Below are 72,089 nucleotides of genomic sequence, written 5' to 3' on the forward strand. Positions count from 1 at the left end.
CCGAGGACGTAGTGGTTACGTCCTCGGCACAGCAGCACTGTGCCGCGGGACGTAACCACTACGTCCGCGGCACAGAAGGGGTTAACAAGCAATGGATGTATACACAAGAATTCTACTATTATTTATGGCCAAACATTCCACTAGATGTCCCACTCACTAATTCCCTTGGCCAGAGCTATGGAACTTAAAAGCAAGCAACACTCTTGGCCTACAGATTGACTTTTAATCTCCTCTGATAGCCTCAATGCCCATTTTGATGGCATTATATCCCTTAATGTCCCCAGACAAATCCCACTTAAAATTGTATATTGATCTCCCTCTTGATGTCCAGGATCCTACTGTTTCAGTCAAAGGTGCACCATGCTCTTCTTCACTTAAGGAAGATTGAGAATAACAATTTGATTTATATCCAATGGGCACAACCCCACTCATATCCATTTGAATGAAACTTTCTTCTGTATTTAATGCCTCCTGTCCAACTGCCGGGTGGCTGTCAAACAAAGCGTAGAAATAGCCAACACTATTAACTTTCCAAAACTGAGCACTATAATACCATCAAAGACATGGCTAGATGAATCTTTACAAACTACTGTGGACCTCCTCCATTATTCACTAAGACGGGGAAGAAGGAATAGGTGAGGAGGTTGCTCTTATGGTCAGAGACTACCTCTGAAGCAAGCACATTCTCAATGAATGCTGCTCCACTTTCCAATGCCTGGTAATGGAACTAGAAGTTGTCAAATTTTGAATCACAAGAAATAAACCCTTAACCGCTGAAGCTTTTTCACCTCAGTGCTGAGCCCTTTTTGGACTACTTGGGTAGGCCAGGGTGCAGTTCTCAGAGTTGCACTACTTAGTGCGCCGCAAAGTGCCTAAACAACTCTGCCACGCTATGCAGAGTTCTGCGTGCGGCCGAGTGCATAAGGTCGTGCCGTTCGCGCTCATTTTTAGCACCAGGTGTTTGTTCTGCCATAAAATCAGCGTGAACTGCTCCCTGCACAGCTCAAGAGGGTGCTGCTTCTTTTCTGCCACTCGAGTAGATTTTCTACTCGAGCGGAAACTTTCTCAGAGTGAACGGAAGGTTTCTCAATACTAGCGGTCTCAACCATCTACGACCGCCTGCATTTAGAAATCTAACTGGGAGGTGGTCTTGAGTAAGATTTTCCTTGCTCACGCTCGTCTACTCAACATTCTTGAGTGCGAGCAGGGAAAAAAACTCTGCTCTGCTCCGCTACGCAGAGTTTTTCGTTACTCTGCACTCTAAGCTTAGTGCAGAGGGGAAAACCTCCACAAACTCCGCCAGCATAGTGGAATTCACTACCCACCTTTAGTGGTAGAAACCAATGAGAAACCCATGGGTTTTCCAGGAAAGCTACAGATTTCTGAAGTAGACACAATTTTTTAATACAGCAAGGGACGTGTGTAGATCCCTGAAGGTTTTCCCAAAGGAACCAAGGGCCAGATGTATCATCATGCCCAATTGCGATTCGGTAGTAGCGATTTTTAAGAAATCGCCATTACCGACTCGCAAAGGGCCATGTATCACATTTGCGAATCTGTAATAGCGATTTCTTAAAAATCGCAAATGCTATTACCGAATCGCAAATTGCGATACCGGCCCCATTCGCAGCTATGGGCCTGTTGGTCTATAGCTGTGAATGTTTTGCATTTCCAAAATTGCGATTTCTGAACCAGAAATCGCAATTTTGGAAATGCAAAAAATTCACGGTGCTGGGGGCCTAAGGCCCCCTCTCCTGCACCCCAAAATCATTTTTTTCAACATGTAAGGTACACACATGCCAAAAGGGCATGTGTGCTTTACATGTTCAATTAAAAAATGCAGTTGAACTGCATTTTTAAATTTTGCACCAGGTTACCACCTGGTTGCATATCATGGTATTTTGCATGTGCAAAATGCCATTTTTGGAAAAATTGCAATTTGCGATTTTTTCCAGCATAGCCTTGCGACCTGGAATTTGCAAATCACAAATTGCGACTCGCAATTTCCAGGTCGCAACGCAAGAAATCGCAATTTTAGCGATTTCTTATTTGTGGTCTGCGAATGCATTTCATGCATCGCAGACCACTGTTTTGCACTCGCAAACGGCCGAATTTACAGATTCGCACCGTTTGCGAGTGCAAAACTTTATCATACATCTGGCCCAAACTGCTGAAATAAAGAAATATTAAAAATCTGTAGGAAAAAGGTAATCTGTGACAACATTTTCATCTGTAACTTTTTGTCACAATGGCTGATTTTCAAAAGCAATATACCATTATGTCTGCAGGTTCTTCTATTTGCGGGGGTATATAGGGTTTGTGGGTTGTCCAAAAATCAGAGGCACCCAGAGACAATAACTGAGCTGCTCCTCACAGCGGTTTCTTGATTGTGTATAGACAATTCAAATGGTGAAATATGTACAGTGAAAAATGGAACCAAGGAAAATCGTGGGTAGCTATACTAGCTAGTGATTCAGAGACAATTTTTCAAAGTGTCTTCTTTCTTACACACTAACTTACATTTGGAAGGCATAATTGCAGTGAAATATAATTGGTAACATCACATCTTCTATTATTTTGTTTTCCCACATGTCTTCTTATAAAACTGGTACCTCACTTACTTACTTGAGGAGTGGATTTGGAGAGCAGAAATCGTTGCAACACCTTGGTCTGCAAGGTTTACCAGAGGCTCCCCAGGGGCCTAATCTACCTGAATTCCTTACAGAACGTCTTGCCATTATTTCTTCTTTTTTTCTAAATCTGCAATGGGCATATCACCTAGGGTGACTTTATCCCCCTTTCCGCCAAACATTGAGCAATTAATATGCTGTTTTTTTTTTTTTTTAGAATTTTCTGACCTTCTTTGTGTTTTCAAAACAGCTAAAGACAAACGACGATTTGGCTGGTCTGTTCATAGATATCTTCATCTCTCAAGATCGCTCCAGTGCAACCAATGCAGGCGTACATAATTTATTGCCTTACACCCTTTCTCCCATGCCTAAGATTCTTTTCTTATATGTTCTCCCTGGATGACTTTTTGTCAGTTTAACTTCTGTTGGAAATGGTCCTTTCTTCAGAGTCTTTCCCAGATGTTTTGCCTTACTTTTCCTCTTTTTGCTGAATTCATTCTTGTTGGCTTTAGGACTCTGGGTACCAAATACTGCTAATGTTCATGTGCTTTCTCCTTAAAACACTGCAGAATTCCAATACACCCAATTGCCATATTTAATCTACTTATAAGTCCCCAATAAAGTACACTTAAACTACATGTGCACAGGGCATGTAACTTAGGGGGTTATTCTAACTTTGGAGGAGTGTTAATCCGTCCCAAAAGTGACGGTAAAGTGACGGATATACCACCAGCCGTATTACGAGTTCCATAGGATATAATGGACTCGTAATACGGCTGGTGGTAAATCCGTCACTTTTCAGTCACTTTTGGGACGGATTAACACCTCCTCCAAAGTTAGAATAACCCCCTTAAATGCTAATAGTGGGCCTACGGCAATTATTGTGTCACCCACTTAAGTCACCCTTTACAAATGCCTGCAGAGGCTGTGTCTGTGGTTTTGAACTGCCATGTCGATTTGGCAAAGCAAACCTTCTGTTAGGCCCTGAGCATTCCTTTTTATTACACATAAGTCACCCCTAAGGAAGGCCATAGACAGCTCCAAGGGCAGGTGCAGTGTAATTTAAAAGTTGGACATATACTTTTACATTTTACAAGTCCTGGTAGTGAAAAACTCTTAAATTCATTTTTCTCTACTGCAAGGCATATCTCTCCCATAGGTAAACATTGCGATTATCTAATTACAGACGGTGACAGGAATTGATCTAACCAACGTCAATAGAAATCCCCAGGCAAGGGCTCCCATTGCCATTAGTTTAATCAGTTCCTATTACTGGCACTGGGCCCAGCCACACAAGTGGTGCTACATTTCTATTGGCAGAAGTGGCTCAATGCTTGGTAGTTCGGATTTTGTGGATTCCTGCAGATTCTAGAAGTTTCCATCACAGAAATGTGAGCAAAATATGTGTTTTTAGACAACGTTTGATGTTTACAGGGGATTCTGGGTAAAACAGCCTGGTGAGAGCCAACCAAGTCACCCAATTCTGGATATTCCTTGGTGTCTAGTTTTAAAAAATGTACAGGTTTTCTAGGCTTCCCTTTGAGCCAGCTGAGCTAGAGCCCAAAAACCACACCTACCCAATTTGCAAGAAAAGGTCAGTTTTGTGTAGAAAAATTTGATGTACCCATATTGTGTTTGGGGCCGTTTCCTGTTACGAGAAATAGGCCTACCCACACAAGTGAGGTACCATTTTTATCAAAAGGCTTATGAGGATGCTGGGTGGAAGAAAGTTTGTGGCTACCTGCAGATTTCAGAACTTTAATTTACTGAAATGTGAGGAAAATGTGTTTCTTTAGTCAAAACTTGATGTTTGCAAAGTATTCTGGGTAAAACAACCGGGTGAAAACCAGACATCACCCCATCCTGGATTTCCATAGGTGTCTAGTTTTAAAAAATGTCGAGGTTTGCTAGATTTTACTAGGTGCTGGCTGAGCTAGGGCTGTTAAACCACAGCTATCCACTTTTCAAAAACAGGTCTGTTATCGGTAAAAAAACGTTTATGCATCCATGTTGAATTTTGGGCCATTTCCTGTTGTCGGCACTGGGGCTACCTGCACAAGGGAGGTACCATTTTTATCAGAAGACGTAGGAGAATGCTGGGTGAAAGGAAGTTTGTGGCTCCCTGCAGATTCCAGAACTGTCCATCACAGAAATATGAGGAAAATGTGTTTTTAGTAAAGGTTTGAGGTTTGCAAAGGATTCTGGGTACGTCAACCTGGTGAGAGCCATGCAAGTCATCTCATCCTGGATTCCTCGAGGTGTCTAGTTTTAAAAAATGTACAGATTTGCTAGGTTTCTTTTAGTTTCTGCTGAGCTTGTGTACAAAAAGCATAGCTATCCAATTTGCAAAAAACTGGTCAGTTTTCCATGTAACAATTTGATGCAGCCATGATGCGTTTTGGCTTGTTTCCTGTCACAGGCATTGGGCCTCACCACCTAAGTGAGGTACAATTTGTATCAGTAGATTTAGGGGAACACAGAGTAGTAGACAAATATTACTACTAATTGTATTTCTCTGCATTTGCACCTTCCAAATATAAGACAATGTAAAAGAAAGAAGTCATTTTGAGAAATGCCTTCTAATACAAATGCAAGTATGGGTACCCACAAATTCAGAGATGTGCAAATACCCCCTGCTACTAAACTCCAAATGATGTGCCACTATGGAAATACGTAGGTTTCCTTGATACCTATTTGTCACTATCGTATATTTTACCATATAAATTGCTCTATACCCTATACACAATGAAAAAACATTGCCAGGTGCAACTCAGTAATTGGCTCTGGGTACCTTGAGCTTTTGGAAAACCCATAAATCCTACATCCCCACAAGCAACAGTTTAGCAGGTGCAATGGTGTACACCTTTTGTAAATCAGCCATTGTGATGAGCAGTTACAAATGAAAACGTTGTGACAGAAGGATGTTTCCCTACTGTTTTCAATATTTTTTTATTTTAACACTTACGTCGTCATTTTGAATTTCCACACTGTTAGGAATGGGGTGTTTGCTTGACAGTCAGGTTACCCCCTGTTCAAGCAAGGACCCTCACTTTAGTCAGGGTAAAAGAGAATCACCCTCAGCTAACCCCTGCTTACCCACTTGGTAGCTTGGCAGAGCAGTAGGCTTAAATTCAGAGTGCTAGGTGTAAAGTATTTGTACCAACACACACAGTAACCTGATGAAAACACTACAAAATGACACAACACAGGTTTAGGAATATAGGAAATATGTATCTAAACAAAACAAGACCAAATTGACAAAAATCCACAATACACAAGTCATGTTATCAATACAAAGGCAAAAAGAGTCTTTAAGTAGTTTTAAACACACACTAATGCTGTCAGCGTGAATAAGTACCTTGGGCGTGTCAAATATAACCCCGCACGGGCGAGTGCACATCAAAAGGGGCTTGCGATGCATTGATTCCACTCACAAGGGAGACCGCGCGTCGTTTCTCCTTTCGCCGAGTCAGGCGCATCGTTTCTTCTCTCTGCAGGAGAGCGATGCGTCGATCTGGTCAGCGGTCTCGGGTCCGGGCAGGGCTTGCGTTGTTTTTCCACGCACAACAGTACTTGTCGGAAATCCAGCCGCACGAGGATCCGAAAACCCCTCAGCGCGGGTTGTGATCTCCCAGCCTCCGTCAGTGATGCTGCGTGTCGTTTCTCCTGATCCGTGCATCAATTCTTCGGTTGCGTTGCCTGTGAGCGTAGTTTCTCAGCTGCGGAGCCGGCAGCGCGTTGTTTCTTCATCCGCAGATCGGAGTTGCGTCAATCTTTTCCCCGCACAGCACTCTGTGCGTGGATTTCCTTGTCTTTAGGCTGCCAGCTCTTCTTTCAGGGTTCCAGGGACTGGATGGGCACCACAGGGCAGAGTAGGAGTCTCTTGAGAGACTCTAGGTGCTGGCAGAGAGAAGTCTTTGCTGTCTCTGGACTTCATACAACAGGAGGCAAGATCTAAATCAAGCCCTTGGAGATCTCTTCTCTAGATGGAAGGCACACAAAGTCCAGCCTTTGCCCTCTTACTCTGGCAGAAGCAGCAACTGCAGTATACTCCACAAAGCACAGTCACAGGCCGGGCAGCTCTTCTTCCTCAGCTCTTCAGCTCTTCTCCGGGCAGAGGTTCCTCTTGTTTCCAGAAGGGTTTCTAAAGTCTGTGGTTTTGGGTGCCCTTCTTATAACCAATTTTTCCTTTGAAGTAGGCCTACTTCAAAGTAAAGTCTCTTTTGAATGTGAAATCCTGCCTTGCCAAGACACTCACCAGGGGGTTGGATACTGCATTGTGTGAGGGCAGACACAGCCCTTTCAGGTGTGGTGACCACTCCTCCTCTCCCTCCTAGCACAGCTGGCTCATCAGGATATGCAGGCTACACCCCAGCTCCATTTGTGTGACTGTCTAGTGTGAGGTGTAACCAGTCGAACTGTCAAACTGACCCAGACAGGGAATCCACAAACAGGCAGAGTCACAGAAATGGTATAGGCAAGAAAATGCCCACTTTCTAAAAGTGGCATTTTCAAACACACAATCTTAAAATCAACTTTACTAAAAGATGTATTTTTTAATTGTGAGCTCAGAGACCCCAAGCTCTACATGTCCATCCACTCCCAAAGGGAATCTACACTTTAATCAGATTTAAAGGTAGCCCCCATGTTAACCCATGAGAGGGACAGGCCTTGCAACAGTGAAAAACAAATTTAGCAATATTTCACTGTCAGGACATGTAAAACACATTACTATGGGCCTGATTACAACTTTGGAGGAGGTGTTAATCTGTCCCAAATGTGACGGATATACCACCAGCCGTATTACGAGTTCCATAGGATATAATGGACTCATAATATGGCTAGTGGTAAATCCGTCACTTTACCGTCACTTTTGGGACGTATTAACACCTCCTCCAAAGTTGTAATCAGGCCCTATATGTCCTACCATAACCATACACTGCACCATGCCATTGGGGCTACCTAGGGCCTACCTTAGGGGTGTCTGACATTGAGGAAAAGGGAAGGTTTATGCCTAGCAAGTAGGTACACTTGCCAGGTCAAATGTACAGTTAAAACTGCACACCCAGACACTGCAGCGGCAGGTCTGAGACATGATTACAAAGTTACTTACGTGGATGGCACAACCAGTGCTGCAGGCGCACTAGCAGAATTTGATTTACAGGCCCTGGGCACCTCTATTGCACTGTACTAGGGACTTACTAATAAATCAAATATGACAATCATGGATAAGCCAATTACATACACATTTTGTAAAGGAGCACTTGCACATTAGCACTGGTTAGCAGTGGTAAAGTGCACAGAGTAACAAAAACAGTAAAGTCAGAGTCCAGCACACATCAACAACCTGGAGAACAGAGGCAAAAAGTTAAGGTCTAACACCCACCCGCCATACTTATCCCACCACCTGACCGGTAGTGCAGCCAGGACACTGCCGGCCCTATTCCAACTTCACCGCAGGGCCCGTGGGCGGAAACAGTGTTTACACCCTCTGGCCCTGCGGTAAAGAGGACCTTAACATTGACGCCGGCTCGGAATCAAGACGGTGCCAATGTGGTGGTGCAGTAGGTGAAGCAGCACCCATCGCACATTTAACTGCCCGTAATTCGGGCAGTAAAATACGCGATGGGGCTGTGCATGGGGGCCCCTGCACTTCCCATGCCCCTATTCTGCCAGCTTTCCGATGACGGGGTAGACCGCCATGGAAAGGCACTGCTGCCTTGGTGGATTACAACCGCCTGGGCTCCCAAGCTGCAGGCTGGCTTCAGCCTGGCGCTCTTGGAGGTTGGACCGTGGCGGCTCGCCAAGGTCAGAATAGGGTGGTATGACCTCCTCTACCGTGGTGGTCCGTCCGCACCCCGAGTCTAGTGGTCCCAAGACCGCCAGACTCAGAAAGACCACCTTAGTTTCCTTAGGAGGGCCTTGAAGGATTTATACCAATATTCCCCTGCTGAATTCAGATTTCTAATCTGCAGAAATGTCTAGTTTTCTGGGGCTCACCATCAGTTTTACACCTGTTTCTACCACAAACTGGAAGGCAGATAAAACCATAAAAAATAGGATAATGTGCTCTTTCCCAATAAATTGCTAAAACTTGTTTTTCTGAATCAGGTCTACCAATTCCTGAAAGCTAGGAAGGTGGTGATTTTAGCACCACAAACTGTTCATTTATGCCATTTGCAGGGGAAAAAATGGACACATTAATGTGCAGCGCTTTTTTCATATTTCTCCCCCAAAAAATAAATTAGCTATATTTTGGCTAATTTCTCAGTCCCTTCCGGGGGAACCTACAAACCCTTGGTATCATCAGTATACCCAGAACTTTATAAAAAAAAGGAGACAAATTGTGCATCAATCGCTTATGTGAACAAAAGGTTATGGTAGCCTAAACGTGAACTACCCCAAAAAACTAAAAAAAATGCTTAGCACTGGAGGCGAAAAGGCCTAGCACAGCAGCGAAAGGGCTGAGGCTTAGGACTTAAAGGGCTTTATTGAGTTTAGAAGTGTGTTTTTTGTGAATAGGAATGTCTTACTTTTTTGGAGAGTGAGTTTGTATTAACATGTCCCTCTTCAAGCACCTCCTTTTTTCCCTAAATCCATTCTATTAAGTGGTGCATGTCCCCCATTTTCTCCCAACTCCCTCTGTTTCCTGCCAAATAAACTACTTACTAATAAAACATGTTCCTACCTGCTTGGAGATAGCCTTTGTAGTACAAGAGTAGAATTTAAGCCTTTGTGTAATTTATATTATGCCAGCATAATTTACGTAATAGGGAGAATTTTGCTTTACTTTCACTAAACTATAACTTCACTTTGTGCAATTATACACAATTCCCTGTAAGAATTTAGGATACAGGAATGAGTTACAGTTAATTTACCCTGACTAGCGAGTTGAAGATTCAAGTTTATTTTTATTATATTACAGAACTCCGTAGAGGTCCACATATAAAATCTAAATACATATAAATAAGTATATAGTACAATTTTATGCATACTAAAACCACCCACCCCACCCAGAAAAATCTAAGAACATAAAGCAATCATTCTTTCTAATCACTCATTAAAGCAAATTCCCTTCAACTTACATCAGTGCAAAATGCTCAAGCGAAATTACCATCCCATCATAAAACAACCACACAATCATGTGGAATATCCACAATAGAAAGAAATATAGGGGGTCATTCCAACTTTGGCGGGCGGCGGAGGCCGCCGGTCAAAGTTCCCCTGTCGGAAGACCGCTCTGCGGTCAAAAGACCGCGGGGGTCATTTCGACTTTCCCGCTGGGCCGGCGGGAGACCGCCAAAAGGGCGCCCGTCAGCCCAGCAGAAAAGTGGCAGCAGTAGTGTTGGCTGCTCACAATCTGAGTTCAGTGCAGCCCTGGCTGATTCCAATCTGCACCACAGTCAGCCCATTGGGAACATTATTCCTGGTGGAGATGGCAGTCGCTTGTTAGTCCAACTGCTAAACTCTTAATTTGGCAGCCAGGCCGCCAAATGGGGAGCAGTCATGACTGCCACCATGAGTCTGGCGGGCTGTTGACCGCCAGACTCGTAATAAGGCCCTTAATATTATTGAGAAATAAAAGATTGAGTCCATTAAACCACCCCGTAATCCGCTGGAAGACAAGAAGTGGCGTTCCAGGCAGTTTATTCAATATCTAGTCAAGCTATCAATACCAAGCATCATTCTAGTGTCCCTGCTTTGCAACTTTAATCTGTGCATGAAAGGAAAATAATTTTACACACAGTATCATAAAACACATTAGTATATGTCCTACCCTACCTTAAACATGCACTGCACCCTGCCCATTGGACTACCTACGGTCTACCTTTGGGGTGTCTTACATGTAAGAAAAGGGAAGGTTTAGGCCTGGCAAGTGGATACACTTGCCAAGTGGATTTGGCAGTTTAAAACTGCACACACAGACATGTGCCATGTTTATAGGACTACTAATGTGGGTGGCACAACCAGTGCAGCAGGCCCACTAGTAGCGATGTACAGGCCCTGGGCACCTCTATTGCACTGTACTAGGGACTTACCAGTAAATCAAATATGCTAATAATGAAAATCAAATTTCATATACATTTTACATATTACATAGGAGCACATGCACTTTAGCACTGGATAGCAGTGGTAAAGTGCCAGGAGAAACAAAAACAGCAAAAACAGAGTCCATCACACATCAAAACCAGGGAAACTGAGGCAAAAAGTAAGGGGAGATCACGCCAAGGATGCCAAGTCTAACACTTGGACATATCTACATACTGAATGGGTCTTCCTGGGCTGGAAGGGTGGAGGGGTTTGGCACGTACATTTCAAAGGCTAGTGACTTGCCCTCAAACAAAGGACTGCCACACCCCCAACTGGGACCCTGGCAGACAGACTAGTACTGAAAGGGGACCTTGTGTACTTCAAAATCACTCTTTGTAGTCACCAACTCAGACACTTCCTGGGACAGATACTCTGAATCAGACCCTGCAACCTGCCAAGAGGAGCTGCCTGGCTGTCCAAAGGTCTCACCTCGACTGCTTTGCTGTGAAGGACTGCTGCCTTGCTGTTGCCCTGCTGCCTTGCTGGTCTATGGCTCTGTTGGGACGTGCTCTCCAAGGGCTTGGATTAAGCTTGCCTCCTGTTTCTTGAAGTCTCAGGGCCAAAAAGACTTCTTCTCTTCTAAAGAACTCCTTGTACGGCAAAAATCAACCCACCGCCTGGTGGAATCGACACACAGCTTGTCTAGCGGTAAAAGAATCACTGCATCGCTGCTCTGGAATGATGCAGGCCGGCTCCCAGAGTGGAGATTGATGCAGCGCCAGCTTTGCAACCGAACTTCGATGCACCGCCCACCAGATCGACGCATCAACAAGCCGAACAACCCAGCCCGACTTCCTGCATGAGGAATCGATGCACCGCCTGCCGTGCAACAGAAACTCCACCGCATCAGCCACCATATCGTCCACCATGCCCAGGATTTCCACGCATCGTCCCTGAGTGTCAAAAGACCCCACATCGCAAAGAGGATTCAAGCCTGCACTTCGGAATTCAACACAAAGTCCTTGCCGCGTGGAAAAGAATTGACGCATCGTCTGTGGGCACCCGGAAATCTGACACATACCCTTAATTTTCCATGCATCTCCTCCTCTGCAGTCCCTGTGAATGTCATTTTGATGTATACCAGGTACTTTGTGCACACAAGAGACAATTGTTGCTTTTAAAAATGCTTAGGACTCTTCTTATCATTCCAAAAGTGATATTTCAACTTTACCTATCAAATCTTGATAGTTGTGACCTTAATTCACTCAGATAAATATCTTATATTTTTATAAACATGTATGGTGCATTTTTGTGGTGTTTTCACTGTGTTATTGCATGATTTATTGCACAAATACTTTACACATTGCCTTCTAAGTTTTTAAAAACATTTTATGAATGTTTTTATTAACATTTTGCTATTGTGTAAATACAAATAAAGACATGGCATTGACTGGTTCTTATCACATCAATGGACAGCATTGTTTGCTTCTCCTGTACACACTTTAGGTTCTAATATTTGCAACACATTATCCCTATATCAGTGCCTCGCTTTTATAAGTCCTCAGCGATGTGCTTTTGGGTGCAGTCCTTCAGGATCACGTCTGTCATGTACCATGTTATCATTTACTTCTCCATTCAACAGTCTTAACCAAACTCTGAACAACATAATAACATGATGGCGCGCTTGGGGATATGCTAGGTGTTGTTGCTGGGGGATGCTTAGGTGTAATCATACCCCAGAGGGGGCCCGGCTCCCTGCTCTGTCTCCATTACTTTGTTTGTATGTCAGTGTGTCAGGTGCCACTCCATTTGATGCCTAATTACTCTCCCATCCCGTTCTGTACAAAGTCTATGTAGGCACATGTCTCATACTGGCCTCCCATTGCCCCACCACACTTCCATCGTTGGACCTATTAGCTTCCTCACAGTTCATTGTGACCTACATTCGGGCTCTGTATCCCCTCTATCTCCACATCGTACCTTGTGTATCAAACCGTCCCCTCCTCAGCATCTCTTCTGCCCCTCAATATACGTTCCCATTTCATCAGTGCCTCTTCCCATACCGGAGCAATGGGTGTCTGACACAGGTGCCATGCCTCTTCGCTCTTCAGGACTTGTAGGTCAGCCCTGGCCCATTTCAGCACGTCTAGTCTCCATTCCGTCAAGGAGGGGCCCCTGGGTAACCTCCAGCCCTGTGCAACTAATCTCCTGAATAGAACCAGTGCTAGGTCCAGGAAGCGTTCATTTACCCTCCCAATTGCTAAGCCCGTTTTCAGGCCCAGTAGACACATAGTCGGGGTGGTCTCCACCCCAAGCAGTGTTTTTCAATTCGATCATCACCGTCCCTCTGAATATCGGGACAGTGCCATACCATGTGATCAAAGTCAGTGTCCAATTCGCCACATTTGGGGCATACCTTGGGGATTCCTCCATATATTAGAGTCAAACGATGTGGAGTGAGGTACCCCCTATGTATGTAATTGTATTGGATACATCTTAAGCGTGTGTTCCTCTATACCCCCTGTGGGTATGCCAATACCTTCCGCCATTCCGTATCTGAGAGATCCCTGCCCAATGCCCTTTCCCACCTTTCCCTCTGGGTCTGTAGTGGGTCTAATATACTTTCGACTTGTGTTCTATACAATTTAGTTATTAGGTGAGCATCATCTCTGGATGTTAGCAGGAGGTGTAGAGTTTGGTGTGTGGCGGGCTCTGCGTTTACCGTGTCCCAATGCCCCTTTAAGTTACGTGTCAGCCTCTGATACAGGAGGAACTGTCCACGCGGAACCCCGCCGCCCTCCATCAAGTCAGTGAATGGCCTGAGCACCCCATCGCGGAAGAGGCATCCAATTGTCTCCACCCCCACCTTCGTCCATGCTCCCAGTCCAGCGCCCGTTCGGCTCCCGTCCACTGTGTCTAACGTTAGTACCGACAATGGTAATGCAGGGGAGTAAGCCAGTCCTACACCCACCCGTTGTGTGCATCTCTTCCAACAGGCTAAGGCAACTTTCGTCATTGCGCTTTTTTCTTGGGGTTTCACTCTTCGGTGTATCATTTGTGCAATGATCCCATTGCGGCTCATCTCGCCACAGGTGGTGCATCTGTCTAGGCTGTCTCTTCCCGCAAACCACCTGGAGGCCCACTGTAACTGGCATGCTAGGTAATAGAATTCAAAGTCTGGGGCACCAAGTCCTCCCTCGAGTGTTGGCCTACAGAGAATCAAAAGCGATGTACGCCTTCAACCTCCATCCCACACCAGGTCTCTGAGCAAAGTATTTAACTCCCTAAACCACAACGAGGGGATCAGCACTGGAAGGTTAACGAAATAATAAAGGAGGCGGGCAACATAATCATTTTAGATAATGATATTCTGGCCATTATCGATAACTTCAGTGACCGCCAGAACCTCACCTTCCTATGTTCCCATCTCGGAGGTCTTTTATGTCGTGCAACACCTGTATACCCAGGTACTTAAAAATATGTGGTGCCCACACCACATCCCCAGGGCACGAGGAGGGGAGGTCAAATCCCGCTGTCACAGGGAAGACGAATGTCTTACTCCTATTGAGGTGTAGTCCCGAGAGACCCCGGAAGCAGTCCAGTGTTTGTAGGGCCCAAGGCAGTCCAGATTCCCCGTCTCTAAGATAAATTAGGACATCGTCAGCATAGAGTGAAATTATGTGCTCGGTCTGTCCCCATTCCACTCCCCTGCCTGCGTCCTCCATCCGTAGTTGGGCCGCCAGTGGCTCAATAGCCAGTGCAAATAATAGTGGTGACAGCGGGCATCTGCCTGGTACCTCTGTATATGGGGTAGGGCTCTGAAATCGTCTTACCGGTTCTTACTTGCGCTAGTGGGGTCACATATAATAGGTCCACCCATCTTACCCATCCTTCCCCTAGTCCCATCCTGAGCATTACCATCCTCTAATAGTCCCATCGAACTGAGTCAAAGGGTTTCTCGAAATCAATTGCTAGCAGCCTTCCGGCTGGGGGTCTCTCTGCCCTAAGCATCTGTAATATGGCAAAGAGGCGTCTAAGATTCAGCGATGTGCTACGGTTTGGGACAAAACCATTCTGGTCAGTGTGGACTAACATGGGTATATGTTGGAGCAATCGATTGGCTAGTATCTTGCTAAGAATTTTAAAATCACTGTTCAGCATGGATAGCGGACGGAAATCATTGACCGATGCTTCACCCAATTTTAATTTGGGCAGGGGCACTACCAGGGCCTCTCTAAGTGAGTCTGGTAATTGACCACAGTGTATCGCTTCTGCATATAAGTCCACCAACTGAGGCGCCGAACAGCGCCATGTACTTCTTGTAAAAGTCCATTGGGAGACCGTCTGTGCCAGGTGTCTTCCCTGGGGCTAGCTGCGTGATGGTTTCTCGTACCTCCTCCACCGTCACCGGGCCCCCCAGTTCGACCCTTCCCTTCTGTGTCAGAATAGCCAGTGGGAGCGGTCGTAAAAATCTAGTCGTCCTTCCTCAACATTATCGGTACACCGGTACAGGTAGGTGTAGTAATCCCTAAAAGCATTGGGGCCCGGCCTGAATCTGCTCTCGCCTTTCATATCATGTACACTCACGATGGGTGACCCCTCGCGCCCAACCTCACCAACCAGGCCAGCAACTTACCAGACCTACCCTCCTCAGCTTGTACCTATGCTAAGTATCTCTGCAGGCAGTGGCATCTAAGCTGTTCCTCTACCTGACAGTGGGACCTCCTTTCTTGCATATATTCCTCTTGGTCCGATGTGCCATTGCTTCCTTTCTTTTCCCCCTCATGTATGGTTTTCTCTAGTTTGATCAATTCACGTTCTAGAGTGCACTTCATCCCTACCGTTTGCCCTATACTGTATCTTCTCGTCGCTACTTAAGCGTTTCCCATTCTATGTATCTGGAAGAGGCAGATCCCTTATTGATTTTAATGTGGTCTGTCAAGAATGTGCGGAGCGCCTCTCTGTATGCCTAGTCCTCCAGTGCAGCTGGAGATAATCTCCACAGCGGTATGGGGGGGTTTGTCCTCGGATACCCTCCAAGAGAGCAATAGGGGATTGTGGTTGGATAATGTGCGCCCCAAGTATTCTGAGTGGGTCATACCCTGTGCTAGGTTGGCGGAGCATACAACCCTGTCTATCCTAGTGTATATTCGGTGTAGCCCTGAGTAATATGAGTAGTCCTTGTCGTCAGGGTGCTGCTCACGCCAGACATCAATCAGTCCCCAGGCGTGCATCCATTCTCTCAGTTGCTCCTGGCAAAGTTGGGGGTAGAGCGGTCTATGTCTATGTCCAATATGCTATTGAAGTCCCCCCCAGTATTAATGCTCCATGTTGCTCGCGCGTGAGGTGGCTTGACAAACATTGTAGGAAGGGAATCTGGTCCTAGTTAGGAGCATAAATGCTTCCTAGTACTATTCGGATACCATGAAGTTTCCCCTCCACTAACACAAACCTACCTTTCTGATCCACGTCAGTCGATACTACTTCCAAGGGGACAGCCGCCCGTACCCAGACCAACGCTCCTCTGGCGTAAGCGGAATATTTAGTGGCGAACACCTGCCCTCTCCATCTGCGCCTTAGCTTTTCCACCTCACTTGCTGTCAGATGGGTCTCCTGCAGCATTGCTACATGTGTGCCTCTCCTCTTTAGATGGGACAGTATTCTGTGCCTTTTAGCTGGCGACCCCATTCCCCGTATGTTCCACGTTAGGAAACTATAGTCTGTCATGTAAAGGTATCAAAAGAATTGCGGTCCTGACCGCCTCCTTTGGTATCCCGTTCCCCGCTATCCGTTATCATGTGCTGCAGACAAGTAATCCGCAGTCCCCAGGTGCCATCAGAACGCAAAATTGAAAACCCCACACCCCATCCCCAGGGCGCCTCTCCAAATGTAGGCTGCCCAAGCAAACTGTGCAATAGTGCAACTTTGTCAACCAAGTAAATATAGTTCTCGCCAGTCTGATTGAGTGGATGAGAAACCGATAGGGGGGTGGGTCCGTACCCGTCGGGGCCTGTTGAGTACACAGTGCACCTCACCTCAGGACCATGTATGTGCAGCTACCCCAGGTCGGCTGCCGTCTGTGCGGTCACCCTCGGGGGCCGCCCGGAGCAGCCAGAACCATCCACCGACGAGACAGCTGTGCCATCCGAGTCTCTCTCATTGCTCTCCGGAGGGGATACTTCTCCTCCCATGGAGGCCGCCACCCTCAGGGCCTCCGTCCTCCCAGACTCCTTCTGGGATCGTGATGGCTCGGTTCGGCGGCGGGCCCGGCGGCATCATCCCTCGGGGCCCCCGTGATCATCTCTCAGCGATGCCAGATCTTGTGCGTAGTCCTCCCTGTCCTCCGCGGGCCTCCAACCACTCCCAGGCCTCCTCAGGATTCTGGAAGAATGTGGTCTTGTCCTTCACTATCACTCTCAGTCTTGCCGGGAAGAGGAGTGAGTATTGGGGGCCGTATTTATACTCTGGTTGCGCCGAATTTGCGTTGTTTTTTTCGACGCAAATTCGACGCTAAACTAACGCCAACTAACGCCATATTTATACTATGGCGTTAGACGCTTCGGGCGCCAAAGTGCCCGGAGTGTGCGTCATTTTTTAGCGTGAACCCCTTCCTTGCGTTAATGATATGCAAGGGAGGCGTTCCCGTCTTAAAAAATGACTCCCAGGCCTTTACGTGGTATTTATACTCCCGGGCAAAAATGACGCCCGGGAGTGGGCGTGGCCAAAAACGGCGCATTTGCGCCGCTTTTTAACGCCTGGGTCAGGCATGGCGTTAAGGGACAAGTGGGCTCAAAATGAGCCCAGAGTGCCCTCCCCTGCCCCCAGGGACCCCCCCTGCCACCCTTGCCCACCCCAGGAGGACACCCAAGGACGGAGGGACCCATCCCATGGACATTAAGGTAAGTTCAGGTAAGTATTTTTTTTTTTTTTTTGTGGCATAGGGGGGCCTGATTTGTGCCCCCCTACATGCCACTATGCCCAATGACCATGCCCAGGGGACAGAAGTCCCCTGGGCATGGCCATTGGGCAAGGGGGCATGACTCCTATCTTTACAATGATAGGAGTCATGTTGATGGGGGATGGGCGTCGTTAAAAAATGGCGCAAGTCGGGTTAAGACGATTTTTTTGCCTCAACCTGACTTGCCCCATTTTAAGACGCCCTAACGTCATTTTTGCCCAACGCCGGCGCTGCCTGGTCTACGTGGTTTTTTTCCACGCACACCAGGCAGCGCCGGTCTGCTTGCGCCGGCTAACGCCATTCCATAAATACGACGCCCGCATGGCGCTTCAGAATGGCGTTAGACGGCACTAAATTTTTTGACGCTAAACTGCGTTAGCGCAGTTTTGCATCAAAAAGTATAAATATGGCCCTGGATCCCTTCGTCCCTGAGGGCCCTCTTCACTACCATAAATGAAGCTCTTTTGGTTTGGTCGTCCATAGTAAAATCCGGAAAGAGAGTTACTTCTCCATTCGCCACTCTAAATGGACCCACCTCTCTGGCCCTCTGGAGCAGGATGTCTCTGTCTTTGTAGTGGAGTAACCTGGCAATCACCGCCCGGGGCAGCCTCCCAGGCGCTAGGGGTCTGAAGGGGACCCTATGCGCTCGCTCTATTGTAAAGAATGGTGTCAATTGTTCCGGTGCTACAACTTGTCCCGGTGCTACAACTGTGCGCAGCCATTCCTCAAGGAATTCCATCATATTCGTGCCTTCTGCACCTTCCGGGAGACCTACCACCCGTACATTGTTCCTTCAATTTCTTCCCTCCACGTCCTCTGCCCTGCGCTCCAGACATGTCACTCTATCTGTGAGGCTCAACACTGTGGCAGCTAGGTCATTTTGTCTCGGTGTGTGGTCCGCTAGTGTGGTCTCTGTCTCCTTAACTCTGTCTACCATCCTTTAGGGATCCGCCCGTAGGAGGCCTACTTCTACTGCAACCTAGTTAATATCATGTTGTAAAGTTGCCTTTGTGTCCTCGATTGCACCCAGTATTTTGTCCAGGGTGTCTTGGACTTTGGTCTGCATGAGGTCTCGCAGGTCTCCTCCACTGCGGTCAGCGGGTGTAGTGCGTGCCATTGCTTTACTCCCGCGTCGGTTCCTGGAGGTCATCGGCACAGGATGGCTTGGTACCCTGGATCTCATTGTGGCTTGGGGCCCTTGGTTGCGATTCTCAGCTCCTGCGCTCCAGGCTCATTTGTGCTCAGTTCAAGCTACTTTACAGGAGCGGAAGTGTCCTGGCACCCTACAACTGGTTCCTCTGGTTTGTTATGTGATGGTGTGTTCTCATGTGTCCACTGCCCCCCAGTGGGGCCCTCCGGGACCAATTGTGCCCGTTCCCCAGGGCCAGTTCCAGGATCAACGCGGGGCCCCACTCAGCGACACCGAGCACAACCCCACAGGTCCAGCTGGCACCACATCACCCTCGGGCCCCAGGTTCTGTCCACCGACGACCTCAGGCCCCCCGGCACTTTGCCGTGATCCCAGTAGCTCCGCTGACCAGCGCGGTTGGCAGCAGCCAGGTTCCGTGATCGATTCGATCCCACGGCGGGCTCTCTGGTGTCCGGGACTCTCACCCACTCTTCCTCAGCGTTCCGGTTCTGTCAGGAGGGACCAGTGTATCCCGAGGTCCCTTCACCTCCCTGCCAGGCCAGATCCAGGGCCTCCGGGCCCAGAGCTGTCCACGTGGCGGACCCGGGCCAACAGCTCCACTTTGGCCAGGCTGCTACGTGGGGCACAACGCCACCCTCTTCGGCCCCGCCAGGGCCAGCCAGGCCCGTCTCGCCTGCTGCCCTGAGCAAGCTGCCCTCGCCCCAAACCGAAGGGGCCCCAGGGCCGGAGCCGCCGCTCCTCCTCTCTGCAGTGTCCCGCGGTGTTATCCCGCCGCCGCCGGGCAGGTCCGGCCGTCGAGCCCCCGGCTTTAACTCACTGCCAGGCCTCGCCAGGGCCGCCCCGCTGCTCATTCCTAGGAGCGACCTCGGGCCCCGGAAATCCGCACCGCCGCTCAAACTCAGCCCCCGACAAGCCCCATGTGCGGCACACAAGGTGATGGTCCGGGGTGGGGCTCATTTTAGCGGATAATAGAAGGCCCCACGGGAGCCAATGGATTATGCGTCCACCACCTTGGCCGGTCCAGTCACGCCCCACTACACATTGCCTTCTAAGTTAAACCTGACTGCTCATTGCCAAGCTACCAGAGGGTGGGCACATGATAATTTGGATTGTCTGTGACTTACACTGGCAAGGATTGTGGTCCCTCCTTAGACAAGGGTGTATACCATTTCAAACACATACCATTCAGCCAAAAGAGGGTTCAAATGGAACATGCTGTGCCTTAACAGGATCCAAAACCGAAGTATTCCATGAGGCAGATTGCAGGAAATGCATTGCCATGTTTTATTGATTGTACAGGAAAAGATAGCGGAGACCTTTCTTTAGGGAGCAGGCTTCCCTATCTGGGTTAAAATTCAAGTCTCTTGTTATAAAAAAAAACATTTTTAACTGCTGACTAGTTAAGGTAGAAATCAAGGAGGGATCTAATTGTAACAGATCAACAGCAGCAATAAAGTTTTTATAAATTATTGACTTTTCCTTTAGACCCTCTAAAATTAACCCTGGATATGGCTTTAGACGGTATTTTTCAATGTGAGCTTTGACGGTTATGTTACTACATAGGATTTTCCCTAGGACGGTATATTGCTTCACAGTTCCCAATTTATGACCCCCCGAGGGACCATGTATAGTTCCATATCCCAGTTTTTTCCTCCCATAGGCACACATAACTTTGCTTTCAGATACATTAATACTCAAAAAGTGGGTTCCATCAAAAAGTTGTAATGTCTGCAGGCGACTGCCTAGAATCATATAAGCACTACACATTGCTGTTCTCGTGCCTTCACTGAGTTTGTGTAATGCAGGAATACATAGTGGTAATCATAAAACAATAAGGGCTGGGGCCGAACGTTTTGCTCATAAGCTGGCGGCCAGGTCTATTGAATGTCAGTGTGCTATATACCAAAGCTGCTTCCTCCTGATGCCTCTTTAATCTACTAGCAGTCACTTTCTCATCCTTTATCTCACTTTTGCTTTTCATTTCTTCCTCTGCCTCCTCCCTTTTTTTAATGGTGTTCCCTTCTTTATCTTCCCCCTTGCACTTGCTCAAAGTCTGATAAGAAACATAAGTTCCTGTCCATAGAAATGAGTGCTGAATGGCACCACCTGCAACCACTGGCTCAAATTAAGCACTGGGATTACATTCAGATGAGTTCTCTGGTACATGAAATCATCTTTGAAATCTGATGGGAGACAGTGGCCAAAGATGTTTTGCATGGAGGGTATATTTGAATTCAACTCATAATTGCAATAGGAGCAAGAACTGGTGCATAGAAGGCAGAAAATGCAAATTGATCTCATTATTTAGAGATGTGGTTCCCTTGTCAAAAAAGTTGGGCAAGATCCTGAAAAACAGCTATCTTGGATCTGTAGCTCTTTACCTGTGTGTCTATACCCTGTCAATTGTGGTGGGTGTTTTATTCAAGATATCTCAAAAGCCTGTGACCGAAAGGTTGTGCCTAAAGCCACATACTGCAGTGAGCTCTGATCGAGTTCTTGCTTACAAAATGTGAAATAAGTATATCTGAAACATCCACTTGTGGCTGCTTTTCCAAGAAGAGTAAAGATAAAACACATTGAGACACAATGCTGTTCTGCGGCATTGATTTATTGAAGGAAAATCATCATGAAAAGAACAATTTGAACATAAGATATAGCTTTTTACATTCTTTAGAAGGTAGTCCTTCTATTATTCCAACTGATAGTAAAGACCAGACGTTTCTTGTCACATCAGATGGGCTGCTTTCCAATTTCTGTAATGAAACAGTCATTATAGGTTATGTTATACTGTGAATGTAGTCTTGTTTTAAATATTTTTTCCACAGCACCTAGAATAATTTAAGCATAGCAGAGATGGAAATTGTTAAATCAATTATTATTTATTTACTTCTAAGTTTAATTTTTAAGGGTACAAATGTTTTTTGTTCTACACACCACTGTAAAATGCTAACCTCATAAGCGTCTTCTTGCACTCTTCGCTTCACTAATCGCAACCTTTTTGTTTCCCTCTAATCTCCCTGTGCTGCTTCACGATTCTATTTATTAAAGATACTCAGTTTATACCTCAGGACAAGACTCTTGTTTGGATTGAACTCCATCTACTTTCCTCCCACTGTCACAATGACTCTAACGTCCCACCCACCTTGGTTCAATGGTAGTCACAATTAACTCTCTTGCAAACCCATTCCCTGCCATTTACCCTTTGTGTGAATATGTAGAGATGTATATATGTGAATATTTGAGGTTGTCTATCCTCTGTTTGGACTCTCATTCAACAGTTATCATGCATGAAATTCGGTTAGACTGTATATAACCTTTCATACCAAATGTTGATGCTATGTACAGAACGTCTTGAATATATGTTTAATATTGTAGCTAAATATAATAATTAAATACATTTTTTTATTTATATTGTTGAAATGAAAAATCACGGTTTGGAAATTATTGGTGGACACAATATAAATAAATAAATGAAACTGGCAAAGACAAAATCATAAAAACCATAGTTAAACAGTGAGTTTGATAGACCTATCCCTGGACATGACCGGGAAGAGGGGAAGGTCATTGATTAAAACTGTTAATAAAGATTTTCTTGCACAAAGTGGGTGCTGTGATTTTTGAGTGAGCTGAAGTGTATTGTTACACTGGACACATCACAAAGTAAAATATAAAAAGAAGTCTTTAATGTTCTAGATTAATAAATTGTGAACACCCAAATAAGAAGTGCTGCTATTTTCTTCCCACCTCATTGTTCCCTGAGGCAGTCCAATATGAACATTTTGAAAGAGCAGTTGTGCAAAACATTTTGGTGAGTACAAAATCAGAATGAGTGTGGCTATAAACAAATTGGATTGCAACCAATTACAATTTGGCTGTAAATTTGCTCAATGTAATATACAATATGTCTGCCTAAGGTAGGATGCTAATGTTACTAAGGAACATTGCTCCATCTGTATAAGTTCCTTTTTAACATAACTTGCCAAGGGCTCACTGGTGAAATCTGTGGTCCATCAGGATGCAGCATCACAAAACTTGCAGTCGAGGTGACATTTCTTTCTCACTGCAGTCCTCTTATTTACTTGCTGTGATCGGGTTGTAATTGGTGGCCACCGCATGCTGGAAATTTCCAAAAGGGAGGGCTGCTGTCATACGTGCCTTTCTTTTAGTGACATATATCTTCAAGCAATCTTATTTATGTTTATTTATCATCCAGCTTTGTTCAGATTGAGACCCTCCAGCTAACAAATTTCAATAAGTCAATAAAAGACCTTGCACACTATGCCACATGGACAATGGAACTGCAGATACCAGCATGTTCTTTTCCACCCCAGCACAATGTTTCCATATCATTCCACTATGCAGCTCAGGTGGAGGGATAGCTAGGTGATGCTACAAGTTCTCCAATGTTTCAAGCTGAAAAATTCTGTGGCTTATGTACATGAATCTGATGCATCACCATCAGTGCATCAGATTTCTTGAGCTACCCTGCAACCCCCTAACGATGCCATGGTAGCGCTGTATTTGCTGTACAGTGCTCCATGGTGCACAGTGTCCACAGATGCATCAGAAATTCTGATGCATCTGTGGTGCTAAAAAGACGCATCGCTGGACTAGCCTTAAAAAATTACACTATTCCAGCAATACCAGACGTTCTCCATTTAAAAAAGCCCTGCCTCAGTTTAATGCCTGCTCTGAGCAGGCACTAAAAAAGTGATGCTGTCAAGGCATAGAACAACACAGTGAAATCTTGTAGATTTCCCTGCTCCAGTTCTACATGGCCTTTAATGGGAGAATGCCAACCCTGCATACATTATACCTGATGCAAGTAGAATGTGGCACAAGGCTTTACAAACTGGTGCAATGGTCATATTGTACCAGCCTGTAAATGTTGCGCAATGTGGGGGACTGCTTTGCTTTGTGCAACTGCTGCAGCAAAAAAAGTAACACAATGGCGGGAAAAGAGGCTTGCAAATAAGCCCCTTTGTCTTTTACCTGCAATAATTGTGCCACTTAGTGGGGGAAGAAAGCAAATGAAGTCTATGTACTGCTGATGGTCGTAATTTAGACACAAACTGCAGTTTGTTGTTTAGGAAACAAGATTATGGGGCACTCAAAATGAGGGTGTAGATCACGAAATGAGAGGAACTTTTGTTATTTGCTGTGCCAGCTCCAGACTTTAGGACCTTTCCAGAAGGAGATACATTTGAAGGCTAAGCAAAAAGGGAATAACGGCGCATTCCAGTCTAGAGTCTTGAAGTGCACATCAACCAAAGAGTGTTAAATGTTTGTTAATAAATGTTGGAGTTGAAGGATGCTTTGCTGGTATGGCTCAAAAGCCACCAGACTTGTATTTTTAAGCCACCAAACAGAGAATTCTGCGCCAATCACCTGTGGGATGCATCTATAAGGATCGGTGTTTGTGGTTGTGATTGGATTACTATAATATACTATGATGCACAACTGAACTACCAAAAAGGTCAACAGTACTCTGCAAGTAGCTCAGAAGTAGTTTGATAAAGTGTATTTGAACAAGCAGAAACAAACATGTTTGGGAGCCCTGCACAGTCTACTTCTGAAATCATGGAACAAAGGCTTTATACTGCATGCAAAGAACAAAGTCCCTGGGTACTAGCCATACTGAAATGTATAGTGACCAACTGGTTGTGGATAGGGATCATAATTTGCATCCATTTGGTAACTGATGTTCAAGCCGGTCTCCTGAAGCGGCCGGAGAGTGGAGCGTGGAGTTTTCCAGCTACGTTTATATAGTCTCTTCTTATTATTCTCACTGTTTAAATTGAGATTCTTTTGAATAATGCTGACATTAAAATAAATTGCATAAAGGTTGCAATTATATTGAATTTGTTGCAGCGATGGAATGTGCTTGATGCATCATTGATTTTCTGAAACCTAATTTTCCCTCCTTTATGTGGATTCATGTTCAAACCAGCATGTGAATAAGTATATTGTTCTTTATATGTGTCCAATTGCATTTTAATAAGGACATGCTTGTTTTGGAGAGTCGGGTTAACCCAACTTGTATTGTGACATTGACAGCTCTAGGGAAGCAACAAGGTTGGACTGGGTACAATATTCTGCTATCACATCTGTAGAGCTGCTAGGCATATTTGCACACATGCCCTTGAGGCTAGTGCTATCATGGCATATCTTGGTGAAAGGGTGATCTTATATTTATCAATAATAGAAATGTGGATAAAAGTGAAGAAAGAGTGTGGTTAGTGTGATTTCCAATTATTGGCCTCTTGTTGTTTGGAAAATATACATTTAATAAGTGCAATTTCCACACAACAAGTGACTAAATATTTGTATATTGTTTACTGGTGTATGCATCACATACCTGATTTCATATTTAACCTTGCGCTGTGGAAGCCTTTGTCGTAGTAGGAGTAGTTGTTGTTGGTGTAGTTGTTGTTGGTGTAGTAGTGGTCGGAGTAGTAGTGGTCGGAGTAGTAGTGGTTGGAGTAGTAGTGGTTGGAGTGGTAGTGGTTGGAGTCGTTGTACGACGATGATAATGATGCTTCTTCTTCTGCCATCTTTTTTCATGTGACTTGAAAATAGAGAATACAATAAAAATACGGCTCACTCTAATAAATTATAATACAAATGTACATAAAATATTTCACCATACTCTTTGAAGAGATGTATGAATGGTTTTGCTCACTCTAGGCACACAAAGCAGGACAAAGGTTTATTTCCATGGAAGGCAAACACCAGTTCAATGTTTTAAGACCAAAAACAGGTTTGCTGCATGAAGTCACCCTTTCTGATATATAAATACTGCTTTGTACGGTGTTGTTAGGAACCACTCCCATCCTTCCCCCCCAAAAAAATAATTCATGGGCTGAAGTATGAAGGTCTATGGACCATCAATGTATTCTGTCCACAAAGTAACCTAGTTGTGAATGCTTTTGAGCAGAGCTGCTGCTTTACACCATAATATGTTTGCACAGAATGTAAGAGAAAAAAAGAAAGCCCAAATTTTGCAGTGCAGGTTTACTCCATTGCTTGGATGTAGATTTCTGAATTTTAAGAATTCATAAATCTTTTCAAAGGTATACCTTTAATATGTTTAATATGTTTGGCTTACATTGAGAGCTGTTAGCGTGAATGTCTGGACTCTAAATCTAATAATTGATTGCTAAGAAGAAACAATAGTGGGTAACAGACATGTTAAGCACTGTTACTATGTCATAATGAAATTCCAGGCTTCTCATCAGAGCAGTGCTGGAAGGCAAGGAGCACAGCTTCTGGCGGACAGGAAAGGGAATTTGCAGAGGCAGGAAAGGCCACATTTTGTATGGCTCCCCATTACTTCACTGTCCCTGTATAGTAGTTGAATGAAGAGGCAGATGATTTGGGGGGGGTATTAGTGGCATAGAATCATAGATTGGTAAAAAGTGGATCTTAGTGATGTGTTTTCATGTCAGGATTCTGAGTGATAACATAGACAGATTGAGCTTTGCTCTTGGTGTCTGTCTGGTAAAAAACCATCCCCATATTTCGCTGTTAACCATCTATAATTTTATATTGTATGCCTGGCTCTCGCAGAAAGCCATTGGCATAAATGAATGGATTCTAAATCCAAATCATTTACTACTATGATGTAGCAACAATAGGTAACAGATCTTGTTAACTACAGTTCCCACATCATAAAAGAATACTAGGCTGTCCTCTCTTGTTGAAAAATATCCCTGATGTTTACTCACTGTTACCTATCTATACTTCTTTATGTTAATCATTACCTATGTCAATATGAAGTGCTCTCTACATTTGTAACTTCTAAGTACACCTGTACACATGGGACAATACCTTCACAGGTGCACAGTCATCGTTTATACTCTTTCTTTGATTTCCAATCCCAAATTAAGTTATTTTTATAAATGATAAAGATGTCCTTTTCCTTCAGTTTTAAGGATGTTGATTCCCCAGTTGCATTCAAGAAAAGAATTTACTCATTAACCAATTGGGCTAATTTTATGGACATGTAAATCCCTTTGTGAGTGCAACTTTAGGTTTTCGTAATACCAACTTTTAATTTGCAATCTTTAATACGAGTAAGACCTGCACCCAAAAAAGACTTAATTTTCAGACTTCAGCATCAACCAGTTTCTTGCAGCACAAAGCAGCTGCTTCTGATGTATTAATTCCATCACCACTGGCCACATTCACAAATTACAGTTGCCTTATTTCCTAAGCACAGGCCCGTATAATTGAGAGTCCGAAGATTTCAGCCCCAAAACTAAAAGTTTGAAGCATCTAAAATCAAATCTATTGATAATGGAAGCTTTGATTCATAATGTTTGTTGATTTTATCCCTTATAATGACCCTGATTTCCAGCTACATACACTGAGAGGATTCACTTCTGGGGGACTGAGTAGTGAAACATGATTCAGATGTGGAAATTTTACAGGTTGACTGCTCAGCAGGCCCTAGGAAATTAAAGCACACTAGTGAAATAGATTTTATATTTCGAGCCTTTACTTTACAAGCTTTTCATTGGAACATAACTAAAAGGACACCATGGGCCATACCATGATTGGCTTTAATGGCGCAGCTCAGAGCCCTGTGCCTATTTTATCTGTCTGCAAGGCGCAAAATCAATTTGTTTATTGTGATATTTTTCTCAGTTACTGCTTTATATTCTGACAATACCACACAAAAACAATGAGAAAAGATTGCCTCTTAATGTTTCTGATCTGTGCTGTATGAAAATAAAGTATTAACTCAGAGAAATATTTGGTTAAACAAATTCATTTTTTGCCCCAATTGTGCATAAAATAGGTGCTCGACTCTGCTTTACCTTTCAAACCCATCATGAAATGGACCCATATAACTAAATTCAACAAGAATGTTATACGTGAATTGGTGATCTGTTGCATATCATCCCAATGTATTTTGGAATAATGTCAAGACAAAGGAGGAAAGTGACATGTTAAAGATCAAACATTGAGTCAGACACAGCTTATCTGATACTATTGAGCATAATGTCCTTTACTTACGCCACTGTCACTTGCACTCCTCTCATCCCGTTCAAAGGCCTAAAAAGGATGGAAGATAAATATTCAGAAGAAAAAAATGCTCACAGCCAGGTGTAGTTAAGGTACAATGCAATGCAAGAGTGATACTGTTTTCAATCATTATCTGAAAGTTACCTTTAGCACTTGTTATTGATATATTCAGCACCCATCTCTAAGTAAGCCTCAATGGCACAACAATGCTGTCCATCCACCAGTTTCCACGCTGATTCTAATTGATACCATTGACAAGCTCGGGATTCCTATCCCGAGCCTCATCCCTAATGCCAATCATTTGAAAATAAGACCTTCCTTATTTACGACTGCTTCAAAACAGGGTCTAAATGAAGTAAAATCTGTCATGTGCATTTCACAAACAGCTCACTCATTCTCTAAGAGTCTGGGTGGGAGACCTTACCAATAGTGTATTGTAGGTGCTCCATTCCAGAAAGGTGGTGGTAGTTGGTACTGAAATTAGTTAAATGGTGAATAGTTCCAGTTGTAACATCATGCCCATTAAGTAAGTAGGAAACACATTTCAACAGCGATTTGCATTTCACCAGTTGTCTAGTGGCAGAGAAATTGCATCAGCAGTGGTTTTCCATCTACAGAAAAATTGAGCTTTGTTAAAGGTTGAGCTGCAATTGTGCTAAAGCATGCCATGTACTCCATATGTTTATTTTTGATTCCTGAAGATCAGAAATTACCCTACATGTTTCCATTTCCTTCTGATCAGCATAGGATTTTGTGTTTTGCCAGTAAAGTATCCAAATCAGTCAGTAATTACTACTAGTGGTATTTACTACAGGTACTAATTACATACCATTGTCAGTTCTGTATACTACCAACAGTACTAATATTAATACCTAGTAGAGCAGGACTGCAGTGGATTGCCATATTACAGATGTTGATCCTTCCAGAACAGGTCCTCTTTATTTCAGACTCCATGGATTCATAGGAGGCTTTGAATTTCATTATAATTTTAGACATAACTTTTGACATTAACAGGACATATATATGTCCTGAGTCAGTCGCAGCCAATCATAGTTCATGCCTACTTCATCACCGTTTAATGATTCAGTATTATACTGCGTACTTCAATCCCCACACCCAACAGTGTGGATAAAGCGAGGAAAAAAACCCTTATTTAGATTTTGACAGATGAGATACTCTTTCCAAACGAGGCAGATGTGTTTTCCACTATATTGCAAGTTTCATGGGACACAATGCACATTTATTAAGGTGGATGGGATGTTTGGTACACTTGTGAGCCCCACATGTTTTTCCCTGCTGCATAAACATCTTTGAAAAACAAGGTACTCAATAAAGGTTCAGGAGTAATTGATGATCAGATCTATTTGTCCAATTAATCAAATTTAGCAAATAAAAAGTGAGGGAATTATGCTATTGGTGGAAGCTCTTTATCATGAAGAGGAAGCAATGAAAGAATCTCCTTCGACGTGGAAAGCAAGGCAAGGGATTCTACATTATTAACTCTCTGCTAATTAATAACTCAGACGACTTTGTCAGTATTGCGACCCTCAGTTTTACCTGAGCCATGTGAGGCAAAAAAACTTCCATAGAGTATCCAAAGAGAAGAGAGAGAGGGGAAGTGCGGTAGCAAAATGTTCATGACAGGGAGGGGGTGAGAGAGAGCAAGGAATGGGTGGAAAGCATAAGGCTAAAGTGCAGGAGCAACAGTTTCAATGCAGGCAGCTCCTGTTCATTCTCGAATGATGTAATGTAATCAAGGGGCAATGTGCTACAGGACATTCTAAGCAGTGTGGTTGGATGAGAGCAAGAAACCATTCCAGTATAGAAGACTGGGAGCTCCATTAAAGACCACAATATAGAGGGAGAATGATGGCCGATAAAGGCCCTCTCTCCAAAATTCTAATATAACACATGGGATCCTGCAACCCCTGTATAAAAGCATGTCTCTAATTTCTTTATAATCGGTGTTTAGTGGCACACTCAGTCATTCACCCTTGGAGGGCGAATGGTCTAATCAGTAAAACAAAGGTCGCAGGGAGCCCGAGGGTGTTGAAATCACATTGGACTCCATGAGCCCTTTGTTCACAGCAGCATCTGTGAAAGTCAAACATTGGTGATGCTCTGGGCTTTTACCAGAGACTAAAAGACTGTTGCCTTCCATTGTCTTCTATAGGGAGCTCAACATTCCAATTTTCTAATAAAATGTAATACCGTTGAGTTCTGACATCACAATACCTGCTGCCAGAGCCAGCAGCCAAGGTGAAAGGCAGGTTGGGTCACGGACCATAATGAAGATGTTTAAAGCAATGTAAACATTAAATTACTTTTCTTTATTCTGCTCTATTTAATAAGCAAGCAGAGGCAATATGTTTAATTTTTCACTCCTTAGAAAGAGAAAAGCTAGAATCTTTCTACATGTTTGTATGCATTTAGATCTTTTGCAGCTTTTTTTTAAAACTGACATATTGAACTGTTTCTAACATCTGTTTGCAACAAACAACTGCCAGGTTTTGATGTGCTTGATTTTGCTGTAGAGTTTTATTTGTATTCTTCTTGTTTGCAAACATGCTCACTCTTTTGCACCAAGGTCCATTTTAATGGATTTTGTCGGGTAGGGCAGCACAGAAAGTAACCTTGCTGTGCTGCCCTGCATCACAAGGAAAGAGCAAGAAGGTCCCATATTTGTCTACTATCGCACATTCCCGTCCTTTTCCCTTAGCTGGTGCAATTTTTTCCACCTATTCCCAATGCAGGCATCCTTCCACCATGATGCAAGGGTGCGTGTGTTGCATGCAGGGTTGCTTTTGTGCAGGAAGATGCATTTTCCTGCAGAAAAACAACCCTGAGAGGACTTTTCCTCTTTTCATGTGTGCTGCAGAATACAGCACACATAGAAAGAGGAAAAAACGAAGAAAAATAAAGATATTTCTCCTGGTTATGCCTCTCCTGGGGAAGCCTAACTTTTCGGTGCATTCCCAGGTTTACCAAATTTAGTACAAATGGGAATACATTAAAAACCTGCATAGTTCAACCCTCTCGTAAATATGCCCCTAACGTTCTCAGTGGTTTGTTGGAAAGGCGATGGTGTGGCCATGTATTATATGGGATAAAATACTGTCTGGCGAACATTATAATGCTATTGCAAGTCACCTCAGATTTCCATAATCTTAGAAAGGAACTTGGCCACTGGCCTCGTTCCTCTGTATAGTTAAGGAATTCCTCAGTGACTTGCAATATCCTTATAATGTTTGCCACGGAGTACTTTATCGCTCATATTACACTTTTTGTTTCCCCTTTTAATAAACAGAGTATTGTCCTTGACTCATGATTGGTTCTAAAAGAATCTTCTGTGGGCACACTCCTAGTTTAGTGTCCTCTCTCACCTTCTTGGCCCGGATTGCACAGTAGGTGCTTTAAGAACCAGTACAGTAAATCACTTATGTTAGGTATGGATATCTCAGGGTTGTTATTCGGAACACTAATGTAAATTGGTGCTGTTGCCCTATGACCACTTCAATACTGTGTCATTTTGAAGAACAGACAAATTAAAAAATACTTCAAACACCCAGACAATCCAACAGCACCATTTGAGCCTTAAGAGTGCAGTAGGAAATTTCCAAATCCCATTCAGGGAAACGGACTATCCTTGAGTGAGACTAACAAAGTACCACATGTCTGCTACTGCTCCACACACCATCACTCACCGCAATGCAAACGGCTAAGGCCAGCAGGCAGGACACCACAACCAAGGTCCTCATCTTTTATTATTGGTATCTACAAGGAAATAGGAAAACAATTAATGGTTAATTAAGGTAAATTGTCTGCATTAATACCTGATCGTGGACTGTGATTGGAAGAACATTTGCACCTAAGTTATGTGGAAAGACACTGCCAATTCTGTAGCATTAAGGCAATGAAAGCTAATTAGGCAGCAAACTCTGTGGCGTATTATATCGTTTATTTAATATTTAACACATTTTCATATAGAATCGATCCCAGTGCAAAAACATTGGTTCATTGAGGAAAAAAAGGTATATAGATTTAACAGATGATATTTAAAAAGGCTTTTTACGACGAATAAAAAAACGTGTAAAAACACAGAAACAACATTTTACTAGCATTCACCTTTCCAATACACAGAGTAAGGCGCTGGGTAGAAAAGATGCAGTGTGGCACTGGGCCAAACACAAGCTTATTTATATAAATGTCCAGCGATGAATGGTGTGTCTCACTTATTTGGCACCTCAAAAATATGTTAACTTCTCTTTGGTTTGAGTTTGTTCCATTATATGCAATAGAAGGACCTCTAGAAACGTCTCTTTCCCTCAACAGAAACTTACCCTGTAAACACACAAAATCTCTTCTGCCAGGCACTTATAGAATGTGCTTCTAGTTTCTGGACAAAACTTTCACCTGTTCGCATGCGTAATACTGCATTCAGGAGCCGAAAAGGGGCCAGTTATCGAAATAAAATGTCAATCATTTTGTTGCACCACTAAATGCTGCATTTTAATAATTGTTCATCTGTTCGAGAGAAGCTATTTTTAGAATCTTCAAATTATTCAGCAATGTATGCAGCTAATTAATATTTCCACAGAATTGTTGTTGCTATGCCATCATAGTTTTCTACTTGCCCTATACACAATGGTGTAGGTTTGCCACATAGTTTGAGAGCCCATTCATTGCATTTAGTATGTTATTGAGCAAGATTAATGTGAGAGAGTTATATTTAATAAGTTGAGACAAAATGGACAAATATAACAAACAGAAAAATATGTTTAGACTTTTGTTAACTAAACTGTATTTCTTCTGTAGTCTTTCTCACTACACTTTAAGCACATTGCGTTTTTTGTAATTAAATGGAAAATAATTTATGAAGGCAGTCACAAACATTCTGTGTCTTTTCACCCAATTTAGGAAGCTGAGTTATAGCCATCAAGGCCTGTTCATTTATGTATGCTCTATAAGGCAGATAGGGTGTAATTATTTCCAGAGGCAACACTCCCTGTGGAGAAAAGACAAGATGAAGGGTCATTTACAGCTCAAACACTACTGCAAACCATCGGATTTTCCAGAGTTTAAAATCAGACTGTTCAAGGTTAAATAAAAGAATGGGAATCTACAAATTGTATTGATTTCCATGTGAAAGCCTGTGGATTGTTGTGAATTCCCTGACATTTGAAAATCTATGTAAATCATACAAGTCACAGATTCCAACCTGCCTTTTTTGAGACTCAAGTCCTGAATCACGTTTTCAAATTGAGGATATGAGCAGGATTTCGGTACGCAGTCAGCAAGGGACTTTGCTTGTCAATGCATCATATGGATAAGAAAGAGTTAAAACAACCTTACAAGAATTATGTCTAGGTGTATATTTCATCCAACAATATGCCCTTTTTAATTTTAATTTTAACAGCTTTACAGAATTTTAAATCGAGGCCACCGAACAGACATGCATTATGTGTTTTTACACAGCGAATATTAAACATATAAATACTATCTCTGACAGGGATTTTGTTCGAAAATTAAACAGCTGGATTACAACCTTACTCGTGGGATTGCCTATGTGGAGCTCTTGGTCCAGGAAGACATTTATTTTAGAGGTTCTTTCGCAGACTTCGCAAGTATATAATAAAACAAATAGATGTGGTTTTTTTTCAAATTCTAAATGTAATTATAAACTATGTTATTAATGTCCAATCAAGTTTATCTTGAAATAATTCAGAAATTATCAAAACCTAAATCCACTCGACTGGTCACCTTTTCATCCATCTCTCTACAAGCAATCAGAAGGTAAAAAGCTATAACTTACCAAGAGGATCTGGTACAAGGATCGTCTTCTGGTGCTTTTGTGGGTGAGATGGTGTTTGGTGTTACAATGCCTGCACATTGATAGTGTTCGTTCAAAGGCCTGGTTGCCAGGATTAGGCCTCATTGTGGCATAAATGTTACAGTGGGAGGAATAATCCTCTTTTGATGATTTCCGGTCTGGTTTCCTTGCCTACTGCTTTTAAATGGAATATTTTGTAGAAACTGCGGTCTTGTTAAATAAACTAGGTAGGCAGACTGAAACTGCACGTCGAAGTTTCAGTTGCCATTCAAACCCAATTCAGGCGTTGTCTGATACTTGTGAGTTCAATAGACAGACGGCTTTTCTGATTCTAGGAACTGGGTGCTGAAACCTACACGGTATTAGAATTACTGATCCTTTGGAATTGTGTTCGCTTCTGGCTCACCGCATATACCTCTGTCTGCCGCTATGACAGATAGGGCGATTATGAACTGAGTTGAAACTCTAGGTAGGTACTTGCGGGTCAGTATTTGCAACTCGTTGCCATGGGGGAAAGTAGTAAAAATATCATTTAAAAAAAACAATTCTCCTAGATTCAATATGATAGAGTTACTGTGGATTCCATAGAAAGTTACAATACAATGCAATCCTATGAAGTTTGAAACAAATTATTTGAGGACACTATTTGGAAAAATGTGCACTATGCTCCATTAAAAAAATTCTGAGCCATTTGAGTTTAAAGAGTGTTTCACAAAACTATCTACTTCATAGTGCAATACTGTTTAGAAATTATGGAGAAATGGAAACATAGTTAAAACCACAAGCATGTGATTTGTAAAATATGCTACAAATAATACTTTTTTATGAAACCAAAATTAAAATTTAGCTAGATCAGAGTCTTCTACAAAACACAACACTTCATATACAAGGGTTATTTAAATATGGGAGAAGGTGCAACAAATGAAGTTGTGAAAAATTAACCAACACACATCAGAGAAGCAGGCTTTCTACATTTGAGATGCACGTAAATAAAAACATAGACAAAAAACCTAAACATACAAAGTAATAAAAGTACCCAACCAATGAAAGTGTTTCAAAACAATCCCGTGAATGGTAGAGTGCCAAAGGAGGGAAAGGTTTATAGAACACAGAAATATTTGAACCAGCATTAACAACAATGGCATGGCAGGGGTAAATATGCCTAACAATTAGTATGCCAATAATGGTTATTTGTACAACTCTGTGTTAGAAATGGGGTCTTTGGTTGACAGTCAGGTTACCCCCTGTTCAAGCAAGGACCCTCACTCTAGTCAGTGTAAAAGAGAATCATCCTCAGCTAACCCCTGCTTACCCCCTTGGTAGCTTGGCAGAGTAGTAGGCTTAACTTCAGAGTGCTAGGTGGAAAGTATTTGTACCAACAAACACAGTAACTTAATGAAAACACTACAAAATGACACAACACCAGTTTAGAAGAATAGGAAATATTTATCTAAACAAAACAAGACCAAAACAATGAAACTTCGACATACACAAGTCAAGTTATCGATTTTTAAAGATTAAACTCAAAAATAGCACTTAGAAACACAAAATGCTTTTATAAGGTGTTAACACGGCATCATGACGGAGTCGTTCCTAACAATCCGACACCAGCGGCTCCAGACACAGAGTCGCGTAGACCCCCCAGGTACAGTAACTTTGGTGAAGAGTGAAAACAAGCCGATGCACGAAGTCGGGGATCGCGCCGTCTGTGCGAAACATTGAATCCGCACACTTCGAGCGGCATCAGTCACGACGTGGTGTGGCGACTTCCACGGAGTCGCGGACTTCAGCGGGGCTGCAGCGATGTCGGGCCTGCCAAGATTGTTGCGTTCCAACAAAGATCACGGAGTCGGGTGCAGGCGGCGTCACCAGGTACAGCAGCGGCGTCGGTCCGAAGTCGTCCGAAGTCGATTTCCTTGGATTTCCACCAGCTTTCAATTCAAGGGCCCAGGGACTGGATAGGGCACCACGTGTCAGAGCAGGAGTCTCCCCAGAGACTCCAGGTGCTGGCAGAGAGAAGTCTTTGCTGTCCCTGAGACTTCAAACAACCATAGGCAAGCTCTAAATCAAGCCCTTGGAGATTTCTTCACAAGATGGAAGGGACACAAAGTCCAGTCTTTGCCCTCTTGCTCTGGCAGAAGCAGCAACTGCAGGATAGCTCCACAAAGCACAGTCACAGGCAGGGCAGCTCTTCTTCCTCAGCTTTACAGCTCTACTCCAGGCAGAGGTTGCTCTTGTTTCCAGAAGTGTTCTAAAGTTTGTGGTTTTGGGTGCCCTTCTTATACCCAATTTCTCCTTTGAAGTAGGCCTACTTCGAAGTAAAGTCTCTTTTGAATGTGAAATCCTGCCTTGCCCAGGCCAGGCCCAAGCCCCTCACCAGCGGGTCGGAGACTGCATTGTATGAGGACAGGCACAGCCCTTTCAGATGTAAGTGACCACTCCTACCCTCCCTCCTAGCACAGATGGTTCATCAGGAAATGCAGACTACACCCCAGCTCCTTTTGTGTGACTGTCTAGTGTGAGGTGCAACCAACCCAACTGTCAAACTGACCCAGACATGGAATCCACAAACAGGCAGAGTCACAGAAATGGTATGAGCAAGAAAATGCTCACTTTCTAAAATCAACTTTACTAAAACATGTATTTTTAAATTGTGAGCTCAGAGACCCAAAAATACACATGTCCATCTGCTCCAAAAGGGAATCTACACTTTAATCAGATATTAAGGTAATCCCCATGTTAACCTATGACAGGGACAGGCCTTGCAACAGTGAAAAACAAATTTAGCAATACTTCACTCTCAGGACATATAAAACACATTACTATATGTCCTACCTTCACCATACACTGCAATCTGCCCTTGGGGCTACCTAAGGCCTACCTTAGGGGTGGGGTGCCTTACATGTAAGAAAAGGGAAGGTTTGGGCCTGGCGAGTGGGTACACTTGCCAAGTCGAATTTACAGTTAAAACTGCACACACAGACACTGCAGTGGCAGGTCTGAGACATCATTACAGAGCTACTCATGCGGGTGGCACCGCCAGGGATGCAGGCCTACTAGTAGCATTTGATTTACAGGCCCTGGCACTGCTAGTGCACTTTTCTAGGGACTTACTAGTAAATCAAATATGCCAATCATGGATAAACCAATCAACAATACAATTTACACAGCGAGCATATGCACTTTAGCACTGGTTAGCAGTGGTAAAGTGCTCAGAGTTCAAAAACCAACAGCAACAGGTCAGAAAAAATAGGAGGCAGGAGGCAAAAAGATTGGGGATGACCCTGCATAAGCAAAAAAGTCCAACACGATCCCCTACCAGCCTAAAGCCAGGGGAGAACAATCAATACCTTGATGTACTTCCCTGATAGGGGCATGTTCCAGTTCTGCACCTTCCTGACTCCAGTCGGATCCCTCTGTCCATACTCTCAGGGCCCACTAAGTTAACCCATGGGGAACGCTTCTCCACATCTGCAGATACCATCTGTGCAGCACCTAACTTTACTTTGCTTGCAAATTTATCCCAATGGGCAGATAGCACCACCAAGGCCAACACAGTGGTGTTGCTCACTCCACCCCTGGGGTGTGACTCTCATCGTCCCCCAGGGGCAACTCTGTCCACCAGGACAGCAAGCCACAGTGACCCCTGACAACTGTCATCGATGAGAGCCCAACCTCAGGCCCCTTCAACCACTGTGACTGTGGAGAGTGGGGGCAGTAGCACCAGGTGCTTGGCACCCTTTGACCACTCTCCTTACCACCAGGTCAGGGATACCAACCTGACCCTGGTCCTCCCCTCTGTGGCTTTGCACCCTCCCTGTCGGAGCGGCACCCTCAGAGCCAAAATTGTCAGGGTGATTGTAGAAGCAGACCCGAACAAGTCTTTCACCAATGCCGGGATGTTAACCTGCAACTGGTCCTCCAACCTGGGGTCTGTACCTTCAGGTTGGACTAGGGCCAGGGTTGATGCTTCCCTCCCCCTGCCCTCCCTTCTGGGGTCCTGCACCCCCCAACTAGGAGTGCCCCCCCAGAAGGCAACATGGTAGGGGTACAGTTAGCAGTAGCCCCTTCCTCCAGGTCAGGGGGGACACCCTGAACCTGGCCTTCCAATCCAGGGTCTGTACCCTTAGATTGCACTGGGTTCAGAGGTGAGTCTCTCTCTCCCCTGCCCCTACTCTCAGGGTTCTGCACCCCCCTCAGGGAGAGTATCCCTTGCAATCACACCAGGGGTGGTGATTGGGCAAACCACCTCCCCCTTCAGGTCAGGGTTTACCCCCTGCACCTCATCCTCCAGTTCAGGGTCTGTACCCACAGACTGGACCACTGCCTGGCAACCCAGGACTTCCTGGGGGGCATACCTATCCCCCACTAGGTCAGAGTTTACCATCTGAAACTGGTCTTCCTACCCAGAGGCACCACCCTGCGGTTCAACAACTGCCTGGCACACCAGGACTTCCAGGGGGACACACTTACCCCCCTCAAGGGACACACCATCCCCAAGGGCCACACAAGAGTCTGGCTGGCGCAGGTCTTCTGACCTCTGCCCATCTGACAGAGTCTGGATTCCCACCAACCCAGAAATGGTCTTACCAAGGTCATTCCTGGTGGGCTCTGCTCTCAGTGCTGACCCCTGACCCTCCAGGTTCTCCACTGGGGTCCGCAACCCCCTCTCAACCCTCTGTCTGGACTTCTGCACCCCCTCACTATAAGTGGTACCTCCAGACACCAGAACTGGTGGGACGTTGGCTACAGCCGCCCTTCCAAGTTCTCCTGACAGTGTGGGGTCTCCCTAAACAGATGGCCCTACGGTGCAGGCTAGGCTCCCATCCTGGTGTACCCTCAAGGAACTCTCCAGGACCGGGGACCGGATCTTGGGCACCTTGGGCCTCAGCTGATCCCCATTCCCTCTCCTCTGAGACTGGACATGGGGTCCCCCACCCTTCCCACTACTCTGGGACCTACCTGGGACACCACAATCATTCCCTACCTCACCTGGTTGGGAAATACCTCGACCACTCCTCTCAGGAGCACCCCCAAATTCCTCTTCAGCCTCTGGTACTCACGCAGACGTCTGCTTCCAGTGTAAGTTCCCTGGGGTCAGAGAACTCACACTCCACCTGGTGTTGGCGTAGCTCTGGAAAATAAGGACTAGACATATGCTCTACAGCAATTACATCCCTCAGCCCCTCACATGAATTAACCAAAGTACCCTTCACCCAACCATCCAGTGTCTCTGCTTTGAAAAAGCACCCCACATCACCCTCCTGAGACTGGTGAGAAAGTACCTGACTGTCCCTGACACTCAACCCACCCACTTCTGGGATATCTTCACACTCCATAACCAGGACTTCTACCTGGGGGAACCCCTCTCCCTGTCACTCTCACCTAGAGTCAGTAGAGTGTCCCTCCCACTAGTAGGAATATGACTCCCCGTGCCAGTTCCCCAATCCACCTCAGGGACCCTGCGCATCACTGGAGCTACCTCATACCCCTGAACCTCCTGGTGTATGTTAACTCCCTCCTTTAAGTAGGGCACCACATCTCTGGGCATGTGAACTTCTTCAGCAGCACTGGATATAAGATTTTTCCTACCACCATCTGAAATGGACTCAGCCCTCATGACTTCCAGTTTCAGCTCTTCACAGCTCAGCTCTTGAGCTGCCAACCGTTCTTTTTCTAGGGCTAAGGCTCTCTTCTCCTCAGCCCTCTTAAGCTCTGCTTCTAGCTCTTCCAGACTCCGGATTCGAGGTAGGAGCCAATCATCTCTTTCTGTTCCCTCCTCAAGGCCACTGCCCTCCTCCTCAGAGTAGTTCTCCTCATCAGAGTAGTTCTCCTCCTCAGACTCATTTGGTGGTGTTGCCTGACAACGTTTCAACTCATACTGAAACAGGGCTGACTCAAGATCCTCCCTTCTGGATTTCTTGTTCAAAGCCAGTCCCCTTTCCATGCAGAATGCTTTAAGTTGCCACTTTTTATACATAAATAGGTGCCAGAAATTGACTTCCATTCTACAAAGGCTTCACAACTGAAAACCAGAGTCCAAAAATATTAGCAATAATTCCTGGAGGACATCAGAGAACAAAAAGCAGAATCACAAGACAAGTAGTATGTGGTCACAACTCAAACAGTAGTGTACACTTAATCACTGTATGTCAAGTACAAATAGAATTTCAAATCCCAACCGCTCATCACCAATGTTAGAAATGGGGTCTTTGGTTGACAGTCAGGTTAGCCCCTGTTCAAGCACGGACCCTCACTCTAATCAGGGTAAAAGAGAATCACCCTCAGCTAACCCCTGCTTACACCTTGGTAGCTTGGCAGAGCAGTAGGCTTAACTTCAGAGTGCTAGGTGTAATGTATTTGTACCAACACACACAGTAGCTTAATGAAAACACTACAAAATGACACAAAACCAGTTTAGAAAAAGAGGAAATATTTATCTAAACAAAACAAGACCAAAACGACAACAATCAGACATACACAAGTCAAGTTTTGAATTTTTAAAGATTAAACTCAAAAATAGCGCTTAGAATCACAAAATGCTTGGATGAGGTGTTAACACGGCGTCATGACAGAGTCGTTCCCAACAATCCGACACCGGCGGCGTCAGACACGGAGTCGCATAGACCCCCCCAGGTACAGTACCTTTGGTGAAGTGTGAAAACAAGCCGATGCGCGAAGTCGGGGATCGCAGCGTCTGTGCGAAACGTTGAATCCGAGCACTATGAGTGGCATTGGTCACGACGTGGTGCAGCGACCTCCACGGAGTCGTGGACTTCGGCAGGGCTGCAGCGATGTCGGGCCTGGGAAGGTCATTGTGTTCCAGTGAAGATCACAGAGTCGGGTGCAGGCGGTATCACCGGATTCAGCTGCGGCATCGATCCGAAGTCGTCCAAAGTCGATTTCCTTGGATTTCCACCAGCTTTCCTTTCAAGGGCCCAGGGACTGGATAGGGCACCACTTGTCAGAGCAGGAGTCTCCCCAGAGACTTCAGGTGCTGGCACAAAGAAGTCTTTGCTGTCCCTGAGACTTCAAACAACAGGAGGCAAGCTCTAAATAAAGCCTTTGAAGATTTCTTCACAAGATGGAAGGCACACAAAGTCCAGTCTTTGCCCTCTTGCTCTGGCAGAAGCAGCAACTGCAGGATAGCTCCACAAAGCACAGTCACAGGCAGGGCAGCTCTTCTTCCTCAGCTCTTCAGCTCTTCTCCAGGCAGAGGTTCCTCTTGTTTCCAGAAGTGTTCTAAAGTCTGTGGTTTTGGGTGCCCTTCTTATACCCAATTTCTCCTTTGAAGTAGGCCTACTTCAAAGTAAAGTCTCTTTTGAATGTGAAATCCTGCCTTGCCCAGGCCAGGCCCAGACACTCACCAGGAGGGCGGAGACTGCATTGTGTGAGGACAGGCACAGCCCTTTCAGGTGTAAGTGACCACCCCTCTCCTCCCTCGTAGCACAGATGGCTCATCATGAAATGCAGACTACACCCCAGCTCCTTTTGTGTCACTGTCTAGTGTGAGGTGCAACCAACCCAACTGTCAAACTGACCCAGACAGGGAATCCACAAACAGGCAGAGTCACAGAAATGGTATGAGCAAGAAAATGCTCACTTTCTAAAAGTGGCATTTTCAAACGCACAATCTTAAAATCAACTTCACTAAAAGATGTATTTTTAAATTGTTAGCTCAGAGACCCCAAACTCCACATGTCCATCCACTCCCAAAGGGAATCTACACTTTAATCAGATTTAAAGGTAGTCCCCATGTTAACCTATGAGAGGGACAGGCCTTGCAACAGTGAAAAACTGAATTTAGCAATATTTCACTGTCAGGACATATAAAACACATCACTATATGTCCTACCTTCACCATACACTGCACCCTGCCCTAGGGGCTACCTAGGGCGTGCTTTAGGGGTGCCTTACCTGTAGGAAAAGGGAAGGTTTGGGCCTGGCAAGTGGGTACCCTTGCCAAGTCGATTTTACAGTTAAAACTGCACACACAGACACTGCAGTGGCAGGTCTGAGATATGATTACCGAGCTACTGATGTGAGTGGCACAACCAGTGCTGCAGGCCTGCTAGTAGCATTTGATTTACAGGCCCTGGCACCTCTAGTGCACTTTACTAGGGGCTTACTAGTAAATCAAATATACCAATCATGGATAAACCAATCAACAATACAATTTACACAGAGAGCATATGCACTTTAGCACCGGTTAGCAGTGGTAAAGTGCTCAGAGTTCAAAAACCAACAGCAACAGGTCAGAAAAAATAGGAGGCAGGAGGCAAAAAGATTGGGGATGACCCTGCATAAGCAAAAAAGTCCAACACTCTAGGGGTCATTACAACATTGGCGGTAAAAGCTGCTTTCCGCCGTGCAGAAGACCGCCAACACACCGCTGCAGCAGCGGAATTCCGCCACAGCTATTATGACCCACATCTCGAAATCCGACAAAATTCAGATACCCACACAAGTCCGCCACACCAAAGGTCAGTGATAAACTGGCGAAAACAAAACCTCCAGCCTCACGCCAACAGAAAAACGCCCACACTATCACGACACACGAATCCACGCGGCGGTCTTTCAACCTCGGTATTCCATTGGCGGTACACAGCGCTGCGCTCAAAATACACACACATCTCCAAAACACCACCACATTGGACAATTCGAAATACACACACCTGATACACATACACACACCACTCCCACACACCCAATACAATATAAAACACACACCCACAAACCCCTATGACCACAATTACAGAGAGAAGGCCAGAGAGAGACACCACCATCAACAAACTAGCATCCACAGGCACACAACACCATCACCCACACAACTTTTACGCACAAAACACTACACACCACTACATATCACCACACTTATCACCACACACACCACCCCACACATCACCTACACCACCCCATGGTACGGCAAAGACAGCCCAGGTTCTCGGAGGAGGAGCTCAGGGTCATGGTGGAGGAAATCGTCCGGGTAGAGCCACAGCTATTTGGATCCCAGGTGCAGCACACCTCAATTGCAAGGAAGATGGAGCTATGGCAAAGAATAGTCGACAGGGGCAACGCAGTGGGACAACACCCAAGAAATCGGGAGGACATCAGGGAGAGGTGGAACAACCTAGAGGGGAAGGTGCGTTCCGTGGTCTCAAGACACCACCAGGCGGTTCAGCAGACTGGCGGCGGACCCCCACCTCCCCACCCACAACTAACAACATGAGAGGAGCAGGTCTTGGCGATTCTGCATCCTGAGGGCCTCGCATGAGTCGGTGGAGGAATGGACTCTGGTAAGTCAAATCTTAACTATTACATCCCCCACCCTACCTGCATGCTCTCACATACCCCCACCCTCGCCCCCACCCCTATCACTCCAAATCCTCACAAATGTACCAATATCACAAACCACACATTCCAACACCAAGCCCTGCATACAACAACAAAGCATGGACACCCATCACTAAAGCATGCCCACTGCACATACCCATACACACCCCTAAACCATCATCACACAAGCTCACACACAGGAATGCCAGCACTGGGGTACACAGTCACCCACCCATTGCACACCATGACACACACAGATGCAATAATCATGCCTTTGCACCCCTGCAGGACCACTACTCAACATCACCAGACAGGAGGGTCCAGACCTGTCCACTCCACCCACAGAAGAGGCCCACAGTGATGACAGCACCTCTGTCCAATGGATCTATATGACCAGCCCGGACCATCGGGGGCCTCGGGACAGTCGGTTGCCCTCACACAGGCACTGGCCACCACAGACCTTCCCCCCTCCCTCAGGAAACACCAGCACAGTACCCACCCAGTGGGCCCATACCTCCGTCCCAGGACACGTCAATCAGCTGTGTGTCCACCACTACAGGGAACCCAGGATAACCCACCACCCCAACAACAACAGGGACCTGGGGGCAGTGGCAGTGGGCACACGGTCCAGGGGACGGAGGCCCAGGAACACAGGGGAACTGGGAGGGCTGCTGTGCGACAGGGGGCGGACAGGCCAAGGGAACCCACTCTCCACGAGGCCCTCTCCTCCATCATGGGAGCATACCACCAATCCCAGGAGACGATGGCAACGGTACTGGACAAGTTTCAGGACACCCAGATGATGCAGGAGGAACAGTATTTGGGGTTCAGGGAGGAACTCAGAACCATCAGCTCCGCCCAGGGCACCATCGTAGGGGTGCTGAAGCAAGTACTCAACACCAGGAGGGACACTGTGGCACTACAAGGGGCCCCTAACACTAGCATGGACAATGAACTGCCCACCACCTCCGCCGGCGCTAGTGGACAGGAGGCACCGCCACAGGACCACCACACCAGCACCCCACCCCCTGAAGATGGAGAACCACCCCGCAAACGGTCCCTGAGATCCAGGAACAAGACAGAGCACGATGCCTAGACCCCCGCCAAGAAATGAGACCACCCTGATTGTTATCCCACTGTCCCACATTGTCACCCTGTCCATATTGAAACTGCCCCAGCTCCACTTCCACTTCCACTGTGAGATTAATAGACTGGACTCTGCCATGGACAATCCTCCGCCATCACCCCTCACCATTTAACTTCCCCTTCCAATATTTTATATTTAAATAAACATACCTAAAGCACCAAAAGATCTGGAGTCTGTCTGTGATTTTGAAATAGTGCATTTGCAATTACAGTGACAAAATGTTCTTGAAATAGTAATGTCAACATACCTATGTCACACAGCTCTAGTCTATGAGGAATCTAAGCAGATGAGACACGTTGGGACCCACACCTGTGAAACTGTAAGGGAAAGTGACAACTCAGTGACCATATACTGGGTGAAAACGACAGACAGGATAGAGGTAGAAGTGTAAAAGTACATGTAGTAGGCAGGAATGTATTCTCACCTGTGTTTCACTGGAAATATTGCTGGATCACTGAGTCCCTGTTCTGCATGTCTTCTTCCTCTTCTTCCTCCTCATCACTGTCCACAGGCTCCACAGCTGCCACAACTCCGCCATCTGGACCATCCTCCTGCAGAAAAGGCACCTGTCATCACAAAGCCAAGTTGTGAAGCATACAGCAGGCCACGATGATCTGGCACACCTTCTTTGGTGAGTAGAATAGGGATCCACCTGTCATATGCAGACACCTGAAAATGGCCTTCAGGAGGCCGAAGGTCCGCTCGATCACCCTCCTAGTTTGCCCATGGGCCTCATTGTAGCGTTCCTCTGCCCTTGTCCTGGGATTCCTCACTGGGGTCAGTAGCCATGACAGGTTGGGGTAACCAGAGTCACCTAATAGCCACACATGGTGCCTCTGGAGTTGACCCATCACATAAGGGATGCTGCTATTCCGCAGGATGTAGGCGTCATCCACTGAGCCAGGGAACATGGCATTCACATGGGAGATGTACTGGTCTGCCAAACATACCATATGTACATTCATGGAATGATAACTCTTCCTCTTCACCTGTTCACTCCTGTGGGGGGCGACCAAAGCTACATGGGTCCCATCAATGGCACCTATGATGTTGGGGATGTGTCGAAGGGCATAGAAGTCACCTTTCACTGTAGGCAAATCCTCTACCTGAGGGAAAACGATGTAGCTCCGCATGTTTTTCAGCAGGGCAGACAACACTCTGGACAAAACGTTGGAAAACATAGGCTGGGACATCCCTGATGCCGTGGCCACAGTTGTTTGAAAATACCCACTTGCAAGGAAATGGAGCACTGATAGCACCTGCACTTGAGGGGGGATTCCTGTGGGATGGCGGATTGCTGACATCAGGCCAGGCTCCAACTGAGTACACAGTTCCTGGATTGTGGCACGGTCAAATCTGTAGGTGATGATCGAATTTCTTTCCTCCATTGTCGACAGGTCCACCAGCGGTCAGTACACCGGAGGATTCTGCCATCTCCTCACATGTCCCAGCGGGCGGTGCCTATGAAGGACAACAGCGAGCACAGAGTCAAACAACTCAGAGGTATGTACCCACAGTCTACACAGAACACCATTCATTCACAAAATGTGGCCTGTATGTGTGTTGAGACTAGGCCTAGGTATGTGTGACGCAGTTGGTAATTAGGCCATGTGGGCCTCTGAAATGGCGGCTGCCTGACCTGTAAAGTGGGACAACGGGATGTGAGGTAACTGCGCTGGTGTTGTACACCGTCGCGGTAGGCAGTCGAAGACCGAGGCACAATGCTGCATTGGTTAACATTGGACCCTATGGGTCCCAGGAGCCAATGACAATGTACGCCGGTGGTGATGGTACGCACCGCCGCGGACGTGACCGCCATTTTCTATCTGTTGAGTCACTCAATACCTGATCTTCGACAGGAGAGGACCTACACTGCAAGTGCTGCTGTGACCTCGGTCTGGAAGAGACAATGGCTCGTGCGTCTGGGGAAAGGGCCCCTGCCTTCACAGCGGAGGAGTTGGAGAAGCTCGTCGATGGGGTCCTCCCCCAGTACACGCTACTCTACGGTCCTCCAGACCAACAGGTAAGTACACAGGGAGCATGTTGTATGGGCTATGCCTGTGTGGAGAGGGCTGGTTGTAAGAAGGAAGGGGGCAGAGTTCTGCGTGCATGAAAGACGGTGGGTGCATGTGCCACATGTCAAGGGTAGGGATGGGGGCCACTCACTTTGACGGCGCAGTTGGTAATGACTTCTCTTCGTCCCCTGTACATTTCATGTAGGTCAGCGCCCACCAGAAGAAGGATATTTGGCGTGCCATCGCTAAGGACGTCCGGACCCTGGGGGTCCACCACAGACGGAGTACCCACTGCCGTAAAAGATGGGAGAACATTCGCCGCTGGAGCAAGAAGACGGCGGAGGCTCAGCTGGGGATGGCCTCCCAACGTGGGAGGGGTGCCCGTCGAACCATGACTCCCCTGATGTTCCGGATCCTGGCGGTGGCCTACCCGGAGTTGGATGGGCGCTTGAGGGTATCACAGCAGACACAAGGGGGTGAGTACACTCTCATTCAGCTGACTTTGCGTGCAGTGGAGGTGTCTGGGTGGGGAGGAGGGCTGTGGGTTTCCCTAGGCCTGGGCGAGTTCCGTAGGCTAGGCCCCTCCGTAAGGCATGGCCCTGTGGCCCCCCACCCCACCTCTGTAGAGTTCCAAGTGCAGCTAGTCATGCACCTGTGTCATCTATGTGTGCAGATGTCGTCCATAGCCTTGTCGGCCATTTCCCCTGAATTGCACTGTAGAGCCCAACAGCGCGACGTAGTGCAGGGGGCTTCTGTGTCTGTCATGTCCGCCAACGGTAGCGGTAATCCATGCACTCAACATATCTTTCTTCTGTTCCCCCCCCCTTTTTTGTAGTCTCCCTGTTCTTGTGTGCATTAGCATCATCAGGCGGAGGAGCAGTGGCACCGGAGCACGAGGGAGCTGCATCCCACATGGCCATGGAGGGCCACACTATGGACTCAGAATACACCAGTGGGACGGAGGGCGAGGGGAGCCCCACGGCAGGGACAGGAGCTGAAACCAGCGACACGGACTCGTGTTTCGATGGGAGCTCCCTTGTGGTGGCAGCAACGTCTGTGTCCCCCACATCTACAGGTACAGCCACCACCTCCCCTACCAGCACCGCCCTCCCAGCAGCCCCTCAGCCTTCGCACTGTGCCCGCTCACCCAGGATGGTGGACATCACCTTCGCCCCAGGCACCTCAGCCCCTGCCCCAGTCACCCCTGCTTCCCTCAGTGAGGAGGCCATTGACCTCCTCAGGTCCCTCACTGTTGGGCAGTCTACAAATGTGAATGCCATCCAGGGTGTAGAAAGGCAGTTGCAACAAACCAATGCATTCCTGGAGGGCATTCATTCTGGTCAGGCGGCCATTCACTGAGCCTTTCAAACTCACACCCAGAACCAATCCCCTGTACCTCTGCCTATCCCAAGCACACCTTCAGACCAGCCTGCACACACCTCACCACACAAGGGAAGCTCAGGCAAACATAAGCACCACACATCCCACGGCACTCATGCAAGCATCACACACATACAGACACACCAACATCCACTGCCTCCACTGTGTCCCCCTCCTTGTGGTCTCACACCTCCCTCCCAGTCCCGTCTACACTCACACCTGCATGCACTACATCTACAGCCACTATGTCCCGCACCAGTACACCCACCACCACATCCCGCTCACGTGCAGTCATCACCCCCACTACCATACACACGTCCCCTGTGTCCTCTCTCAGTGTATCTGTGACGCCCCCTCCGAAGATACACAAATGCAGGCACACACCCAGCCAACAGACATCCACCTCACGACAGCCTCCAGCGCATGCACCTGCACCTGCACCCAAAGACACAAAACGTACACCTCCTACAACCACCACCTCTTCCTTCACTCCCAAACCCCCTCCACCTACTCGTCCCAGTGTGTCCAAACAACTTTTCCTGTCCAGCCTTAACCTATTTCCCACCCCCCATCCAACTCCTAGGTCCCGAACTTGCACCTCAGCCACAACATCTCCGGGACCAGTGGTGCCTGTGGTCACAGGTGTGTGGAGTGCACCGGCCACCGGGACAGCCAGTGAGGCACGGAGCCACAGCACAGCCAGTCCCCACCCTGTGAAGCACCAGAAGTTGGCCAGTGCCCGGCGTGATAGGGGGAAGACTCCAGCCACCCAAGCTGCTCCCAGGGGTCCCGGTGGGAGTGTGGACTCAGCTGTGACCCCTCCAAAGGTGGGGAAGGGCCACAAGAAACCCGGCAAGTCTGGGAGGAGCAGCACGCCGGAGAGGACCGCCATCATCCCCGCTGCCCAGGAGGGCCCCGCCAGACCCATCATCGCTGCCTAGGAGGCCACCGCCAGCCCCATCCCTGCTGCCCAGGAGGCCAGGGCCAGCCCCATCCTCGCTGCCCAGGAGGGCCCCGCCAGCCACAGCCCAGCTGCCCAGGAGGCCACTGCCACCCCATCCTCGTTGCACAGGAGGCCAGCGCCAGCCCCATCCTCGCTGCCTTTGAGGGCCCCGCCAGCCACAGCCCAGCTGCCCAGGAGGGCCCCACCAGCCACAGCCCAGCTGCCCAGGAGGGCCCCGCCAGCCACAGCCTAGCTGCCCAATGAAGGACCCCCAGCCCCAGCCCAGCTGGGCAATGAAGGACCGCCAACTCAGGCACCGCTGAACAGGGCACCGCCAAATCAAGCAACACTGAACAGGGCACCACCAAATCAAGCACAGCTGAACAGGGCACCGCCAACTCAAGCACTGCTGAACAGGGCACCGCCAACTCAAGCACCTCTGAACAGGGCACCGTCAACTCAGGCACCACTGAACAGGGCACCGCCAAATCAAGCACCGCTGAACAGGGCACTGGCCAACTCAAGCACCGCTGAACAGGGCACCGCCAACTCGGGCACCGCTGAACAGGGCACCGCCAAATCAAGCACCACTGAACAGGGCACCGCCAACTCGGGCACCGCTGAACAGGGCACCGCCAAATCAAGCACCGCTTAACAGGGCACCGCCAACTCAAGCACCGCTGAACAGGGCACCGCCAACTCAAGCACTGCTAGCCCATGAGCGGCAGGGGCACTGATCCAACTGGGACCGTCACGAGGTGAGTGATGCACTCTGGGCACCAGTCCCCCTCCAGAACCAGTGGAGACATGCATCCACTACCTCTGTCCTTGACAGGATGAAGCACTCTGGGCACCAGTCCCCCTCCAGAACCAGCGGAGACATGCATCCACTACCTCTGTCCTTCCCAGGATGAAGCACTCTGGGCACCAGTCCCCCTCCAGAACCAGTGGAGAAAGGCATCTACCTGAGAGACTGTGGCTTTGCATTCCCCAGGATGAAGCAGTGGGCAAACCACCCACTGTAGAGACTTGAGAGTCAGTGGCTTTGCACTCCCCAGGATTGAACAGTGGGCAAACCACCCACTGTAGAGACTTGAGAGACTGTGGCTTTGCACTCCCCAGGATTGAAAAGTGGGCAAACCACCCACTGTAGAGACTTGAGAGACTGTGGCTTTGCACTTCCCAGGACTGAACAGTGGGCAAACCACCCACTGTATGGACTTGAGAGACTGGCTTTGCACTCCCCAGGATTGAACAATGGGCAAACCACCCACTGTATGGACTTGAGAGACTGTGGCTTTGCACTCCCCAGGATACATCATTGGGCATGGAGCCCCCTCGTGGATCTGGCGTTGTGCACTGTAGAGACTTGAGAGACTGTGGCTTTGCACTCCCCAGGATTGAACAGTGGGCAAACCACCCACTGTAGAGACTTGTGAGACTGTGGTTTGCACTCCCCAGGATGGAACAGTGGGCAAGCCACCCACTGTAGAGACTTGAGAGACTGTGGCTTTGCACTCCCCAGGATTGAACAGTGGGCAACCCACCCACTGTACGGACTTGAGAGACTGTGGCTTTGCACTCCCCAGGATTGAACAGTGGGCAAACCACCCACTGTATGGACTTGAGAGACTGGCTTTGCACTCCCCAGGATTGAACAGTGGGCAAACCACCTACTGTATGGACTTGAGAGACTGTGGCTTTGCACTCCCCAGGATACATCATTGGGCATGGAGCCCCCTCGTGGATCTGGCGTTGTGCACTCATCCGGCTGAGGTGCCCCCTCTTCCCTTCCCCCTGAGGTGCCTGTTGTATTTCTATCTGACGCCCCTGCAGTGTTATCTCTGTTTTGATCTCGTATCGTGTGTGGGCCTCGCCCATGCATTTTGGGCCCAGTGGTCCACAGACTATAAATGGTGCAATACCTGGACTACTATTCTTGGTGTATATTTTGTAAATAGTGTTTATATGTATATTTTTGCGTACTGCATTTTAATATATTCCAATGGTTACACTCATTTCCTTTTGTCTTTGCATTCTTCCGGGGGGGGGGTTGGGGGGTGTTACTATAATGTATAGTGTGTGTGTTGTAGTGGGTGAGGGTGGGGGTGTTGCGTGTGTGTGTCCCTGTTTTTTGCCTCCCCCCTCCCCTGTGTCGTAGGTGCAGTACTCACCGTGGTCTTCGCCGCCGGCGTTGGTGCTCCTAGTACAGGAGCAGGAAGAGTATCGCGGGTAGGATTTGGAGTTCTGGGTCCATGGTGTTGTCGTTCCTCGTGGAGTGTGTAGATGTGAGCGTTTTCTCTTCGAAATTCCTGTTTCCGCCGTGTTTTTATCTGCGGTGAATCCGCCACGGAAAAGGTGGCGGATTGGCCTGTTGTGATACTGTGGGCGGTACTTTGTCTTCCGCCTGTCTGTTGGCGGTGACCGCCAAGCTGTTTGTCTGTACCGCCGTGGCGGTCGGAGTGTTAAAGTGGCTGTCCTTGTTGGCGGTTTCCGCCACGGTCGTAATTCCAATTTTTTGACCGCCGGACTGTTGGCGGTCTTACCGCCACTTTAACACCGACCGCCAGGGTTGTAATGACCACCTCTGTATTTAGGGTTAACCATAATACTATGTGAGTCAAAAGGCATTTTGTTAAATGTGTTCTTTCTTGCAAACTGGCTTACATTTTAAAGCTACAAATTGAAAAATCTAATAATAACAAATGTTCTACTACTCTGCGTTTCAGAGTTCTCCAAATAAATACAATACCAAATTTGTGAGGGTGAGACCATTTCCTGCAATAGGGAAGTCCTCAAAATGCAACAGGGAAACATCATGATATTTCCTTTGACATTTACTCATTCTGGATATATGGCTAACTAAGTGTTGCAGGATTGGTTTCAGCTGACACCCATGGAAACCACCCAAACGCATATATTTCTGAAAGGTGGACACTCAGGGTTGTTAAGGTTGATGGGGTTGCATAGATTCCACTACATTTTCTTAACTAGAACATTATGCAAATGTCAAACTTTGGATAAAATCACAGATTCCCCCCACATTTACATGAGGACATGACCCTGACCCTGCAGTGATTCACAAAATTCTTAATATTCAATGTCCCAACAATTCTCCCAATAAAAATAATACCGCATGTGGTGGCCCATCACCCTGGACAGGAAAGTCCCCAAAATGCAATAAGGAAACATCAACATTTTTCCTTTTAAATTACTTCATCCAGGCAATGTAGGTAGTTTCAGAATTTGGGCCTATCTATCAGCCCCAAAATAGGTCAGCCCATCCTACCCATTGGCCCATTATATCTGTGGCCAGTTGGATGTGGGGGTCATACGTATTAAACAGCAGAGCCAGTTAAGGCTCTGCCATATGAAGCTTACCTGTTTTGCCAACTACAAATGAGGCAGGGAACCACAGATCTGGCATTCAAAATGACCCCCTATGTCATCAGATTTCTGCTGCTTCTCTAGAAAGGTGAACACCATTCTCAGGTATGTGAAGCAGTTCTCCACTAGCCTCATCTCTAGAAGGTAGGCAATGCAAGTATCCTTTAACAGGCAATGAATGTATACACAAGATGTCTACTATTATTTCTGTCCAGACATTTCACTAGATGTCCCACTCACTAATTCCCTTGGCCAAAGATATGGTACTTAAAAGCAAGCAACACTCTTCGCCTACAGATTGACTTTTAATCTCCTCTGATAGCCTCAATGTCCATCCATCTGATAGTCTCAATGCACATTTTTATGGCATTATATCCCTTAATGTCCCTAGACAAATCCCATTTAAAATTGCATATTGATATCCCTCTTGATGTCCAGGATCCTACTGTTTCAGTCAAAGGTGTGCCATACTCTTCTTCACTTAAGTAAGATTGAGAATAACAATTTGATTTATATCCAGTGGGCACAAACCCACTCATATCCATTGGAATGAAAGTTTCTTCTGTATTTAATGCCTCCTGTCCAACTGCCAGGTAGCTGTCAAACAAAGCGTAGAAATAGCCAACACTGTTAACTTTCCAAAACTGAGCACTATAATACCATCAAAGACATGGCTAGATGGATCTTTACAAACCACTGTGGACCTCCTCCATTATTCACTAAGACAAGGAAGAAGGAATATGTGATGAGGTTGCTTTTATGGTCAGAGACTACCTCTGAAGCAATCACATTCTCAATGAATGCTGCTCCACTTTCCAATGCCTGGTAATGGAACTAGAACTTGACAAATTTGTAATCACAAGAAATAACCCCTTAACTGCTGAAGCTTTTTCACCTCACTGCCAAGCCCTTTTTGGACTATTTGGGTAGGCAAGGGTGCAGTTCTCAGAGTTGCACTACTTGGAGCTACACAAAGTGGCCGAAAAGCTCTGCCACACTACGCAGAGTTCTGTGAGCAGCCGAGTGCATTAGGTTGCGCCTTTCGCACTCATTTTTAGCACCAGGTGCTTGTCCTACCATAAAAATCAGTGTGAAGTGCTCCCTGCACAGCGCAACAGGGCACTGCTTCTTTTCTGCCACTCAAGTAGATTTTCTACTCGAGCGGCAGCTTTCTCAGCGTGATCAGAAGGTTTCTCAACGCAAGTGGCGTCAACCATCTACGACCGTCTGCGTTGAGAAATTTCACCAGGAGATGGTCTTGAGTAAGATTTTCCTTGCTCACGCGCACCTACCTGACATTGGCGAGTGTGAGCGAGGAAAAAACTCTGCTCTGCTCCGCTTCCCGGAGTGTTTCGTAACTCCACACTCTAAGCAGAGTGCAGAGAGGGAAAACCTCCACAAACTCTGCAGCAGGGTGTAATTAACGAACCACCTTTAGTGGTAGAAACCAATGAGAAACCCATGGGTTATTGGGGAAAGCTACAGATTTCTGAAGTAGCTTAAGGTTTTCCCAAAGGAACCAACTGTTGAAGTAAAGTAATATTGAAAATCTTTAGTAAAAAGGTAATCTGTGACAACATTTTCATCTGTAACTTTTTGTCACAATGGCTGATTTACAAACGCAATATACCATTATGTCTGCAGACTCTTCTATTTGTGGGGATATATAGGGTTTGTAGGTTGTCCAAGAATCAGAGGCACCCAGAGACAATAACTGAGCTGCACCTCACAATGGTTTTTCATTGTGTACTGATTATAGACAATTCATATGGTGAAATATGTACAGTGAAAAATGGAACCAAGGAAACTCATGTTTTTCTGAAATCAGCATCAGATATGGAGAATAGGTGCATCGGTCATTTGTACATCTCTGAATCTATGGGTAGCTATACTAGCTAGTGATTCAGAGAGCATTTTTCAATATGTCTTCTTTCTTAACACTGACTTACATTTGGAAGGCAAAATTGTAGTGAAATCCAATTGGCAATATCACATTTTCTACTATTTTGTGCCCCCACATGTCTTCTTATAAAAATGGTACCTCACTTAGGGCCATATGTACGAACACATTTTCCCATAGACACAGAATGGGTAAAACCATTTGCTACATCTGGCCTTTACTTACTTGAACAGTACAGAGACTCAAAATCCACACAGTGGATTTGGGGAGCAGAAATAGTTGCAACAACCTTGGTCTGCAGGTTGTACCAGAGGCTCCCCAGGGGCATAATATACCTGAATTCCTCACAGAACTTCTTGGCATTATTTCTTCTATTTTTCTAAATCTGCAGTGGGCATATCGCCTAGGGTGACGTCATCCCCCTTTACGCCAAACATTGTGCAATTAGTATGCTGTTTTTTAGAATTTTCGGACCTTTGTGTTTTCAAAACAGCTAAAGACAAATAGTGATTTTGCTGGTCTGTTCATAATATCTTGATCTCTCAAGATCGATCCAATACAACCAATGCTAGGCCTAAAAAATGTATTGCCTTACACCCTTTCTCTTATGCCTAAGCCTCTGTTTTTTATATGTTCTCCCCAAATGACTTTTTGTCAGTTTAACTTCAGTTGAAACTGGTCCTTTCTCCAGGGTCTTCCCCAGACGTTTTACCTTACTTTTCCCCTTTGTGCTGAATTCATTTTTATTGACTTTAGGACTCTGGGCACTTTACCACTGCTAAACACTGCTAAGGTTCATGTGCTTTCTCCTTAAAACACTGTAGAATTCCCATACACCCAATTGGCTTATTTAATCTACTTATAAATCCCCAATACAGTACACTTAAACTACATATGCACAGGGCATGTAACTGCTAGTAGTGGACCTGCAGCACTGATTGTGCCACCCACTTAAGTCACCCTTTAAAATTGTCTGCAGAGGCTGTGTCTGTGATTTTGAACTGCCATGTCAGCCTGGCAAAGCAAACCTTCTGTCAGGCCTTAAAACACTGTAGAATTCTAATACACCCATTTGGCATATTTAATTTACTGATAAGTCCCTAATAAATTACACTTACACTGCATGTGCACAGGGCATGTAACTTAAATGCTAATAGTGGACCTGCAGCACTGATTGTGCCACCCACTTAAGTCACCCTTTAAAAATGCCTGCAGAGGCAGTGTCTGTGGTTTTGAACTTGCATGTCGACCAGGCAAAGCAAACCTTCTGTCAGGCCCAGAGCATTTTTTTATTACACATAAGCCACCCCTAAGGTAGGCCATAAACATCTCCAAGTGCAGGTGCAGTGCATTTCAAAAGTTGGTCATATACTTTTATATTTTACATGTCCTGGTAGTGAAAATTTCTTAAATTAATTTTTCACTACTACAAAGCCTCTATCTTCCATAGGTAAACATTGTGATTACCTAATTACAGCCATTGACAGGAACTGATCTAACCAACGTCAATAGAAGTCCACAGGCAAGGGCTCCTATTGCCATTAGTTTAAAGTGTTCCTATCACTGGCACTGGGCCCTGCCACATAAGTGGTGTTGCATTTCTATCAGCAGAAGTGGTGCAATGCTGGGTGGTATGAATGTTGTGGATTCCTGCAGATTCTAGAAGTTTCCATCTGAGAAATGTGAGGAAAATGGGTGTTTTTAGTCAATGTTTGATGTTTACAAGGGATTCTGGGTAAAACAGTTTGGTTAGAGCCAACCAAGTCACCCCATTCTGGATTTCGCTAGGTGTCTAGTTTAAAATAAATTACAGGTTTGCTAGGCTTCCCTTCATGCCAGCTGAGCTAGAGCCCAAAAACCACACCTATCCAATTTGCAAAAAACAGGCCAGTTTTGCATAGAAAAATTTGATGTACCCATATTGTGTTTGGGGCTGTTTCCTGTTAGAGGCAGTAGGCCTTCTCACACAAGTGAGATACTAATTTTATTAAAAGGCTTATGAGGATGCTGGTTGGAAGAACATTTGTGGCTCCCTGGGGATTCCAGAACTTTCCTTCATAGAAATGTGAGAAAAATGTGTTTCTTTAGTCAAAACTCGATGTTTGCAAAGTAATCTGGGTAAAACAACCGTGTGAAAACCACACATCACCCCATCCTGGATTTCCATAGGTATCTAGTCTTAAAAAACATCGAGGTTTACTAGATTTTACTAGGTGCCGGCTGAGCTAGGATCCCTAAACCACAGCTATCCACTTTTCAAAAACAGGTCCATTATCGTTAACAAAAGGTTTATGCATCTACGTTGCATTTTGGGCCATTTCCTGTTGTCGACATGGGGCTACCTGCACAAGGGAGGTACCATTTTTATCAGAAGACGCAGGAGAATGCTGAGTGGAAGGAAGTTTGTGGCTCCCTGCAGATTCCAGAACTGTCCATCACAGAAATATGAGGAAAATGTGTTTTTGGTTTAAGTTGAGGTTTGCAAAGGATTCTGGGTACCTCAACCTGGTGAGAGTCATGCAAGTCACCTCATCATGGATTCCTTTAGGTGTCTAGTTTTAAAAAATGTACAGATTTGCTAGGTTTCTTTTAGTGTCTGCAAACCAGGGCACAAAAAGCATAGCTATCCACTTTGCAAAAAAGTGGTCAGTTTTCCATGGAAAAACTTGATGTATCCGATATGCGTTTTGGCCTGTTTCCTGTCAAGGGCATTGGGCCTCACCACCCAAGGGAGGTACTATTTTTATCTGTAGATTTAGGGGAACACAGAATAGTAGACAAATATTACCTCTAATTGTATTGCTCTGCATTTGCACTTTCCAAATGTAAGACAATGTGAAAGAAAGAAGTCATTTTGAGAAATGCCTTCTAATACACATGCTAGTAAAGGTACCCACTAATTCAGAGATGTGCAAATAAGCCCTGTTACTAAACTCCAAATTGTGTGCCCACATAAGTTTCCTTGATACCTATTTTTCACTATCTATATTTTACCATATATCTTGCTCTATACCCTGTACACAATGAAAAAACATCGCCAGGTCAACTCAGGAATTGGCTCTGTGTACCTTGAGCTCTTGGAAAACCCACAAATCCTACATCCGCACAAGTAACAGTTTAGCAGGTGCAATGGTGTACAGCTTTTGTAAATCAGCCATTGTGATGAGAAGTTACAAATGAAAACGTTGTCACAGATGTCTGTTTCGCTACTAATTTTCAATATTTTTTTACTTTAATCCTTAGGTGGTCATTCTGAGTTAGTCAGGTGGCCCCTGCCCTGCCCATGCCAAGTGCATAGGCAGTTCAGGGGCACCCAGGGGGCTGCCGGAACGCCTATTCTGCCAGCTTTCCCACAGCGGTGTAAACCGCCATGGAAAGGCTGGTGGATGGGGACTCGATATCCGGAGCTTGCACTGCTGCCCTGGTCGATTACACCCACCGGGCTACCAGGCTGCAGGCTAGCTGCAGCCTGGTGATGTCGGCGGTTGGACCGCGTGGCTCCACCAAGGTTCGAATAGGGCGGTCTGACCACTGTGGCTGTGAAGAACTGCTGCCTTGCTGATGCCCTGCTGCCTCGTTGGCTTATAGCTCTGCTGAAAAGTGCTCTCTAAGGGCGTGGATTGAGCTTACCTCCTGTTTCATGAAGTCTCAGGGCCAAAAAGACTTCTTCTCTTCCAAACAACTCCTTGTGTGGAGTAAATAGCTGCACAACCTGCCAGAATCGACGTTCAGCCTTCCTAGCAGTAAAAGAATCACTGCATCACCACTTTGGAACAATGCAGCCCGGCTCCCCCAGTGGGGATAGACGCAGCACCAGCGTTGCAACCGGAATTTTAATGCACAGCACACTGGATGACCAAGCTGGAACGATTCAGCCCGACTTCCTGTGTGAGGAATAAAAGTAGCACCTGCTGTGCGACAGAAACTTCATCCAGCACACCTGGGATTTCTACGCATCGTCCCTGGGTGCCAAAAGACCCCGCATCGCAAAGAGGATTCAAGCATGTGCACCAGGATTCGACGCAAAGTCCTTGTCGCGTGGAAAAGAATCAACGCATCGTCTGTTTGCACACGGAAATCCGATGCAAATCCTTCATTTTCCATGCATCTCCTCTTCCGTGGTTTCCATGCGTGTAATTTTGACTCATACCAGGTACTTTGTGCAAACAAGAGACAATTGTTGCTTTTTAAAGTCTTAAGACTCTTCTTATCATTGCAAAAGGGATATTTCAACTTGTACACTTCAAATCCTGATTGTTTTGACTTTAATTCATTCAGATAAATATCCTATATTTTTCTAAACCTGTGTGGTGTGTTTTTGTGGTATTCTCACTTTGTTATTGCATGATTTATTGCACAAATACTTTACACATTGCCTTCTAAGTTAAGCCTGACTGCTCAGTGCCAAGCTACCAGAGGGTGGCACAGGATAATTTTGATTATGTGTGTCTTACCCTGACTAGGATTGTGGTCCCTACTTGGAGAAGGGTGTATGCCTCTGCCAACTAAAGTCCCCATTTCTAACATTGGTGATCAGCAGTGAGGATAAGACTTGTGTTTGTGAAGTAAAATACAATAGCTATGTGTGCACTACCTACTCACAGTTAAAGGTCAACTGGATTTTTTCTCTTTTCTGCAATTTGGTTTTTCTGCTTGACATTTTAAACAAATCCTCAATCAACATGTCTCTGGGTGGGTCTCAAGTAGGAGCCGGAGAGTTTGGCTTAGTCAAGCTGGTGACATACACTGCCAGGCGATGGGACTACCTACCCGGGGTGCCTCCAGAAGGGAGGAGTACCAAAAGCCGCAGAGGACCTGGGCAGAAGCACTTTCACAAGATGATGTTGAGGTGAGGAGCCAGAGGATGACCCTTCAGAGGATTTGCTACCAGCAGTGGGGGAAGGTATCCTGGAATTGTGCCCTCTGCCAATCCAGGGAGCAGCATCTCTAACCATGGCCTGATCACAGAGGAAAGGAGGGAGGAGAGAGAATTTCAACTGCAAATGGCAAGGTTAAACATGGAGGCAGAAGAAAGGAAAGCTAGGGGTAGAGGGAGAGGAGAGCTCAGGCTGCAGCTGAGAGAGCCTTGGCTGAAAAGAAACTTCTTCTTGCTCACAAACTGAGTCTCAAAGAGCTGGCCCTCAAGTTTAGGTAGTCTGAGTCCAGCAGAAATAGTGGCAGCATACATACAGGACCTGCGGGAGAAAGGAAGATTTGTATGCCCAAAGAAGCAGTGCCAATTTACGTGGTGGGAGATGACATTAATAAAAGGTTTGCTGTATATGAAGTTGCACTAAGGTCCCATGGGGTTTCTGAAGGCCAATGGGGGTGTGGGGTGGGTTTGTGGAAACATGTTCCAGTTGTTGAGAGGGACACCCTCCTTACACTAGACCCAAAAGATCAGAACACCTACTCACCAATGAAAGCCATTTTGATTGCCAAGTTTGGGCTGACCTCTGAGAAGTACCGTTAGAGGTTCAGGGACATCACCAAGCTTTCCTCACAAACTTGGGTAGACTTTCTTGATTTCTCTAGTGAGGTTCTGAATGGATGGTGGGAGCAGTAATGTAAATGATTATGTGGGGTTGTATAGTTTGATCCTGAAAAAGCATATGCTCAGTGTTTGCTTTACAGAGTTATGCTAGCACTTGATTGACAGTAAGCTGACTGATCCTAGGATGCTTGCTGAGGAGGCCGACCTCTGGGATAGCACCAGTGTCCATAAATGTTTTGGGGGGACGGACACCCCCAAAGCTGGTCAGATTCACACCAGAAGAAAGAGGGGAGAGAAAAACTTGAAAATAAGGAGTTCTCAAAAGGCCCCCAAAATAATTCCCAGGGGGTGGTGGTAACCAGTCCCAGTCTGACTCTGAAAAGAAGCCATGGTTCTTTGACAAGAAGAAAGGGAAGTTTGTACCCAGATACTTAGAGTCCTCTAAGTATGATCACTACAAGAGCGACTCCAAGTGTCCCATGTGGGGACAGCCTCCTCACTGGAGGGCAGACAGCTGGGTTGGCTAGCTTAGCGCTCGGGGAGGAGGTAGTCCCAGATAGTTTTGGGGAAGAGATAGAGGTAACCCTAGTGTCCCTGGGAGATAAGGAAATGGTCCCAAAAGCCCTCATGCCAGCCAATACTTCCAAGAATAGGCAGTGGGTCACCAATAATGGGCAAAGGGTGGAGGCTCTTCATGACCAGTAGCCAACATGAGTACTGTCAGGGGTCAGCTGGTTTCAGCAGAGCAAGTCATCCCCAATACATTCCACCAGATCATAGTCGTTGACAATTGTGAGAGTCACCATCCGGCGGCTCTCGTTCCCTTTGAGTGGGTGGGGGTCTTTGGTACTCTGAAAGTAGCTGTGAGTCCTGCCATACCTATAGATTGTCTGTTAGGCAACGACCTAGAGCATACTACCAGGAAGGAGGTGGAGCCCAGGTCTCACCTGGAGATGTTAGGTTTGCCTGAGTGGGTGTGCATGACCACAAGGTCCATGGTTGTCCTGGAAGGGAGTCAAGGGCTTTTGGAGTCTGGAACAATGGCCCAGACAGCTGCAAAAAGAAGGGGCAAGGGGTGCGGGAAACTGGTCCCTGAAGTTCCCGTGGTGGTTGACGGGCTCCCAGAGGAGGAGGCCCCTGAGCCAACTGGGGAGGACATTGCCGCCCTGGGTAACCTGCCTGAGCTTGCTGGTCGGCAAGTTGAGGGTGGGCCAACCAGGGATGAATTCTGCTAAGGGCAGAAAGAGTGCCCCACACTTGGGGGTTTGAGGTGACAGACCGCAGCCCAGGCAGCAGGTGAAGCCTCTGGCGATCACCATATCTATTGGGAGAATGATCTCCTTTACAGAGAGCCTAAGGTGCTGAACGCTGGGGCAGCACCTGTGCTGGTGGTCCCAAGAGCTGCGGGGCCTTCCTACTGGGTCTGGCTCTCGATATCCCCCTGGCGGGACATTTGGGACAAGACACGACCTTCTCCAGGCTTGCAACCCACTTTTATTGGCCCCAAATTAGGGTGGCCTCAAATGCTTTCTGTCGGTCATGCCCAACCTGCCAGGCTAGTGGGAAGACAGGGAAAAGGCTCAAGGCCCTCCTGGTCCCACTCCCTGTCGTTGGCACCCCCTTTGAAAGGGTGGGCATCGACGTCATTGGTCTCTTGGACCCCAAAATGGCCCTAGGGAACAGGTTTATCCTGGTTTTGGTGGACCATGACACTCGCCATCCAGGGACAATTCCTCTAAGGACAGTGACTGTACCGGTGGTGACCAGAGCTCTGATGAGGATGTTTACCCATGTGAATTTCCCAAAGGAGATTGTGTCTGACAGAGGCACAAACTTCATGTTTGCGTACATAAATTCCATGTGGGATGTGTGTGGGGTGACCTACTGGTTCACCACCCGTTATCATCCTCAATCCAATGAGCTTATGGAAAGATTCAACAAGACCCTAAAAGGTATGATCACAGGCCTGCCTGAGGCCCTGAGGCGTAAGTGGAGATTCTTCTTGCCATGCCTTCTCCCTGCTTATAGAGAGGTACCCAAGAAAGGGGTGGGGTTCAGCCCCTTTGAACTTCTCTATTGGTACCCTGTCAGGGGACTCCTAAGCATAGTGAAAGAGGGGTGGGAGAAAGCTCCCAGGAAACCCCCGCAGGATGTGGTCAGTTACATGCTAACCTTCCGCAAACAGATGCAACGCTTCTGGAAACAGGCCAAGAGCAACCTCGAGGCCACTAAAGAGGTGATGAAGCAATGGTACGACCAGAAGGCCACCCTGGTAGAATTCTCACCTGGAGAAAAAGTATGGGTAATGAAGCCAATAGAGCCTAGAGCTCTCATGGACCAATGGACTGGCCCATTCAAAATCAAGGAGCGGAAGGGGGAGGCCACTTACTTAGTGGACCTCAAAACCCCTAGAAAACCCCTAAGGGTGCTCCATCAGACCAGACTCAAACCTCATTTAGAGAGATCTGACATCAGCATGCTTCTGGTGACAGAGGAGGGTATGGAAGAGGAGAGTGAACCTCTCACCTACCTCATTTCTGCCAAGGAAGGTGATGGGTCAGTGGAGGGTGTCAGTCTCTCTGACTCCCTGACCCTAGATCAGAGAGGAGACTGCTACCAATTGTTGGAACTATTCTCTTCCCTCTTTTCTCTCACCCCTGGACTCACACACTTGTGTGTCCACCATATTGACATAGGAGACAGCCCCCCTGTAAAGAACAAAATGTAGAGAGTGTCTGATAAAGTGAGGTCCATCATCAAGGAGGAAGCTGCCAAGATTCTGGGTCTGGGGGTGTTTCAGAAATCCAGCAGTCCAGCCCAGTTGTGTTGGATCTCAATGCTGCCACTCCTGGTGCCAAGCAAAAGCTCAGGTTCTGTGCGGCCTACCGGGGTCTCAACTCTGTCACAAAGACAGATGCTCACCCCATCCCCTGAGCCGATGAGCTCGTAGATAGGCTGGACCTTGTCAAGTTCCTCAGTACCTTCGATCTCAATCAGGGTACTGGCCGATCGCCTTGAGTGAGAGGGCAAAAGAGAGACCTGCTTTTTCTACTCCTGAGGGTCATTACCAGTTCCTGTCATGCCCTGTGGACTGAAAAATGCACCTGCTACCTTCCAACTGTTGGTTAACGGGGTCCTAGCTGGCAAGGATGCCTTCTGCTCAGTCTATCTAGATGGCATCACAGAGTTGCAGCTGGGGGGCCCCTGCTCCCCCTCAAGGAGGTGCTTCAGGCCCTGACCTCAAGGCCAGTAAGTGCCAAATTGGACAGGGTTTTGTGGTGTACATGGGACACCCAGTAAGGGGGTGGCAAAGTGCAGCCCCTCCAGGCCAAGATTGAAAAAATCTAGGTCTGGTAACTACAGAACGCAGACAGAGGTGAGAGCCTTCTTAGTTTTCAATGGATACTACCCAAGATTTGATAAGGGTTATGGCACCATAGTGGCCCCCTTAACAGAACTCACGTCCAAAGAACAACCTAGGTTGGTGAATTGGACAGAGGCTTGTCAGAAAGCCTTTAACACCCTGAAGGAAGCCATTTGCACGGCCCCCATGCTCAAGGCCCCTGACTACTCCAAAGAATTCTTCTTGCAGACAGACGCTTTAGAGCATGGCATAGGGGTGGTCCTAGCACAGCTGAATGAGGACGGCCTAGACCAACCAGTGGTCTTTATTAGCAGAAGACTGTTATCACAGTAACAGAGGTGGAGTGCTGTTAAAAGAGAAGCACTTGCTGTGGTCTGGGCACTGAAGAAGCTGAGACCTATCCTGTTTGGGACTCACTTCCAGGTTCAGACAGACTACAGGCCCCTCAGATGGCTCATGTAGATGAGTGGTGAAAATCCTAAACTCTTGAGGTGGTCCATTTCCCTCCAGGGGATGGACTTTATGGTAGAGCATCGCCCGGGGACTGATCACGCCACAGATACTTCCACCTTAGCGATAAGAGCTCCCAAGTGGTTGGGTACCTCTCCCCACTGTCATCTAAGGGGCACCCAGGTTTGACCTGATACCCTTAGGGTGGTCACCCCCAACTTTGTGCCATTTTTGTGGCACTGTTTTTGCTAACTTTAGAACTCTGCACACTTTACCATTGCTAATCAGTGCTAAAGTGCATATGCTCTCTCCCTAAAATATGGTAAAATTGGTTAACACCCAATTGGCATATTTGATCTACTTGTAAGTCCTTAGTAAAGTGCACTACATGTGCCCACAGCATTTAGATTGAATGCTACTAGTGAGCCTGAGGCACTGGTTGTGCCACTCAAATAAGTAGCCCCTTAACCATATCACAGGCCTGCCATTGCAAGGCCTGTGTGTGCAGTTTCACTGCCACTTTGATTTGGCATTTAAAAGTACTTGCCAAGCCTTAAACTCCCCTTTTTCTACACATAAGCCTACATAAAAGTCACCCCTAAGGTAGGCCCAAAGTAACCCATAGGGCAGGGTGCTGTGCAGGTAAAAGGCAGGACATATACCTGTGTGTTTTATATGCCCTGGTAGTGCAAAACTCCTAAATTTGTTTTCCACTGCTGTGAGGCCTGCTCCTTTCATAGGCTAATATTAGGCCTACCCTCATATGCTGTTTCAGTGGTGAATTCTGATCAGAAAGGTGTAGACAGGTAACATTTAGTATGGCCAGAATGGTAATACAAATCCTGATGACTGGTGAGGTTGGATTTTATATTACTATTTTAGAAATGCCACTGTAAGAACGTGAGCATTTCTCTGCACTTAAAATCCTTCTGTGCCTTACGGCCTGTCTCCGATCCACGTCTGGGCTGGGCTGGTTGACAACCCCCTTGTGCATTTTACCCAGACAACCACAAACACAGGATGCTCAGACACACTTGCACACATCTGCATACTGAATGGATCTTCCTGAGCTGGAAGGGTGGAGGTGCTTGGCACTTACATTTCAAAGGCTAGTGGCCTTCCCTCAAACATAAGACTGCCACACCCCCTAGTGGGAGCCTGGCAGAGAGACCTGTACTGAAAGGAGACCTGGTGCACTTCAAAACCATTCTTTGAAGTCTCCCCTACTTTAAAGGCACTTTTGGTTATACAACCTGGGTCCCTGACCCTACCAACTCAGACACTTCCTGGGACAGATACTTTGAACCAGACCCTGCAACCTGCCAAGAGTAGCTGCCTGGCTGTCCAAAGTACTCACCAGGACTGCTTTGCTGTGAAGGACTGCTGCCTTGCGGTTGCCCTGCTGCCTTGTTGGCCTCTGGCTCTGCTGAGAAGTGCTCTCCAAGGGCTTGGATTGAGCTTGCCTCCTGTTTCTTGAAGTCTCAGGGCCAAAAAGACTTCTTCTCTTCCAAAGAACTCCTAGTTTGTCTAAAATCGATGCACATCCTACTGGAATTGACACACAGCCTGTCTAGCGGTAAAAGAATCACTGCATTGCTGCTCTGGAATGATGCAGGCTGGGTCCACGAGTGGAGATTGATGCAGTGCCAGCGCTGCAACCGAACTTCGACGCACCATCCATCAGATAGATGCATCAACAAGCCAAACAAGACAGCCCGACTTCCTGCATGAGGAATCGACGCAGCACCTGCTGTGCAGTAGAAACTCCGCTGCATTGCACACTGAATCAATGCAGTACCTTTGAATTCATCCACCACACCCAGGATTTCCACGCATCATCCCTGGGCTTCAAAAGACCCGCATCGCACAGAGGATTCAAGCCTGCTCGGTGGAATTTGACACAAATCCTTGCTGCGTGGAAAAGAATCAACGCATCGTCTGTGGGCACCCGGAAATCTGACACACACCCTTTGTTTTCCATGCATCTCCTCTGAGGTCTCTGTGAATGTCATTCTGACGCATAACAGGTACACACAAGAGACAATTGTTGCTTTTTAAAGACTTAAGACTCTTCTTATCATTACAAAAGTGATATTTTAACTTGTACTTATCAAATCTTGATCATTGTGACCTTAATTTATTTCAATAAAATATCTTATATTTTACTAAACCTGTGTGGTGCATTTTTGTGGTGTTTTCACTTTGTCATTTTATGATATATTGCACAAATACTTTACACATTGCCTTCTAAGTTAAGCCTGACTGCTCATTGCCAAGCTACCAGTGGGTGGGCACAGCATAATTTGGATTGTGTGTGACTTACATTGACTAGGATTGTGGCCCTTACTTGTACAAGGATGTATACCTTTGCAACTAGAGTCCCCATTTCAAACACAAACCATTTAGCCAAAAGAGGGTTGAAATGGAGCATGCCGTGCTTTGACAGGATCCAAAACCGAAGTATTCCATGAGGCAGATTGCAGGAAATGCATTGCTGTGTTTTATTGATTGTACAGGAAAAGATAGTGGAGACCTTTCTTTAGGGAGCAAACTTCCCTATCTGGGCTAAAACTCAAATCCTAAGTCGCTTGTTTCAATAAAAATATTTAATTGCTGACTAGAGACGGTAGAAGTCAAGGAGGGATCTAATTTCAACAGTTTTATAGCAGCAATAAAGTTTTTATAAATTATTGACTTCTCCTTTAGACCCTCTAGAATTAACCTTGCATATGGCTTTAGATGTTATTTTTCAATGTGAGCTTTGTCAGTTAGTTTACCACATAGGAACTTCCCTAAGAAGGTGTATTGCTTTACAGTTCCCAATTTATGACCCCCCCAGGGACCATGTATAGTTTCCATATCTCAGTTTTTTCCTCCAATGGGCACACATAACTTTGCTTTCAGATTCATTAATCCTCAAAAAGTGGCTTTCATCAAAAAGTTGCAATGTCTGCAGGCGACTGCCTAGGCCTTTTGACGTAAGGTCAGAAATAACTATGTCATCGGCATACAACGAGCAGACAACAGGTTTTCCCTGTACCAAAGGAGCAATGCCCTTGCTTCGGGACAAAAATTCCATAAGGTCAGAAATATATAGGGAGAAGAGAAGAGGAACAAGCAAACACCCTTGTTCTAGTCCATTAGGGATCAGTATTATTTGGATAAACCCCTGTCCCCACCCAAGAGCATTCTGTTTGAAGTATGGAGGCCACGAACTCTAGAAGGGGTCCTGGCATACTCAATCTAGCAAGCTTATTCCACAGTGTGATACAATCTACCTTATCATTTGCTGTGGAAAGGTCTATGAACACCATGTACACCATTCACCCCAAACCTTAAACATATTTTTCATTTATTACTTGGAGGGCAGGCATACTGTTGAACATCCTATGCTTTCACCTGAAACCTGTTTGCTCCATTGGGATGATTTTGTGTTCTACCGCCCAATAGTTGATTTGGGTTAGGAGACATTTCGCAGATACTTTACACTCTGCATCCAGCAGAGCGATCTGGAAGATTCTGACCATCTTTCTGTAAAGTGGAGCTGTAATGCTCCCATTCCAGGAAGCAGGAACTTTTTTGGTCTCAAAGCACATTCTAAACACTGAGCAAAGAATTTTACTCCATACCATTTGAATTTATAACAGTAGCAGAGATTTCATCAGGACCCATATCATCTGAATGGCGCATTTCCTTAATTATTAGTTTTCTCTTTTTGAGCTGGAGGGCCCCACAAAGAAGTAACCTCCACTGCTTTACATTTATTAGCAACTCCCACATTTGTCACGTAGAGCCCCTGAATGAATGTGACCCACTTTAATTCACCAATAGCCACTGGGAAGCCCTTCTACCTCATCCCTCTGCGACACATGCCAAAAAGAACTCACTTGGCCTAAATCGTGTCTCGCAGAGCTGTAGAGGGGTGGGGCAGTGCAGTGCATGGCGGGGGGACAACACAAAGGAAAACATTAAATACATTTTCTGGCTCCACTTACAGGCACAGGCTCTCAGCCTGCCTTGTGGCCAATTCTAATGCTGCTCTCATGCTGCTGGCAGCAAGAAAGAAGCATTAGGGTTGGATAGAGCACCCAGGCTTTGCGCTCCCAGTCGGAGTGGGAGCCTGGGGCTGATGTCTCCAACCCAGCAACACAGTGCCTGGTTGGAGAGAGCTCAGTGAACATGTCCTTTTGGCCTGCCCAAGAAGGCGGGCCAAATGCACATTCATTTTTAAAGGTTTGCAGCTGCTGCTTCTGGTGGGGGGGTCAACACTCTTTCTCCATAGCAGAGAAGCCGCTGTGTCTGGCCTTTAAAAACCATCTCTGTAAGTCACTAAGTTTTATCCAAAATGTACCATCCTCTGCTCTTTTCAAACGCACCTTCAGCCAACTTTCCCTAATTTTTAAAAGCTGCACTTTGCCACACCTCTTTGGGATAGGAACCAAATATTGCTTTCTCAGTAGGGAATTTATTTCATGATTTAAACAGAGAAGGGGTCTGGGAATCCCCTTCAGTATCACAAATGAAGACATTTGCTCAGCAGATTTAGTTAACAACTACATAAGAGTAGTAAAACATTCTAATTCTATCCCCATCCAATCAGAAAGTTTGTTAAGGGTAGAGTCTAGAATGCCTCTCAGTCCTCAACTCTCTGAACAGAGATGTACAGAGGTGTAAAGAAGTGTGCAAGTTATAGACATTTTGGGCGGGGTGTAAATTATAACTTTATGGCATATTTATAAAGTTATATCTATAACCTTTGAATTTCTAATGTTTGGGCAGTTTGTTTACTTTGCACAGAAATAATAAAGTAGATCCAATGGTTGGCCTTGTGGTGTGCAGATCTTTGTTCAAGGCTGGCCTGGAATACATGAGGTCCTGTTTTGACACTTTTAAGTCTTAGGAATTAAAGGGCGTTATTATAGTTAGAAGTGTTTTTGTGACTAGCAGTAGTATTATTATTTGGTGGATGTGTATTTGTATTACCATTTCACATGTCCAAGCACTTCCTATTATTTTCCTAAACCCATTCCATTTATTAATGCATATTCCCCACATTCTCACCACTCCCTCTAGTTCCTTCTAAATATACTACTTACTAATAAAAAAAAGTATTCCTACCTGTGTGGAGATCACAGAAAGACAGTAGAGGCAGAGACAGACCTCTTCAACAGTAGGATTGTAAATTGCATTTTGTAGTACAAGAGTAGTATTTAAGCCTGAATGAATTCAAATTATGGTTGCATAATTTCTGTAATAGGGAGAATTTTGTATTATGTTCATTATAACATTACACCACTTCATGAAATTATACACAATTTGCTGCAATAATTTAAAACAGATTTGACATTTGCAGTAAAACTTTACAGCAAATGCACTGGAACAACAGAACACAAGTAACTGTTGTTTGTGTTTTTGTTTTGTAACTTTGCACTTCTTAGTGAGAAAAGTGTCCTGGCATCAAACGTTGATGCGAAGGTGCATTTAAATAATGCTAAAAATTTTGTGTGAAATTACAGATTGTCATTTTGTGTAATTACACATACTGTCACATCACTTTACTGAAAATTGCATCTTTACATGAAAGTGAACTATCCTAATTTCCTACAAAGCTAGTAATAATAAGGTAGTTATACTTTATGTGTTATTAAATGCAATTTGTGACTGCCCCCAGGTGTCAAATGCAAAGGAAATGAAGTTTACAGAAATAAAAAAAATGTAATTAGTCCCATTACTCACATGGGACTTTAAGGTGGTAAAGATCGTATAACTAGGTTTGTAAAGCTCATCAGGCCACTGAACATGTTTCTTTGCTAGTCAGATGACCTGATGCAAGATTAGACATAGCCTTCTTGTGTCAATTATGGAGGCAATAAAATGCTGGTTACCAAGCTTTGAGGATTGAGAAAAGTGTTGATAGATGTACGCTGCATAGATTTTTCATGTGCTTGAGCCTGGGGGGGCACACCCTGACAGAATCTGAAAACAAGCAGATAAGAAGTGATTGTTTAAACCTTTCTGGTAGTTTCAAATACAATATGTGACTAAAACCATGCCCTAATGGTCACTGTGAAAATAGTACATTTTACAACAGGAGTAAGAAATGAGAAATATATCCAAAGAATAGAATCAGATAAGCACTACACATTGCTGATCTCATGAGCCTTCACTGAGTTTGTGTAATGCAGGATTATATAGTGCGTAATCGTAAAACAATAAGGGCTGGGGTCCAAAGTTTTGGTCATAAGCCGGGGCCAGGTCTATTGAATGTCAGTGTGCTGTAAACCAAAGCTATGCAGTCTTGCTTCCTCCTGATGCCCCTTTAATCCACTAGAAGTCACTCTCTGCTCCTTTATCTCACTCTTGCTGGTCATTTCTAATCTGCTTTTTTCCTTTTTCATGGTGTTCCCTTATATCTCTTCCCCCTGGGACTTGTTCAAAGTCTGCTAAGAAACATAAGTGCTAGTCCATAGAAATCAGTGCTGGTTGGCACCACCTGCAACCACTGGCTCAAAGTAAGCACTGGGATTACATTCAGAAGTGTTCTTTGGTACAACAAATCATCCTTGAAACCTGAAAGGAGACAGTGGCCAAGATGTTTTGCATGGAGGGTATATTTGAATTCAACTCATAATTGCAATAGGAGCCAGAGGTGTGGCAACGAAGAATGAAAATGTGAATTGGTATCATTATTTGGAGATCTGATTCCCTTGTGAATAAAGTTGGGCAAGATCCTAAAAACAGCCATCTTCGATCTGCAATTCTTTACCTGTGTGTCTATACCCTCTCAAATGTGGTGGGTCTTTTATTCAAGGCATCTTAAAAGCCTGTGACCAAAAGGTTGTGCCTAAAGGCACATACCCGCAGTGAGCTCTGGTCGAGTTCGTGCTTACAAAATGTGAAATAGGTATATCTGAAACATGTACTTGTAGATGCTTTTCCTAGAAGAGTAAAAAGAAACTCATCAATATTGATTTATTGAAGGAAAATCATAATGAAAAGAAGAATTTGAACATAAGATACAGCTTTTTTCATTCTTCAGGTGGTAGTGCTTCTATTATTCCAAATGATAGTAAAGACCAGACATTTGTTTTCACTTCAGATGAGCTGTTTTCCTCTTTCTGTAATGAAACATTCATAATAGGTTATGTTATATTGTGGATGTAGTGTTGATTTAAATTATTTTTTGCACAGCACCCAGAGTAATGTCAGCATGGCAGAGATGGAAATTGTTCAACCATTTAATATTTATTAATTTCTAAGTTTCTTTTTTAAAGATACAAATGTTCAGTGTTCTACACACCACTGTAAAATGCTAACACCATATGCGCCTTCTTGCACCTTTCGCTTCAATAATCTCGATATTTAGCTTCCCTCTAATCTCCCTGTGCTGCTTCACAATTCTATTCATTAAAGATGCTCAGCTCATACCTCAGGACTAGACTCCTGTTTGTATTGAACTCCACCTACTTTCTTCCCACTATCAATATGACTCTAAAGTTCCCACCCACTTTGGCTCAATGGAAGTCACAATTCATTCTCCTGCAAACCCATTCCCTGCCATTTACCCTTAGTGTGAATATGTAGAGATGTATATATGTGAATATTTCAGGTTGTCTATCCTGTGTTTGGACTCTCATTCAACAGTTATCATGCATGAAATTCAGCCAAACTGTGTATAAACTTTTATACCAAATTCTGATGCTATGTACAGAACTTCTTGGCAATATGTTTCTTATTCTAGCTAAATATAATAATTAAATACATTGTTTTATTTATATTATTGAAATAAAAAATCACAGTTTGGAAATTAGTGGTAAAAACAATATAAATATATAAATAAAATTGGCAAAGGCCAAATCATAAAAACCATAGTTAAGCAGTGTGTTTGATAGACCTATCTCTGGAAATGACCGGGGCGAGGGGGAGGTCATTGATTAAAAATGGTAATAAGGATTTTCTTGCACACAGTGGGTGGTTTGATTTTTGGCTTAGCGGAAGTGCATTTCCACACTGGGTGCATCACAAAGTAAAATATAAAAAGAACTCTTTAATGTTCTAGATTAATAAATTGTGAATACCCAAATAAGAAGTGCTGTTCTTTTCTTCCCATTTCGTTGTTCCCTGAGGCAGTCCAATATGAACATTTTGAAGGAGCAGTTGTGCAAAACATTTTTGTGAGCACAAAATCAGAATGAGTGTGGCTATAAACAAATTCGATTGCAACCAATTGTAGTTTGGCTGTAAATTTGCTCAATGTAATATACAATATGTCTGCCTAAGGTAGGATGGTAATGTTACTAAGGAGACATGCTATATCGGTACGAGTTCCTTTTTCACATAATTTGACAAGGGCTCACTGGTGAAATCTGTGGACCATCAGGATGCAGCATCACTAAATTTGCACTTAAGGTGGCATTTCTTTCCCACTGCAGTCCTTTTATCAGTGAACAGACTGTGATTGGTGGCCACCTCATGCTGGAAATTTCCAGAATAGAGGGCTGCTGTTATACATGCCTTTCTTTTAGTGACACATAGCTTTAAGAAATCTCATTTATGTTTATTTATCATTCAGCTTTGTTCAGATTGAGACCCTTCAGTCACCAAATTTCACCCTGCTGTATATAGTTGTTCGATAAGTTAAAAAAAGACCTCACGCAATACGCCACATGGAGAAGGGAAATGCAGATACCACCAGGTTATTTTCCACCCCAGTACAATATTTCCACATCATTCCACTATGCAGCTCAGAATGAGGGATAACTAGGTGATACTCCAAGTTCTCCAATATTTGAAGATGAAAAATTCTGTGGTTTAGTTACATGAATCTGACTCATCGCCACCAGTGCATCAGATTTCTTGTGCTTCCCTGAGCCCCCTAACGACAACATGGTAGTGCTGTATTTGCTGTACAGTGCTCCATGGTGCACAGTGTCCACAGATGCGTCAGAAATTCTGGCACATCTGTGGTGCTAAAATGACGCATTACTGGACTAACATTAAAAAATGACACTATTCCAGCAATGCCAGGAGGTCTCCATTCAAAAAAG

General features: G+C 45.7%; 1 long non-coding RNA gene across 1 annotated transcript; it reads right to left on the reverse strand.

The window, feature by feature from the left end:
- Nucleotides 1-21,356: 21,356 nt before the first annotated feature.
- LOC138286555 (uncharacterized) lies at nt 21,357-33,696 on the reverse strand. The gene is made up of 5 exons (XR_011202015.1): nt 33,612-33,696; nt 31,504-31,573; nt 27,791-27,829; nt 25,128-25,337; nt 21,357-21,522 (listed from the first exon to the last, which is right to left on the reverse strand). It is a non-coding gene; the product is annotated as an uncharacterized lncRNA (long non-coding RNA).
- Between the last annotated feature and the right edge of the window lie 38,393 nt (nt 33,697-72,089).

This window comes from Pleurodeles waltl, chromosome 1_1 (assembly GCF_031143425.1).
Source record: "Pleurodeles waltl isolate 20211129_DDA chromosome 1_1, aPleWal1.hap1.20221129, whole genome shotgun sequence".
NCBI lineage: Eukaryota > Metazoa > Chordata > Amphibia > Caudata > Salamandridae > Pleurodeles > Pleurodeles waltl.